Raw genomic sequence first — 72089 nt, 5'->3', positions numbered from 1 at the left:
GAATCCGGGTCACTGGCACCAAGTATTAAATCCTGTTTCTTTGTATTCTCATAACAGCAAAGGAAGACACGGCTCAAAGTAATCTAACTTAAAAAGAGATCTTTAATTTTACATATTCCTGAATATGGATACTGAGCAGAGAGACAACATCAGGTTCAGTCTCAAAAAGGAGCCGCCAGTCTGATTATTTATATACTTCCTCTACACGTCACGCACACTTTAAGTTTTGATCAAACACTCTACTTAGTTTCACTTTCTGCCTGCAGCTCCTGTGCTCCTCAAAAGCATGAAGTTTCCTGTCAGTACTCTTGGCTCAGACTCTACTCAGAGATGGCCCTTTTAGACTATATTAAAAACAAGTAACAATAAGCACTAAATAAAGCACTAACGCCATAATGAGGCAAATCTCCATTAACGAGTTAACGCCGATTGCCCCGTGCGTGGGGCTGCGCGGCATCAACATGTTAACGAGCTAACTGCGGTAACGCACTAGTTCCCACCGATACTGTTTTACTTTTGTCCATGACGCGCTTACCACCAGGGTCATGCTTCACATGAAGACCAAAATAGTTCCAAACGCCAGATCTGAATAAGGGTGGGGGAGGTTCAATTTCAGGTAGCGTTGAGGAGATAGCCATGTTCCAATGAGCATAACTTCTGTCTCGCTAGCTTGCACTGCGCTCATTGGATCTGTGCTCGACAGTGAGGCCTAGGCCGAGTAGTCGAACGCAGATCCACTGAGCTCTCAACACAGACAGTATCGTCAGAAGAGAAGTTGATAAAATAAATTAAAAATTTTGTATTGTTCAATACATATGCGTAACCAACCGAAAGCACTGTATCGAACGGTTCAATACTGATATATTGAACGCATTGTTGCACCCGTGTGTGTGTGTGTGTGTGTGTGTGTGTGTGTGTGTATATATATCTATATATATATATATAAAAAAAACATCCATCTCGCCCCTGCGGGCAGTTTATCCTTCAAGCTCGTGTCCTCTACCAGAGGCCTGGGAGCTTGAGGGTCCTGCGCAGTATCTTAGCTGTTCCCAGGACTGCGCTCTTCTGGACAGAGATCTCCGATGTTGTTCCCGGGATCTGCTGGAGCCACTCGCCTAGCTTGGGAGTCACCGCACCTAGTGCTCCGATTACCACGGGGACCACCATTACCTTCACCCTCCACATCCTCTCGAGCTCTTCTCTGAGCCCTTGGTATTTCTCCAGCTTCTCGTGTTCCTTCTTCCTGATGTTGCTGTCATTCGGAACTGCTACATCGATCACTACAGCCGTCTTCTTCTGTTTGTCTACCACCACTATGTCCGGTTGGTTAGCCACCACCATTTTGTCCGTCTGCATCTGGAAGTCCCACAGGATCTTAGCTCGGTCATTCTCCATCACCCTTGGGGGCATCTCCCATTTTGACCTCGGGACTTGCAGGTTATACTCGGCACAGATGTTCCTGTACACCAGAGGTTCCCAAAGTGTGGGCCCGCCCCCTCGGGGGGGGGCGCAGAGCCATTGCAGGGGGGCGCGGTATGAAAAAAAAAAAAAAAAAAAAAAAAAAAGCGCTTGGACACTGTGGACAGGTTTTTGACGGGGCTCCCACACAAACGCAAAGCAGGAGATGAAGCATCGCCAAATATGTTTCCAAACCAACTTCCTTCCAAGCCAAAGACTAGAAAATATGGTGAAGCATATCTTCCCTTTGGCTTCACCTGCACAAATGCCAAGGTAGGTCTCCCCTGCAGAATTAGTTTCCCTGCGTCGGGAGCAGCGCTGGGCTCTCCAAATCACGGACAAACAGTATCCCACATTCTTGATTTTTAGTTCACAAACACTTCTTGTAATAACTAACTACTCCTGACATTTTGGACATGTTAGCTCTTTATGCAGTAAAGTTACAGTGGGATACAAATAATATCAGGCTGATCCTGCCGTAATTTGTTCCCCCGGTTCAAATCACGGACAAACAGTATCCCACAGCTGTTTATCTGTTTAAACCCATTTTGCACAGAGAGACATTTTTTGAAAAATGTATTGATAGCAATGTTGAATATTATTACACAGAAAAAAAAACAACTACATGTAAAATAATCACACCGTGACGCCTCTGCCTTTCTAAATGGAGAGACAGTAACTGCGTGTGTATATGTAAGCGTGTAAAACCTGAAGATAGTCAGATTAACAGTAACAGTATTTTGTCTCTGCCATTCTGCAATTCATCTCATGTAAACAATAACGTGGCGCACAGCGTGACGTGAATAGAGGCACATACCTTTGACGTTGCGTGACGAACTCTGTAATCCTCGTCCACACGTAAACGCAAAAAAGGAGTTTTAAATAATCTCCGTTTTCGGTGAATCACAATGCCGTTTACGTGTTGACGAAAAGCCCAAATGCATAGAAACAGCTGAGTTTTCAAAAATACCCGTGTAGGTGTGGACGTAGCGTAAAAGAGTTAGTAGTATATTTTATTACTACCTGTAATTTATTGCCGTTTACTTGTATTTGCTTAATTGTTTACTAAATGTTTGAGGTGTGAAATAAACCGCAATGGAGTTTGTAAACAAAATACGGGTGTGTGTATTTGGAGGATGTGTTTGTGGGGGGGGGGTTAGGTTAGGTGGTGGGGGGCGCGAACATTTTTCTTGTAAAAAAGGGGGGCCTGGCAAAAAAGTTTGGGAACCACTGCTGTACACTATGCCGGCCACTTGGTTATGGCGTTCCATGTATGCCTTGCCTGCTAGCATCTTGCACCCTGCTGTTATGTGCTGGATTGTCTCTGGGGCATCTTTACACAGCCTGCACCTGGGGTCTTGCCTGGTGTGATAGACCCCAGCCTCTATGGATCTTGTACTCAGAGCTTGTTCTTGTGCTGCCATGATTAGTGCCTCTGTGCTGTCTTTCAGTCAGCTTTGTCCAGCCACTGGTAGGATTTCTGGATATCAGCCACCTCCTCTATCTGCCGGTGGTACATACCGTGCAGGGGCCTGTCCTTCCATGATGGTTCCTCGCCTTCCTCCTCTTTCTTGGGTTTCTGCTGCCTGAGGTATTCACTCAGCACGCTGTCAGTTGGGGCCATCTTCGTGATGTATTCGTGGATGTTTCTTGTCTCATCCTGGACTGTGGTGCTGACACTCACCAGTCCCCGGCCCCCTTCCTTCCGCTTAGCGTACAGCCTCAGGGTGCTGGACTTGGGGTGAAACCCTCCATGCATGGTCAGGAGCTTTCTTGTCTTTATGTCAGTGGCTTCTATCTCCTCCTTTGGCCAGCCTATTACCCCAGCAGGGTACCTGATCACGGCAGGGCGTAGGTGTTGATGGCCCGGATCTTGTTCTTACCGTTCAGCTAGTCAGCTGAACGGTAAGAACAAGATCCGGGTCAGGCAAGTCCTGAGGAGTCCCTCAGGACTTGCCTGACCCTCTGCAGGTACTTGGTGGTTGCAGCTTTCCTAGCGGCCTCTTCGTGGTTCCCATTCGCCTGCGGGATCCCCAGGTACTTGTAACTGTCCTCTATGTCTGCAATGTTGCCTTCTGGTAGTTCAATCCCCTCAGTTCTGACTACCTTCCCTCTCTTTGTTACCATCCGACTACACTTCTCCAGTCCGAATGACATTCCAATGTCATTGCTGTATATCCTGGTAGTGTGTATCAGTGAATCGATGTCTCGTTCACTCTTGGCATACAGCTTTATGTCATCCATGTACAGGAGGTGGCTGACAACCGCTCCGTTCCGTAGTCGGTATCCGTAGCCAGTCTTGTTAATGATCTCACTGAGGGGGTTCAGGCCTATGCAGAACAGCAGTGGGGACAGAGCATCTCCTTGGTAGATCCCGCACTTGATGGTGACTTGTGCTATGGGCTTGGAGTTGGCCTCTAGTGTTGTACGCCACATCCCCATTGAGTTCCTGATGAAGGCTCTTAGGGTCCTGTTGATCTTGTACAATTCTAGGCATTCCAGTATCCAGCTGTGGGGCATTGAGTCATAGGCCTTCTTGTAATCAATCCAGGCTGTGCACAGTTTGGTCAGTCTGGTCTTGCAGTCTCAGCTGACTGTTCTGTCTACCAGTAGCTGGTGTTTTGCGCCTCTGGTATTCTTGCCAATCCCTTTCTGTGTCCCGCTCATCTATTGACCCATGTGCCTGTTCATCTTAGCCGATATGATGCCTGACAGGAGCTTCCATGTAGTACTGACAGGAGCTTCCATGTAGTACTGAGGCAGGTTATTGGTCGGTAGTTGGATGGGACCAGTCCCTTCTTGGGGTCCTTGGGGATCAGGACCGTCCGACCTTCGGTTAGCCATTCTGGGTGTCTCTCGCTAACTAGCAGCTGGTTCATTTGTGCTGCCAGGCGCTCGTGGAGTGCAGTCAGCTTCTTCAGCCAGTAGGCATGAACCATGTCGGGCCCTGGTGCTGTCCAACTCTTCATACTGGAGACCCTTTCTTGGATGTCTGCCACTGATGGTTACTGGACCCTGTTCAGGGAGGTTGCTATGGTCTGCCCTCAGATCCACTAGCCACTGAGCATTGCCGTTATGGGTTGCGTCTTTCTCCCATATGCTCTTCCAGTATTGCTCCGTCTCCAGCCTTGGTGGTGCTGTTCTCTTATTGTTCCCTTGCCACTGAGAGTATACCTTTGCTGGTTCTGTAGAGAACAGCTGGTTTATTCTCCTGCCTTCTATCTCTCTGGTGTACCTCCTCAAGCGGGTGGCCAAGGCTGTGAGTCTTTGCTTGGCAGTTTCCAAGGCCTCAGGTATGGACAGCTTGCTGTATTTCTTATGCACCTTCTTTGTCGCGCCTTTCTGCAACTCCGTTAGTTGGCTAACCTCCCTCCGTGCTACTTTGATCTTGCCCTCTAGCCTCCTTCTCCATGGAGGGTACTGCCCCTTGTGGCTGTTCAACTTGTAGCCAAGCATCTCACTGATCACTGCTGCCGTGGTGTAGATCAGCTTGTTAGTGTTGATAATCGTGGTTGTAGGTATCATCCGTAGTGCTGCATTAACATCATCTAGCAGACCTTCTGAGGGTACTTCACGTAATCTTGGTAACCGGCTACGGGGGATCCAGGTTTCAAGCTTGGCCATGATCCTATCTTTCAGGTCAGTTCCTCTGGCACTCAACGATCCTTCTCCTATCGCACTTGGGGCTATGTACTAGGGGTGGGTTTTAATAATCGATTCATCGATTAAAATCGATTCTGGCTTGGATAACGTGAAATCGATTCATTAAAATCCTGAATCGATTTTTTAATATAAATTTATTTTGCCCGAAACACCAAAATCTCAGGTGAAACCTCACAAAATTTCAACAACCACCAAACAGCTAAGACAGTAAATGAGAGCAGGTACACGGATTCTGCACAAGGACATAAACACACAGCGCGGACCCGCAGTTCAGAATCAGTGAGATGTCGCCTTTCTCACCCGACGGGCGCTGCCGCTTTAAGCGGCTGCGCGCGCTCCCGCGGACGGCAATCACTTTCTGGCAGACAATCACTTTTTGGCACAACAACTGCACGGACACGGTCGGGGCTGAAAGCCGACAGCTCGCTGATTCTGATGTTTCGGCAGGTCCGCGCTTTGTGTTCACGCCCTTTTTGCGCTGATTCTAAAGCTGTTAGTTTTCTCTCTCTCTCCAAACAATATTGACTGAACCAGCAGCAAAAGAAGATCTAAACTACGCTTCACATAAACATCGTCATGAAATCACTCTGACCATTACTGTGTGCTTCCACCATGATAAAAATCACACTTCATGCACAGCTCTCTCTCTCTCTCTCTCTCTCTCTGTACTTCAAGAACAGTTTCCCGTCTAAAAATCTGTTTTCTGCATTATTCGCTTGCTTGTTACGCACAAGTCTACTGTTGTTTACAGCGCTGTCGGCCGCTGTTTTTTTTTTTTTTCGTTTTACATACTTCCGAAAAGAAAACCTCATTTCTGCCGTTCAATACTGAACAAATTTAAACTTTTTAAAATTATGCAAAATGCAAAACGCTTAGCCGTGTCTCTAATAAAACCTCTGTAACTTCAGAGGTAATGTTCATATGTTGATTAATGGTTTTCTTTCGTTTTTGATGTACTGCAGAATATTTTTATAAAATCCCAGGCCACGAAAACCACCTTCATGTTTTTCTGTGTTTTATCTTCAGCTACTTTGACACAAAGGCATCTGCTGTGACGCTCACACCTTTGATAAAGTCTTGCGTGTGTCAGCTTCCTTTTTATAGATACAAAAATATGTAAATGCACTGATCTGAATTATACTATTTCTGACTGTCAAAATTTCCCAGATTCAAATTGAATTTAATTGAATCGAATCGATTCGGGACCTTGTGAATCGGAAACGAATCGATTCTAGAAATCAGTGACGATACCCAGCCCTACTATGTACCCAATCTCGGGTGGGGGTGATGATATCTCCCCCCTGACCTGGCGTCCTGACTCCTCCAATCACAGCAAAGTACCTGCACATGCCCGTTATCATCCTCTCATTCAGTCACACCTGAGGCACAGCATTCAGAGCTTTTCATGAAGGACAGAAAAACACAGCAGTTACACAAAATGACAAAACTATGATGACAGTCATAACAACGGGTCAAAGTTCAGTCTGTTACTGTATCATAGACACTTATGCTGTGTGTAATATAACAAGTTTCTAATACGTATTAATATATTTAACAATAAAGAGTAAGACGCTTATTTCTGTTCAATGTTTCAATCATCTTAATTTTTAAAATGTTGTATTTCAGTGGCTTTTAACAAGAATAATTACGACATTCTTCAAATCAAACACGATGAACTTCAGACCAAATACAACATTCTGAGTCGCAGTTACAGTCAGCTACAGTTTGAAGTTCAGGGTAAGCGAGCAAATACTGAGTATACAGGTATAAGTTCTTATACCATAGCTGCATCCTTTGAATATTTTAACTTAATTTTAATCTGTTTTTCTCTGAAGACACAAAAACCAGCCTGACTCAGTTACAGAGACGTTATGATGAAGTGAGTAAAAGCCGCAGTCAGCGACAGGAACAATTAGAGAATATGAAACAAGGTAAGAAAGTTTGAATAACTAATATAAAACATCACTATTACACAATGATAACCTGATATTGTCTTTATTTTGAAGTCTTTTGTTTGTTTTACCTGCACACTTGCGTACGTAGAGCGCCCTATGCAGAACGGTGACAAATCGGGAAACTGGCAACCCTTGTAGAAAAGAGTTGAGGAGAGTCCCAGATGCGGGGGTCACCCAGCAGCCACGATGCAGAAGCCACAGGGAGTTGCGGCGAAGTGGCCACAGTCCCTCTGTGCTGTACAGCAATGTTAGAAATCAGGTTGTCTTTACTTTGGTTTATGAGTCCTTTGTTCTTAAAACTACAGTAAATGTCCTGTTTCTAAAAGTTCAGCAAAAATGTGTTTGATTAATAAGAATTTTAAAGATTCTGATCAGATAGAATATCAGAAGAATATTTTTATACCTATGTATATGTGAAATTGACATAAACAAATTAAATGTTAATTAAATTGCTCTTGGCAAATCATATATGTTTATGCACTGAGCTCACATTTGTATAGTTGTTGTACTACAGCATCAGGTCAGACCACAAGTGTGTTGTTCTTATACAATAAACAGCAAAAATCAGAAAGTGTGTTTGGATTGACAACAATTGTGATGACACATTATAACCTGTTATAAAAGTTCTGCCCCTGTTTTGATCAAATGTGGGTTACTGCTGGTTAGTTAGTGTGACTTCATACAAACCTGTGTGTTGCCTCCGGGTCTGAGGCAAACCTGGGTAGCTCAGGGGGCCAGCCCGGCGGTCGACAACACAGAAGTCCAAAAAACGGTTCAGGAGGTCGACCGTGAAGCCAGCAACTGCGACGACTGAGCAGGTCCGGAGGCTGGCCAGGCGGAAGGCGAGGCAGGAATTGGTGGTGGCACTGCAGGCGGCAGTGAGGAAACTGCAGGCAACTGCATGAGAGCCGCAGGTGGTGGAGCAGGTGGTGGCGCTACAGGCGACGAAGGCTGGACAGGTCCCTCTGACACTCCAGCGGAGGCAGTTTGCTGAACGGGCCCCTCGGACCCTCCAGCGGAGACCGAAGACGGCTGGAGCGGTTCTCCAGAACCTCCAGCGGGAACAACAGATGACGGCCGGACGGGCCCCTCGGACCCTCCACCAGGAACAGATGGCTGGACAGGCTCCCTGGGCCCTCCAGTGGAGACAGAAGGCTGGACAGTAGTGATGTGACATTGTGTATCAAGGCTTCAAAGCTTGTGTCGAGTAATGGAGGGGCGTTTCCACGATGCACGTAACGAGGCTTGCTTCATTTATGGGAGGAGCTGAAAATGATGACATCCGAACCCTCGCTGCCCGGCTGTACCACGTGACTGGTTTAGGAAGTGGTTCAAACTTTGTCAAAATGTGGGTGTGTGATGGAGAGCTGCGGTTAGGGAGAGTTTGGAGGTTTAGGAGAGTGAGGAGAGAAAGTCAGGAGAAAATGGAGCCAGCTAAGAAGAGGAGGATGTCCTCCCTGATCTTATTACTCCCAACAAGGTATGTAAATTTCTACAGAAGATGTATTTTCATAATACTGATGGTGCAATACAATTTATGTTAAGCTGTCTTTACCTTTGTACAAGGTGAAGTGTTTGCTATGTGCCAGGGAGCTGACATATAATAACAACACCTCATCCATGCTTAGGCACTACAGAGCTTTGCATGAGAATAAGGCGAACACCAATTGTGGAGCAAGACCAGATGAGCCATCAAATGCCATGATAATATAGCATGCCGTAATGTTACTAAATCATATAACAATATTCTACAACTGTAATAAGTTACGTGTGTGATATTTATATTTGTGCTTTGTTTTTATTGTCTTTCCTCAGGAGAACAATCTCCAATAGATGAAGACCTGGTTAGCATGGTGATTGAGGACTCCCAACCATTTAGCATTGTGGAGGACAAAGGATTTAAAAGATTTGTTAAATCATTAAATCCCAGCTATGTTCTCCCCACTAAAAAGGTCATAAAAGCAGTGGAAATTTAGCTTTTACAGAATAAAATGTGAACAGGCAGGACTGAGGCTCAAAGCCTCAGTGTGCAGCTGTCCATACCCCAACCACACCTCACCTCACAGTAAATGATCATTTCCATTTTAAGCATTTCCAAATAATCATTTTCCATACTGCCAGTATAAATATACACAGTATACTGCCATCACTACAATATAGATGTTTTACACACTCCTTTTGTTGTTGACATTTACAGGCTGTGTGCAAAATGCCACACTCTTCAAATTCATGCCAACTAATATTTTTACGTCCAGTAGATGCCTTACTAGAGCAAATGAAGCTTCAAGATGCTTTGCGCTGGGGTGAACCAATTGGATGAAAAGCTTCAGTGCTTCATGAAGCTTCATCTGCCCATCACTACTGGACAGGTCCCTCGGACCCTCCAGCAGAAACGGGTGGCAGAGTAAATGACTGAGGAGGTAACTGAGCCAATAGGTGAGTTAATGTTTGAGCTATGGAGAGAAGGTTAAGATGTATTCACTGTTGTAACGATGGTAGTAATGGTGAGTGAGGTGGTGGATGAGTAGATGGCTGAGCTAGGTTTTCCAAGCCTATGGAGCCTGAAGAAAACTGCTGGACGGACTCACCTGAGCCTCGAGCGAGGACAGAAACAGGTGTGGGGGCCTGCTGGGCAGTAGCTGCTCCCACCCGAGGAGTAGGTACGGTTGCGGAGGTAGGCTGTGCCCTGGCTAGCCTCGTCCTGGGAACCGGAATGGGCACTGGCGACGGCTGGGCAGCTGCTGTCCCCACTCGAGGAACAGGTACGGGTGCAGGGACTAGCAGAGCCTCAGCTGGCCTGCAAACTGGAGCAGGGATCAACTGGGCCCTAGTCCCCTCACCCGAGGAACTGATACAGGTGCAGGGGATGGCTGGACCGCAGCCGCCCTGGGAGCAGGAGCACCGGGAGACAAAAGAGCAAGCTCAATGAAAACCAGCTCATCTAAAAAAGGTGTCGACCCTTTCCCACAATGTTTAACAGTCTTTACAGTCTTGGTTTTAGCAGTGTTCACAGTCTCAGAAAAAACGACATGGCAAACTTGGGTTTTAAATTGTTTCCACCCCAACCCTGAACTAAAAATCTCAGAAGAATGCTTACTTTGATTAACTAGTGCGGCAGGATTTACCAAACCAAAGCTGGCCTCCCAATCCAAATCATCATCAAGAAAAGAGATCCTGAAAGTGTCTGAGGTGAGATCATAGTCCTTTCTGTTTATCGGCTCAGGACTGTGGCAAATGTAGTCAGTTTGACTCACCTCCACAGGTTGTTTAGAAGTGTCCATATGACGGCGCTGTGGGAGCCGCTTTCCTCAGGAGGAGTACTGCTGTGGCTCCAGCGAGGGATGTCTATCTGAAGTTAAACGAAGACCTCTCACTTGTAGTTTAGGTAGCACAAGAGCAGGTGAAACAGCAGGTGAAGTAGCATAGCATCTCCGGGGACCCCCCCCCCAGAGCTAAACGAGTCCCAAGAAAAATGCGCCTGTATTCGGAGGTGAGCCATGGCCTTCACCGGAGCTCCTCCTCTAGCTTGGAGAAAGCTACCTGCCGACACTCGTACAGTTCAAGGTCTGCTGGGTCCATAGTGTGGTCACGATCTTCAGCATGAATGAGAGTAAATCGTGACATGGACCTAGAGAAACACAGGGCCTAAATACACAGAGGGAGTAATCAGGAAATGGGAAACAGGATGGAAACACAGCTGGGGCAGCTCAGGCCTAACGAGACAAAGGAAGCAAAACCAGACACATTAACATAAGACATGGACCTTCAAAGTAAAACAGGAAACATAACACGGAGACACAGACTTCATACAGGGATACAATGGAACAGAAAAAAAGCCAGAAGGCACAACTCTGACAAAGAAACCAAAAGTACAATAATAATGAAAACTCTAAATTCTGGGTCAACGACCCAGGCACCCTAACAAAAAATATAAACAGAAAATATAAAAGCTGTTAAATAAATTTTCTTTAGGCATAAACACATCAGCTTGTTAACTGACCTTGTATTGGCCACAATATTATGACAGTAGCCAGGCTTGCTTAGCTTCTAGCTTGCTAACAGTCAGCTATCCAGCCTGCTACTAACCTCATTCACAGATTGTACAACATTTTGCTTTCTTCCTTATCAAAATACATCTCAGTAGTTGATTTGACACCTTGCTGCAGCATAATAAGGCCCATTTGCAGAGGGCAGGAGAACAGCATGCTGCTCATTAGAGGAGCTAGACTGGACAGCTGCTATGCTCACAGCACTGTGGTACGTTCAATGACTGCCAAATGATCAGAAATCTCATCCTTTGGAAGATAAACTGGGTTACAATAACAACAGCTAAAGATTTCAAACTTACAAGCTGTTAATGGGGAAGAACCTAAAAATTCCCCAAACCATAATCAGACCCAGGATCCTGACATCTCCAACTCTGGCTGCAGGGGCATCTCCAGCTGAATTACCAGTTAACCTTCCAAGCATGTCTTGGAACTGTGAGAGGAAACCAGAAACGCACAAAGGCAGAGGACATGCAAACTTTGATATACTACTTTGTAAGGCAAGGCACAATAGGAGGTAAAATACAGGGAGACAAAAACTTTAAAGGCAGCTTCAGACAGAGTCCATCAAACAAAAATGTGTAGATCAGATGGCCACTTGTCATGGAGTGGGGGTAGGGACCCAGGCCTCATGTATTTGTTTATTTTCCGTGTGCAGTGTTTTGGTTGTCCCCCCCCCGTCTGACTATGAGTATATATTTTTGTTTACACTCCTGGATGCTTTCGGTCGCAGAGGGAAGGACCCTGTGCATGAGAAAATTCTAACTTCCTGGTTTGAGACCAGATGTAGGGTTGTACATTTCCGGTAGCTTTACTTTGCAGTCAATCGCTACTGCGAAGATATACTTCAAAATCATGTCCAAAACACAAAAATGGAAAGAATGCTTTAAGTTACAAAGAGCAGAAGGTGGGAACACTCACCACTGCTGTGTCATAAAAAAATCTAATGGTCATTTTTTACGTTTAAAGATTTTAGATCGATTGTTTACATCACTGAACACAAGCAGAACTGCATTACAAAACCAAACCAAAAGTTAGTCAAGTACACACCTACACAGAATGTTAACAAACCGTGAAAAAAAGCCACACAAAAAATGAATGATTGCTGGTGAGGGTTTCCATACATTAGTATTTAAGAAGGGTATTTTGCGACTTACCTTTAACATTACAGTGGTCCCTCACTGTAACGCGGTTCACCTTTCACCTCGCTGATTAGCAGATTTTTTAGTGCAAGGTTGCATGCTTATTTTTTTTTTTAAGTCACATTGTGTCCTGCGTCCTGATCGGCTGCAGACAATCTCCTCCATGACGTCTCTCCTGTACAGTACAGAATCGCTGCATGGCTCGCTAGCAGTGTGATTCTGAAGTGCAGTGCTGAACGTTTTTACGTTTTTTCCCTGACAAACACAACAATGTCGACAAAACTTTGTACACATTCAAAAAATAAAATTGGCTACTTGATTTCACCTATCGCTGGTTACTGTTAGAACATAATACCCGCGATAAAGGAGGGACCGTTGTTTACAAATACTGAGAAATATAGAATTTGAATCCTTTCTCTGCTTTGCTCTGAGGTGCAGGGGAAAAATATCGACAGGTCTATGAACAGCATCTACATATATATTCTGTAAATGCCCAAGACATCTTGAGAAATGTAAATCTCTACTTGATTCATCCATTTGGTATACTTGTTTTGGAAAAAGCGGCAGTAAACAAGGAGCAAACATCACACCAGAAACGAAGCGCCCTACAGGAGTTTCCCCACCGGAAGTAGCATATGCTAAGGTGCACAGAGTGTATTGTGAGGGAGGCTGCACGCTTGAAGTACGCACACTACGCGTACTACGTACGGTGCGTACTACAAGTACGGGAAGTGCGGAAGTGAGAGGCTTGTGAAATGGGACGGTCTAGCCTTCGTCGTGCTGTTCAGGTTGCCTAGCAACCATGATACTAACCACGAGAAATGTTTCATCAAATTCAAATTCAAATTCAAATTTTATTTGTCACATACACAGTCATACACAGTACGATATGCAGTGAAATGCTTACACAACTGCTCGTGACCTAAAGAAAAAAAAAGGAAAGGCTATGAATAAGATAGGAAATAAATATGAAAATTAAAAGGGGTAAATTTAACTAGGAAGGAATAAAATAAAATATATATATGAATTTGTTGAAAATAAAATAACTGTACAACACAAATTAGAATGAAGGGTAAATTTAACTGGGAAAGAATAAGATAAAATATATATGAATTAAAGTTTAAAATAAGATAACTGTACAGCAAAATACACAATACACAGTATAGAAATATATAAGAATGTATGAAGAAATATGAATATATATACAATAACAGCAGCATTTTACAAGTATTTAAATGGAAATGAAGAAATATAATGTCCAGTGTTGTGCAAACCACATTGTAGGTGTCTTGTGCAGTGCAAATATGCTTAAAGTGATTAAGTGTAAACAAAGTCCAGACTGTCCAGTGTGTGTGTAAGAACCATATGTGTGGGTCCGTTCTATGTGGTGGTGTGATTGAGAGACCGTATCGCCTGCGGGAAGAAGCTCCTCCTCAGTCTCTCTGTGTTGGTCTTCAGGGAGCGGAATCGCTTTCCTGACCTCAACAGAGAGAACAGTCCGTTGTTGGGATGGCTGAGGTCCTTCACGATCTTCCTGGCCTTGGTCCAGCACCGCCTGCTGTAGATTGAGTGCAGGTCAGGGAGCTCGGAGCGGATGGTGTGCTCAGCTGATCACACAACCCTCTGTAGAGCTCGTCTGTCCTGCATGGTGCTGTTCCCGAACCAGGTTAAGATGTTTCCCGTCAGGATGCTCTCTATGGTGCACGAGTAAAAGTTCCTGAGCACCTTGGAGGGCAGTCGGAAGTCTCTCAAGCGTCTGAGGTGGTAGAGACGCTGTCGGGCCTTTTTCACTACGGTGTTGATGTGACAGGACCATGACAGGTCCTGCGTGATGTGAACTCCGAGGTATTTGAAGCTGTCCACTCTCTCCACTGGGCACTCGTTGATGACGGGGGTCTGGTAGTTCCTCTCCTGCTTAGTACTGAAGTCCACTATCAACTCCTTTGTTTTACTGACGTTTAGAAGGAGGTTGTTCCTCTGGCACCAGGTCTCCAGATTCCTAACCTCCTTCAAGTAGGCCGTCTCGTTGTTGTCAGAGATAAGGCCCACCACGACGGTGTCGTCAGCAAACTTGATGATGGTGGTGGAGCTGGTAGTGGCCACACAGTCATATGTGTACAAAGAGTACAGCAGGGGCTCAGAACACACCCCTGGGGGCTCCAGTGCTGAGAGTGGTGGAGGCTGAGACATGTCCGCCCATCCTTACTGCCTGTGGTCTGCCAGTTAGGAAGTTGGAGATCCACTGACACATAGATGAGCTGAGTCCCAGGTGCTCTAGTTTGGTGGTGAGTGTGGAGGGAATTATGGTGTTAAATGCAGAGCTGTAGTCGATGAAGAGCATTTTAACATAATTCCCCCTTCTGGTGTCCAGGTGAGTGAGTGATGTGTGGAGGAGATGAGAGATGGCATCGTCTGTGGAACGATTTGGACGGTAAGCGAACTGTAGTGGGTCCAGTGTGTCTGGTAGTGAAGAAATGATGAAGTCTCTGACCAGGCGTTCAAAGCACTTCATCACTACTGAGGTGAGGGCTACAGGGCGATAGTCACTGAGAGAAGCAGGGTGTGGTTTCTTCGGGACAGGAACAATGATGGACTCCTTGAAGCATGTGGGGATCACCAACTGAGATAAAGAGATGTTGAATAGCTCAGTGAACACAGGTGCTAGCTGGTATGCGCAGTCTCTGAGGATATGACCTGAGATGCCGTCTGGTCCTGCTGCTTTCCTGGTGTTCACTCTCTTGAAGGCTCTCCTCACGTCATGCTCAGAGATGACGAGCACGTTTCCGGTGTTGGCAGTATCTTCCTGTCTGCAGCCGTTAGCGCCGCTAGCGCTAGCATCGTTGGAGTCCTTAGCTGCAGCCTCGAAGCGAGCATAGAAAGTGTTCAGCTCGTCTGCCAGAGTCACGTCCGCGTTCGTCAAACCGGTTGTTGGTGCTTTATAGTCCGTTATTGTCCTTAATCCCCGCCACAGGCTCCTAGAGTCACTCTGTTGGAGTTGTGACTCTAGTTTCCTCCCGTAGCGCTGCTTCGCCTCTTTCACCGCCTTCCGCACGTCATAAGACGTGGCTTTGTACGGGTCCATGTCCCCCGTCGCGAGTCCCGTGTTGTAGGCAGCGGTGCGGGATCTCAGAGCGTCGCGGATGGTTTTATCCACCCACGGCTTCTGGTTGGGAAACGTTGTGATAGTCTTTGTCTCCACGGTATCATCCGCTAGTTTCCCGATGAATCCCACCACCGCTTCCGTAAACACGTTGACGTCATCGTCGGAGCTGTTTCTGAACATGTCCCAGTCTGTGTCGTCGAGTGCGTCCTGTAACACGGCCACCGATTGGTCCGTCCAGCGCGCGACCTTCCTCTGAACCGGAACTTCCTGTTTCAGCCTTTGTTTGTATTTTGGCATGAGGAAGATGGCGGCATGATCGGATTTGCCAAACGGAGGGCGAGATTGTGCCTTGTAGCCGTCCTTGACCGTAGTGTAGTAGTGGTCCAGTGTCCTTTCACCTCTGGTGGGGCAGGTGATATGTTGATGAAAGTTCGGCGCTGCGCGTCTGAGGTTGGCACTATTGAAGTCCCCCGTCACAATAAGCGCGGCGTCCCGGTGTTGTTTCTGATGCCGGGTGAGAGCCTCATGCAGCTCGCATAAGGCAGTGTCCGTGTCCGCTTGTGGTGGAATATAAACGGCACTTATAATGACCGATGTAAACTCTCGAGGTAGATAAAAGGGACGACACATGATGGACAGTAGTTCCAGATTTGGTGTGCAGGAGCGTGTGAGAGGAACAACGTTCGCACTGTTGCACCAATTGTTGTTCACCATTAAACACACGCCGCCTCCCCTTGACTTCCCCGAGTCCCGTGTCCTGTCCATACGGTGAACCGAGAAGAACTCGGCCGGCTGGATGGCGTGGTCCGGCACCGCTGGCTTCAGCCATGTCTCGGTGAAGCAGAGGAGATTGCAGTCCCGAATGTCTCTCTGGAACCTTATCCTGGCCCTGAGGTCATCAAGCTTGTTCTCCAGTGACTGGACGTTGGCGAGCAGGATGCTAGGCAGAGGTGTGCGGTGTGCACGAGCTCTCAGCCTGTTCCTGACGCCGGCTCGTTTCCCTGAGGCCGCCGCTTCGCGTCGCATCCTTTGTTCTCCCTCAAGATCTCACTCGGCCAGCTCGGATCCGGAGTTAGAAACTTCGAATTGTGAGTACATTGTATACCAATAGAAACAAGAGTGTTCCTGTTATACCTAATGTACCCAATGGTGATGAATCTGACGATTTGAGAACGCTGAAAACTAACTTAAAAAACAAAAACGAAGAAAAGGTGGTCGGAGCAGTCGTGACGGCAGCCGACCTCACCGGCGCCATCTTCTACAAAAAAAAGCTCATACAGCTTTGTTTGACAGAAATGAAGGAGAAAAAATGTTTTGTTGTTCATTCATTTTTGTCATGACATCACTTTGATTAGTTGAGACCACAGGACTGTAAAACATGATAGTTGGGCTTCATTTCTGTACTGAACAGTCATTTCAAGATTAGTTAGTAAATAACAATTAGCTAATGTTATTCATGAGACTAAAGTCATCTCACTGTGGTAATGTTAATATAATATGGACAATATTATATGTATTGTCAGATCATATATATATATATATATATATATATATATATATATATGTGTATATATGTATATATATATATATATATATATATACATATATATATATATATACATATGAGCTTGAACTCTGGGTCAAAGATGCAAGTAGCAGTTATTTATATTTCCTATCACCTTAAATCTTCACTCAAAGACAAGTATCTCTGACAGTGTATATACAGATGTATTATATATAAGAGACAAACATTGTTCTTTCAATAAGTTGGCATTACTAAATTTGGCTCAATGCTTATATATATGTGTAAAAAGAAAATGTACGAGCTGTGATAACTGTTTCTGATAGAATGAAGATCAGACTGATATATTAAATATTCCTTTATTGGGTGAGAAAATCAGACCATGTCATAACTGCTTTAAGTCATACAGAATAGATATCAGAGCCTTAAACAGGCTGACTTCTGCTAAATGGGTCAAACTGGGCAGAAAGTATACAAACACATAACATCCTTATAGAATATGATGTAACACTATAGATCAACTTACCTCAGAATATATAAAGCATATAAACAATTACAGCAATATGATGCAACAAACACAGCAGTGCTACTAATCCAAAATACTCAAAGCTTCATAGAACTGAAACAAACATTTATTTTTAGCTCCATTCTGCTGCTGATACATACTTTAGGTTTCTGAATATTAAACTTGTTGCTGCCTTTCATAGTGTGTAACTTGAAGGCCCTGAGTACTTTCTCCCACACTGAAAACACTGGGATGATCACATTATTTGAACATTACCTAATAAGACTGATTCAGGACAGACAATTAGTTATGTTAAACTTTCCTAGCAGTCCTTCACAAACAGGGAACAGTCTGTCTATTCTCTCCATCTGTCAGCTGCTGCTGGCTCTTCCTCCTCCTCTTCCTCACACACTGCTGAGTTTGTCCTGGTGGATCATCAGGGGTGCAAAGCCTCACAGATGATGTGCAGCAGTGGGTCCCTCAGTCTGTCCTCACTCTGGACACTTGCAGTTGTCACACATGGAAATCAAATGTGTGATAAGCTGCAGGATTCAAACACAAGTGTAACTTATAAATACATGTTCATCCTTTTATTCCACAATCAGAGAGAAAGAAACAGAGAGAGAGTGCAGGACAGACAGACAGGTGACAGTCTCAGGTGTACACACTGCTACAAAACAGCACAAGAGAAGGAGGATTTAGTGTTTGTGTTATTACGAGTGCTAAACAAGAAGAGTTCCAGATGGTCCAGTGGACACATGTGTGACTCCTGTGATTAAAGCATCTTTCTTTCAGCTTAACGGGTGAACCGTCAGCTCGTTCAAACACACGTTAAAGTCCGTTTGGCTCGACACCACCGAACAGAGGCAGCAATATAACATAGCTAACATTAACAGTGCAGTGAATCCTGCTTGTGTCGTGATACTCAGGACTGCAAACCGAGCAGCATCACTGACTTTCAGCTTGTTGTGTTTGTGGATATATGACTGACTTTAATTATCCATAAAATCATCACATTCTCTGTAAGATTAAGGTCGACTATATATATATTTAGAAGTAGAGGCTTTAAAACCAAGTTACCGCTGAAAGTACAAACATCACTGATGTCACATAACTTTGCCGACATGTGGCCAACAGTAATGTTTTAATGTTCTTAAACATTCGCACATAAATAAGTGACATAATATTCAGTACTTACTTTTGACAGTTCACTCTTCGGCCGCTCCCTTCTGCCGTATTTTGCGGCAAAATTATCCACACCCACCGCCGCGCTATGGATTGTGGGATATATGGGACCACGAAGCGTGCAGCGGACCACGCTTGATATTTGGGGAAATCGACGGCGCATTTGGAGTATGCATTTGAAGTGCACTTTGAATTGGGACAGCCGTCGTCGCGTGGCGGTGACGTACTCGCACTTGAAATGCGTACTTCAAGCGTGCATACCCTGAATTGGGACACAGCCGGAGTGTTCCTGCGCTGGAAGCTGCCACACCTGTCGCTCGTCAGCCACCACCACCTGCAGCTGATGGCTTTGTTTAAGTGTGGCTGAGCTCCAGTCTGTGCTGGATCCTAGAGTCAAATTCATCAGTACAACTGTAATAACTACAGGTGGAAAACCTCGCTTTGGAAGCAATTGCCGAGTCACCATTTTGTGTTTTGTGTCTTCACTAGGAATCGGGAGCAGAGTGTGTTTCACTGGAGCAGAGGCATGGTTGGAAATTGAAATTTTGGAGTTGCTGTTTTCACCTTTTTCATGGACACTCACACTGTGTGGGATTGTTGGAGAATTGCCACGGGGACCACTGTGCTGCGATTGTATATAGCTGTTCTTCATCACCTCACTGTCAGTAAATTCACTGTTCATTATCAGAGTCCTGCATTTTGGGTTCTCCGTCTTACTGCGACTCCACGGTCTGCCATCACAGACTGTGACAGAGCAGTTCTATATGGATCTCATCAAGGAACACAAGGAAATGCAAACAATAAATGCAAACAGGAAGAGAACACAACTGAACATAATCTAACTAACCAACCCAGAGAGCAAAAGTTAACAAGATCCACACAGGACAAGACTGTCAGAGTAAAACAGGAAACAGCAGAAACACACACTGAGAAAGACTGAATACAGGGAACAGAGGGAGTGAGAGAAACACAGAGACATGACTGGGAAACAGGCCAATCAACATGGAGACAAGACTGACATCACAGAGATACTAACACAGGAAAACTGGACACAAGAGGACGGGGACACAGAGGGGTAATGAGAACAGAAAACCTAAAACTAGATAACAAACTGAGACACAACAATCACAACCAAAACTAAGATCTTGACCTCAGAACATGAAATAAAGCAGAATCAGAAGTCAAACACCAATGCTGGCTCACATCAACAATACTCTAAATCTGTTACTAAAATGTGTTCATACAAGGTCTCAACCGATTCCCCCGTTTTTACCAAGAGCCTTTCCGATCTCCTAGGCTCTTCCACCACCACATCGTGGTGCCAGGACTTGCTGTTCATTTCAGCTGGACTGGGTGTGAGATCCTCTCCACCTCCTTGAATTCTCTGGTCCAGCTTGGGCTCGACCGCTTCCTCTTGAGCCCTTTCCGACAGACCCAATTCGCCTCTGGCACTGCATGCTCCTGGTGTCTGTACTGCTTACAGAACCATAACCCCATCGCTCCACCTGTAACTGAAAAATGAAAACCCTCTTTTGGCACATGGGCCTTGCCATGCATCATCTCCACACAATCAGAGATGCACAAGAAAGTTGCACACTCTCTCAAAAAATTCCCAGGGCTTCTTCCTTGGAGTAACTCTACTCCAAGCCTGTCACCATTTGATATGAAAACATTAGCCAGTGGTTAAGTGTTAAGATTGTTTAACTCCCAGCTACACCTGGAGCCTGTATCCTGGAAGACAAATCTGTAAGTTAAATCAATATTCACATTTGCAACCAACTGTAGCTCATAAGAGGAATAACGTATTCAGCATAAAAGCAAAAAGTATCATATGCAGGTTTTCTCAAATCATTAAATCACTATTATTGCCATAATTCGCCCCAAATCATGAATCATCCCAATTTATTCCACACTGTAATCAGTGACTTTCCTTAAGCAATGTCACTTCACTCATTTATCACTATGAGCTTTATAGTGGTGAGCCACATATTAAACTATTCCACAAACACTGCATCTCTTATTTGCTTTCTCATGTCACTTGTCCGTCTCTGCTGAATCCTCTGCATGCACTCTTCGAAAAAACAAACATTAGCAACACACATGGACAATCCTGGTGGTCAGGCATAGGTCGACAGATTACCCTGCTGTAAAAAGAGTGACCCTGGTTTCAACACAGGATGTGTCCCACACTAAATTCATATTTTCCCCACAACACAGTGCAATAACACAACCAACACACAGCCTGTAAACACAGTTCTCTTCACTCATAAACCCAGTAATCCTGTAGTAGGATAAAAAAAACATTGACCATTAGTGTGTCCTGCTGTAACACATATCAAATCACAAGATTAACCCTCTGCAGTAGAAAAGAAATGTAAATGTTAGCGTTGCGCAGGTGTATACACACTTTCCCACAGTGAACTCTGTGAGCAACACAAGCCCATGAAAAACACACCGCTGGTGAATTCACAAACACAGAAAGTGGCATTTTAAAGGTTAAATCGGCACGGCCCAAAGCTCATGCAACCTGTTGCTGTCATCTTTCTGCTCCTGTGAAAAGAAACAGACATAGATTCATCCACCCTTTGTCATGTCTCGGTGTATGTTAAACCTAAGTAGTGGTCAAGTCAGTCAGCTTTTACTAGTCCAGTCAGTTCCCCATTTTTAATTTCACTCATTTTTCATTCATTCATTCATTCTTTGCTGATAGTGGAACCTATCATCGCATTTCGTTTGATGTCATTTCAAAAAGAAAAAGAAGAATTTTAGATTGGATTCCCTAGCTGAATCCTTTTGGACAGGGACTCTAACTGTCCCAAATAATTGGCTTTCTCCAGAGCCCATTGTAATTTTCGAGAAACTCACTTGCAGCGGTTTTCCCGACGTATCGTATAGCGCTTTTAATTCCCATTATGCAGATCTGCTCAAAGAAAAGAAATTCCCAAACAAAACTCTCAATGCACAGTTCAAAAATTAAAAAACAAAAACAAAAATAAAATAAAAAAATAACAAATCAAAATATAAAATACAAATGCAGAGGCCCGGTCTTTGGACTTGTCCCAGAATATTCTTCATCTAAAAAGTAAAAACACACCAAATCTAAGACTTGTTGAAAAGTAAAATGCCTCAGACAATTAAATCCCCCAAACTTTCACCAACCAACCACATGCTTCACACAAACGCAATATTCTTTGAAATGATCAGTTTCTTCCTTTGTCCCCAAGTGTGTGGCATGGTAAAACCTTCCCCATACATGAGAAACAAAAAACAAAACTAAAAACTAAAAGTCTGATAGTTTCACTCATTTAAACTTTGGCTGCTGGATTCTGTTCACCCCTGCTATCATTCAATAATTTCCCCGAAAGTAATACTAATTCAGCTGTCTATGTATCACTTATCAACCCACTCAATGAACCAGACAGGATGATGGTAACAGCATTGCCTACTCAAAATTGTGTTTGATCCTAATGAGCTTCCTTGCATGTGTGTGTGTGTGTGTGTTAGTAGGGTTAATACATTTTCTATTTCTGTGTGTCCTTTTATGTACCTTCCCCCTTTTTTCTGAAAAAAAACTCCATTCACTCAAATGTTTCAGAAACATCTAAATGAAAATCTCTGTCATAGTCATGCACAGCTAAACCCCAAATACTTGCAGGCAACCACGCTGTGTATTGTAAACAAACTACAAGTAACCTGTTTTGATTTTTTGATGTTTTGATGCCACTTTATGTATGATTTTGTGCTATCTCTAGTACATATTGACACGGTTTTGTAAACGGACTCAGGCGCAGACCAGGAGACCTTTGCAGAAACTGCTGATAGGTTTGTAGCTTGAACCTATTCACTGGAACATTGAAGACAATTTAATTACACAGCAAGCAAGACACGAGTAGGCAAGTTCTTTATGTTTCACGTGCACGGGAGAGAACCGGACAAACAAATCAAACTTCACACTTATAAACAATTGTATCATAAGAGTAATAAAGCATTCAGCATCAACAGGACAAGTATCATGTGCAGGTTTTCTCAAATCAGAAAAATACAATTATTGCCATAATTTGCCTCAGACATGGATCATCCCATGTACTCAGTTAACATAAATGTAATCGGTGACTTCCCTTAAGCAAAGTCACTCTATGTATTTAACACTAGGAGCTCAGTAGTGGCCAGCTAATGAGCCCCACATTAAACTATTCCACAAACACTGCATCTCTTATTTGCTTTCTCATGTTACTTGTCCGTCTCTGCTGAATCCTCTGCATGTATTCCTAGAAAACCAACATTAGCAACACACATGGACAATCCTGGAGGTCAGGCACAAGTTGACAGGTTCCAGAGTTGCTATAAAAAGACCATAAAGTTAACCATCCATAGCTGTGGAAAGAAGTGACACTAGTTTCGACACAGGGAATGTTTCACATGTTATTCATATCGTCAAAATAACCTTTAACATTTCCCCTACAACACAGTGTAACAGCATCACCAACTCATAACCTGTAAACACAGTTTTCTTCACACATGAACCCAAAAATCCTGTAGTAGAAAAACATCAACCAGCTATCCTGGTATAAATCACATGATCAAATCACATGAAGAACTGTAATGCTGTAGAAAAGAAAATGCAAATGTTAGCGCTGTGCAGGTGTATACACACTTTCTCACAGTTACCTCTATGAGCACCACAAGGTAGTGAATAACACCCCTGATAGATGCACAGACACAGAAAGTGGCATTAAAAAGGTTAAATCATCATGAAACCTCGAATTTTGCTGTCATCTTTCTGCTCCTGTAAAAAGAAACACACATAGATTCATCTGCACCTTTGTCGGGTGGGGGTTAACTTCGCACAGTCGTGTTACATCAGTAAAGTCTTGTCAGCTTTTGTCAGCGTTTACCAGCCAGTCATTTTTTTTTCTTTCACTCATTCATTCATACATTCATTCATTCTTTCTTTGCTGATAGTGGAACCTATCGTCGCATTTAGTTTCCACACTCAGCCAAATGATGTCATTCAAAACGAAAAAGAAGAATTTTAGATCGCATTACCTCGCTGAATTTTGGGCAGGGACTCTCTTTTTAATTGTCACAGATAAGTGACTTTCTCCCGCGCCCATTTTAATGGAGAAGCTCACTTGCAACAATTTTCTCGACGACGTGTTGTATAGCACTTCTGTTCTAATCGTGCAGATCTGCTCAAACAGAGATTATCAAACAAAACTTTCAGTGCACTGTGAAAGTAACAAAATAAAACGGCCTCGTTAAGTCATGACACACGCTCCTCATCTCAGGAGGGTAAATCATACCATTAGCATGATTTATCATACCATCATACTAATTGGCAGGCTCAACTTCACAACAAAAGAAAAATCATCAGCTAGATAAACTCCAAACCAACCATCAGCCGCACAACACACAACATAAGCCTCATGTCTTATTAGCTATGAATTTAATCTGTACTTTTCACTCATTTAGGCCACAGATTTTATTTAGTTTATATAAGAACTTTAAAGGTTCTGATCAGCTGGAATATCAAAAGGACATTTTAAACCTCTGTATATGTGAAAGGGAGAGAAAGACATTAAATGTTAATTGTATTATGTGAGTCATATATTTAGTATTGCATTTTATATGGAAGTTGTATTTGGATTTGAAAAACAAATATCTCATATGAGGCTTTGAGTGTTGATGCTTTAATTACAGATAAAATAACTTATTCAGTAACTTATTGTTTGAATTGTAAAAGAAAAGCTTCAGAGCTCCAAGTGTCGCTATATTAAGTTCAACATTTAACTTGGAAACACTTTGAAATATTTCAAAACTAAAAAAACATCAACACAATATGAAGAAAACAGCTCTGACGTCATGTTCAACACATTTATATATGAACTGAAGTTAGCATCCTTTAACCAGCTAATGCGAGAATGTACCCACATGTAATACCACTTTGTACCACAGGATGGTACAGTGAGTCAGCATCTAGTCTGCACTGAGCTCACATGTGTATAGTTGTTTTTGCACTACAGCATTAGGTCAGACCACAAGTGTGTTGTTCTTTTACAACAAACAGCAAAGATCAGAAAGTGTGTTTGGATTGACAACAACTGTGATGACACATTATAACCTGTTATTAAAGTTCTGCCCCTGCTTTGATCAAATGTGGGTTACTGCTGGTTAGTTAGTGTGACTTCATACAAACCTGTGTTACACCAGTGGAAGAAGCTTTTTCCTTCATCAGTCTTCTTGTTTCTTACTATAGGGGTGAACAGCTACACTAACACTCTCTGGCTCTATGCTGCCCCCCTGTGGTGACAGTTGTAGTCAGTGTTGGTATGAAATGTTTGAAAGCTTTAGCACCACAGACAGCTACAGGCAGCATTGGATGTTTAAACATCTCTAATTAGGAAAACAGCTGAAATTTTCATGAAACTAAAGTGTGTGTTTCCTTAAACAATCTCACTTCCAAACTATTGCAAGTTTGCTCTGCCTGCCCACTAACAGCAGTCGATAAGAAGATATTTACCCAGAACTAAAATAAAAACCAGAAAGCAGAAAAAAACAAAAAAAACAATGGTGAATTGGCCCGGAAGCAGAGAGGAGAAGAGGGTCAGAACGTGTGGACAGTATGAAAATGGAGGAGGTGAAAGAACTTCTCTGGAGGTCGGACGTGTTGCTAGCAGTGGGGGGGGTGGGGGGGGGGGGGTACTTTGAAGATTGGTTGCAAAGGCAGAGTTTCTCTGGACACTTGGGGGCAGACAGGAGCCCTCCTGGTGCTCTACTTGATGACTCAGAGGACTCAGGATACTTGGAAGTCTCAGACAAATAGAAAGGAAAATCTGTAGGCTAGCTGGCTCTGGTTGCACAGGGATACCCTGCTGGAGTCCACTCACTGGGGCAGTGTGTCCACGCTCAAACTCCAACAAGTTACTGGGGATGCCCCTGGTGGAGCAGTCACTGAGCTGAAACTGGTTTCATTATGGGACCTCTCACCTCTGACTGACCTAGCAGCAGCATCAAGGTTTGAAGGCTGCCTGACTCAGACTGGGCTTGGATGCTGGACGGCTCAGGTTACAGGGAGCCACACTTCCGCAGCCACCTCCTCCAGCTTCCTCTGAGGGAACATCAAGGCGTTCCCAGACCAGCCAAGAGATCTAATTTCTCCAGCGTGTTCTGGGTCTGCCCGGTGACTCTACTATAGAAGCATGAACAGGTGGAGACGGAGGCTGCAGCCTGACTGCTCATCAGTTACCTGCTGAAGTTCAGGGTCTGGCTGCTGGGCTAGTTATGGTGCTCTTCATTACAAAAGCACCACAAGTAAACCAGGAAACACTAACTAGAACACACAGCCGGAGGGATGAGGGAATCATGACAAGTGTTGGAGTGACTTTGTTAAAAATTGTCATTGTTGTGCTTCAACTTGTGAACCTTGTTTAAACTGCATGATTGAAGATATTCTTGTTTCTATTCTCCTCCCTGCATGTAGGATGGTGGGGGAGGCTACAGCTATAGTGTTCACTTCCTGCCCTTTATGGGCTTACCTATGCTTGTATATGGTGGACCATTAATGGGGTTAAGCCATATACAGGGTGGGGGGAGATGACCCTTTTATGAATAGGGATGTTGTAAACATATGTTGTGTAGCAGGAAGTCACGTATACAGAGACACACACACACATACAAACACATTCACAGTGTGTGTTCTCTGAATAAAAGGCTGCGAGGCGAGTTTGGAGTTGGCTACAGGCGAGCTTGTGTCAATTCTGCGAGGCAATCTCCCCTTGCAAGTGAACCGTACCAGTGGCTCTTGTGTTCTGTTTGCAGTCTGTCGTGGTCTGATTAGCAGGGTCGTATGTTTAGACCCAACAACAAGCAACACAAGGAAATGCAGACGATGAATACAAACAATAAGGGAACCGACCACAGGTGGGAACAAAGAGCAGAGTCTAATCGTCAATTTTACTCACAGAGGGACGATAGTAGGAGCGTCGTCTCCTCCGGCCTGAGGAAATAGGAGAGTTTGGAGCTGCTGATGCACCATCATTCCAGCTGAAGGTTGGAATGATGGCCGGCACGTAAAATCTCCAGCGAGCAAAGCTGCATCATCCAGGTGGAGTCGGTGGGCGCTGAAGAGACTGGAGGATTGGCAGCTGGTGATAGGTTGTTGCTCTGAACAGATGAACACACAGCTGGAGGGAAAGAAGGAGGCTGTGAGAAGAAACAGAAGGAAATGCAAACAACGGTCGTGTCCAAATTCATGGGCTGCATCCTCCTGAGGATGCATTTGTGGACCGATAACGTCACAGAGGTGACGAAGGCTGTCCAAATTTGTAGACTCCTCCAAATGCAGCCGATGAATGCGTCGTCCTTTTCCCAGAATTTGAAGGATGGATCGGTTGTGTCCTTCATGGCCCACCATATCCCAGAATTCATAGCGCGGCTCAGCCAAACTCCAGTTTCCAGCAATGGCGGCCGCTACTAAGTTTTAAAATTACTGTTATTGATCTTTCTGGGTCACAAAATAAACTTTTAACATATTTTCAGGCGAGAATGTAGCTGTGTAAACTTCAAATATCTGCTCGGTTTATCAAGATATCGCATATTTGCAAAAGTGCTTTGACGTTTTCGGAGACGTCTGTTACCCACCAGCTCGATAGCTCGCCGAGAGCTCGAGGGTCACTGAAGGCGCCGAGAATGGCACAACTCCCGCCACTTCGTTTTCAGATCACCGCAGACTTTTGTTACTCAGGTTAAACGTAATATATAAGTCACTAAGACAACCTAACAATGATATTGTTTGGCTTTTTTCAGTGTTTTATTTGCTCGTGAGTAAATCGGTTTGGCTGAGATTAAAATTATTAGATTAGATTAGATAAAATAAAACTTTAATAATCCCCCGGGTTTTTCACACAGCTGAATAAACGTCAAACAGAAAACTGATTAAACAGAAGGCGAGACAATTCCACAGCCGTTTACTTCCAGCCTACCTGACCTTCTGAGGACAAACACCGAGGGAACAGATCACAGGTGGGAAACAAAACTGAACAAGATGCACACAGAACAAGAGACTGTACGAATAAAACAGGAAACAGCAGAAACACACACTGAGACACAGACTGACTGAACACAGAGAACAGAGAGAGTGAGAAAAACATGGAGACACGACTGACTTCACAGAGAGATACTAACACAGGAAGAGGACGGGGACACAGAGGGGGATGATAACAGAAAACCTGAGGCTAGATAACAAACTAAGACCTGGGACACAAACAGAGACACAACAATCAGAACCAAAACTTCACCTCAGAACATGAAATAAACCAGAATCAGAAGTCAAACACAAACGCTGGCTCACAGACCAGGACCATGAGCCTCTACACAGAAAGACTCCACCCAAAACAGGAACTCTCTGTCTGAGAAGTGATGGTGCTCACCACTGCAGCACCACGCTGCCCTGTTAGTTTCTGTGCTGGTAAAAATAAAGATGAATAAATAGTTCACTCTGACATATTTCCTGTGTCACAAACACTTCTTCTCTCTGCTGCTTCTCTGTACTTACAGTTTGTAGAAGGCAGCGTCTAACAAAGCTGTGTTATTATATACATACTGCAGCTGCTGAGTTAAAGCTCATTATCTCTGTGATAGAAAATATTAAAAATAGAAACTTCTTTCAGTGTTTTACATTCATGTAACTGAACTTCAGATCTTGTTGAATGTTGTTTTCATTTGTACATAACTGACAGTTTGACACCTCCTGACGTGTTTGAACTGTGACTCATCCTGTTTTACTTCCTCTTTGTTTTCTCTTCAAAGCTGTCGGACTTAAAGACACAGACAGACGGTGAAGCTGCTCAAATATCTTTCAGCTCAAAATGTCTACAGAAATTCAAAGTGTTGAAGATTTCAGGGTGAAATACAGCAGAGGGTCCCAAGAGGATGGAAGAGTGAGAGAGCAAAGTGAGGTGGAGGTGTTAGATGATGGAGAGCAGCACCCTGATGTTGGCCTACAAGAAGCTGGTAAGTAGGAAATCATCAAAGTGACAAAACCAAAGAAAATGTTGATGATGAAAGTGTTGCTCAGTGTCTTTAAAGCTCTGATATCGACCACTTTAAGACATATTAGTGTCACATGTCCCCAGAATATGTTTCCAGTTTCAGTCCAAACTGGCACACAGATCATTTGTTGCACTGGGCCTGTTTACTCCCAGTTAGGAGCTCCGTTTCTAAGCGTCTGACTGTTTCAGTGTCTGTGGCTTCAAGTCAAACTGGTTCAGCTGCTGCTCTGCTTTCAGGAAGAGGTCTGTGAGTGACAGAGAGAAGCAGCCAATAGGAGCAGCACAGCTCTTTCTGCTTCCTCTCCAAGTGATAACATGACTGTTAAATACAGCCAGATTGTCCACACAGTCGTTGTTTTTAACATATGTGAATGTCGAGTTTGTCCGACAATGTCGTGCTTACAAAAATGCGTCTTTCAGAGGTGCAGAGCAGCAGCTTGGTATGCAGCTCCAGTGTGTTAGCAGCTTCCCCCTGCAGTTAATGCAGCACGTTTAAATCAGTAGTTCATAGTTGTTCTGTGGTCTGACAGCAGGAACAGAAAGATGTAGATGAGAACAGATTCATTGTGAATTCAGCTGCATCAACATGCAGTATGAGTGAGTGTAGAGAGGAGAGAAGCAAACTGATGGGAACAGCTAGCAGAAAGCTAACTGAGTGTAACTGAAGCACAAACACAGAGTAACACACACCCAGTACCACTCTGTTTGTTATACATCAGCTTTAAAGTTTCCACAGTTCATTGTTGTTCCTCAGCATTACATTTTCCTCACAGCTCTGACCTGTGTGCAGATGATCATCATAGAAACTAATATTCTGGGACTCTCCTCCATATTTGTCCCTCAGGTTTTTACTCTTCTTTCTACGTTTCCTCACATCCATCAGGATAGTTTTGGTCATTTAGTCCTTATATTGAGGTGATGATTAATTTTCTCTCACTGATCTATTGACAAGTTTTGACCAAAAAAGTAGCCAGACATGCATCGACCAATCCACAGAGGAGCATCAACGGCTCCTCTGTGGAGATCATCGACAGCACCAAATTCCTGGGCGTCCACCTGGAGAAAGACCTCGGATGGTCCCTCAACACCAGCTTCCTGCACAAGAAAGCCCAACAGCGTCTCTTCTTTCTGAGAAGACTGAGAAAGGCCCAGCTTCCACCACCGATCCTGACCACCTTCTATAGAGGAACTATCGAGAACATCCTGAGCAGCTGTATCACTGCCTGGTTTGGGAACTGTGCCATATCGGACCGCAAGACCCTACAGCGGATAGTGGGAACAGCAGAGAAGATCATCGGAGTCTCTCTCCCCTCTATTAAGGACATCTACACCACACGCTGCATCCGCAAAGCCACCAGCATTGTGGCTGATTGGACACACCCCTCTCACACCCTCTTCACACTCCTCCCATCTGGAAAAAGGTACCGAAGCATTCGGGCACACACATCCAGACTGTGCAACAGCTTCTTTCCACAAGCCATCCGTCTCCTCAACAAAAAGGGACTGGACTGATAAACACGCACGCACGCACACACACACACACACACACAGTAACAGTAACAGTAACACACCTGTTACTTCCGGCGCCCCCCGTGTGCGGCAGCCTGTTACAGCAGCTCTGCTCATTCTGAGTTTCTTTCTTTCTTATCTTTTTCTTCTCGTAATTTTTTATAACTAACGTATGAGTAATTAGACTCTGCAACCATGTTCTACCGTTTTGTGCTAGTTCTGGTCATTTTTCTTAGTTTTTTTCTACTTTTTTCACCTGTGTCTGGGGACCCAGAGCAGGGATCCTTTGTTTACAGTAAGGATCAGCTGTTAGCGCTGCGTCCCGCAGCTGTACTGCCGGCGGACAGACCCGACATTCCCAGCGAGCTGAGGAGGAAAAGACGGGGGTGTCGTGCTGGGAAGGAGCGCCGTCGCCCGAGAAGGAGACGTTATCGACCATCTCTTCCTTCTGTAATTATTGGAAATGTAAGATCTTTGCCCAATAAGATGGATGAGCTCACGTCGCTAACCTGGTCACAGAGGGAGTACCGGCAATGTAGCATCATGATGCTAACGGAGTCGTGGCTAACACCGCTAACTCCGGACACGAGCGTGACACTACCGGGATTCCAGCTGCTGCGAGCGGACAGGACGAGAGACAGCGGTAAGAGGAAAGGAGGGGACTGGCAGTGTTTGTGAATGACAGATGGTGTAACCCCGGGCACATCACTGTAAAAGAACAACTCTGCAGCAGAGACATTGAGCTGTTAGCCGTTAGCATGCGTCCGTACTACCTGCCCCGGGAATTCTCGCATGTTATCGCGATAACAGCGTATGTCCCCCCCTCGGCCAACGCGGATGCAGCCTGTGACTCTCTCCACTCTGTGGTCAGCAGACTGCAAACACAATCTCCGAGAGCCCTTCTCATAATATCAGGGGACTTCAATCATGCCTCACTGGACTCCACACTGCCCACCTTCACCCAGTATGTGACCTGCCCAACCAGAGACAATAAAACACTGGACTTACTGTATGCCAATGCAGAAGAGGCATACAGTTCATCACCTCTCCCTCCCCTGGGCAGATCTGATCATAACCTGGTGCACCTTGTCCCTGTGTATGAGCCCTTAGTGCGCAGGGAGCCACCAGCCACCCGCACAGTGCAGAGATGGTCGGAGGAGAGCGAGGAGGCTCTTAAGGATTGTTTTGAGTCGACTGTGTGGGAGGTGATCTGTGACGACCACGGAGATGACATCGACAGCCTTACTACATGCATTACTGACTATATTAATTTCTGTGTGGATAACACCGTACCTACCAGGACTGTACGGTGTTTCTCCAACAACAAACTTTGGATTACCCCAGAAATTAAAGCTGTCCTCAACCAGAAGAGGAGGGCCTTCAAATCCAAAGACAAAGAGGAGTTGAAAAGGGTGCAGACAGAGCTGAGGGGACTGATAAGGAATGGGAAGGACAGCCACAGGCAAAAGATGGAGAACCAGCTTCAGCAAAATAACGTTGGTGAAGTCTGGAGAGGCCTCAGAACCATCTCAGGCCACAAACATCAGAACTCTCTGCCTGGGAGGGATGTGAGGTGGGCAAATGAACTGAATCATTTCTTCAACAGATTTGATTCAGCCATGTGGCAGTCTCCAACATCGGCTGCAGACTCACCCACCCCCACTGCTGCTGTTCCACCTCTGACACCTCAGACACTTCACACCTCCTCTATTCACCCTGCTCACCCCTCCCCACCCCCAACAACAGCATCCAATACACACTCAACACAAGGCTCCAGCCTGTCTCTCTCAACCACCCAGGTTAGGAGGGAACTGAGGAGGATTAAAGCCAAGAAGGCAGCGGGTCCAGATGGCATCAGCTCGAGGGTCGTCAGGTCCTGCGCGGACCAACTGTGTGGTGTGATGGAGCACCTCTTCAACCTGAGCCTGAGGCTGGGAAGAGTCCCACAGCTCTGGAAAACATCCTGTGTTGTTCCAGTGCCAAAGACTTCACGCCCCAAGGACCTCAACAGCTACAGGCCGGTGGCTCTGACATCCCACCTGATGAAGACCCTGGAGCGGTTGGTCCTGGCTCAGCTTCGGCACCTGGTGAGCTCATCACTGGACCCACTTCAGTTTGCCTACCAACCTGGCATTGGAGCGGATGATGCCGTAATTCACCCCTACATCGTTCCCTCGCTCACCTGGAGACCGCTGGGAGCACTGTGAGAATCATGTTCTTTGATTTCTCCAGTGCCTTCAACACCATTCTTCCCTCGGTTCTGAAGGACAAGCTGGAGAACTCTGGAGTGGACCATCACCTCACTACCTGGATTTTGGACTACCTCACCGACCGACCACAGTATGTGAGGACTCAGGGCTGTGTGTCGGACAGGGTCGTCTGCAGTATGGGGGCCCCACAGGGAACGGTTCTGGCTCCGTTCCTCGTCACCATCTACACTGCAGACTTCTCCCACAACTCCACCCAGTGCTTCCTGCAGAAGTTCTCTGATGACTCTGCAATAGTCGGCCTCATCACTGATGGGGACGACAAGGAGTACAGAGGACTGACTCAAGACTTTGGTCAGAGGGCCCGGTGGCGCCAGTGTCCGGCAGCCTCGCCTCTGTCAGTGCGCCCCAGGGCAGCTGTGGCTACAACGTAGCTTGCCATCGCCAGTGTGTGAATGTGTGTGTGAATGGGTGGATGACTGGATATGTAAAGCGCTTTGGGGTCCTTAGGGACTAGAAAGCGCTATATAAATACAGGCCATTTACCAGGCCATTACTTTGTGGACTGGTGCCAGCTGAACTACCTCCAGATCAATGCCAGTAAAACCAAGGAGCTGGTGGTAGACTTCCGCAGGCACAAACATCCTCCACTGCAACCACTGAACATCCAAGGTATGGACATTGAGGCTGTGGACAGCTACAGGTACCTTGGTGTTCATCTGAACAACAAACTGGACTGGACTCATAATTCAGACGCCCTCTACAGGAAAGGGCAGAGCAGACTGTACCTGCTGCGGAGACTCAGGTCGTTTGGAGTGGAGGGCCCACTCCTGAAGACCTTCTATGACTCTGTGGTGGCCTCAGCCATCTTTTATGGTGTGGTCTGCTGGGGCGGCAACATCTCCGCCGGGGACAGGAAGAGACTGAACAGGCTGATCCGCAGGGCCAGCTCTGTTCTAGGATGCCCTCTGGACCCAGTGGAGGTGGTGAGTGACAGGAGAATGGTGGCTAAGCTGTCATCCCTGTTGGACAACATCTCCCACCCCATGCATGAGACTGTGACAGCACTGTGCAGCTCCTTCAGTGGGAGACTTCGGCACCCACGGTGTGGGACGGAGAGATTTCGCAGGTCTTTCCTCCCCACTGCTGTCAGACTCCACAATAAAGACTTTAACTGATCAAACACACATATCCACAAATGTGCAATAACACTAATGTGCAATAATCTTTTCTGGCATCGTTGTACTTTTACTCAATTGTATATAGCATTTGTACTCTATTTTTATCTCATTGTATATTTTATTCTATTTTATTATACTGTATATAGTATTTTATTTTATTCTATTCTGTACAGTTGTGTACTGTATTTATTCTTATTTTATTTTATTCTAATTTTTGCTTCATAACTTTTGCACTGTCCACTTCCTGCTGTGACAAAACAAATTTCCCACGTGTGGGACTAATAAAGGTTATCTTATCTTATCTTACACACACACACACACACACACACACACACACTCTATCACTCAGCTCAACTCAACTACCTCAAAGCATTGAGACTGGACTTACACATCAACCTGTAAATGCTCTTTTTGCACAATATTTTTATGTTTACTGTTCCTGCACTACCTACATACCAAGTATGTTTGCGGTTTCCTTTGCACTACCTACCTAGTTAGATAGTTAGTTTTAGTTAGATAGTTAGTTTTTGTTAATTTATGTTGTAATTTATGTTAGGTCAGTCTGTCCTGTCTCTAGTTAGCTAGTTTAGTGATTTTCTGTTAATTTATGTTGTAAATTTATGTTGCATGTAGCACCTTGGCCCTGGAGGAACGCTGTTTCGCCTCACTGTGTACAAACTGTATATGGCTGAAGTGACAATAAAGCTTGACTTGACTTGACTTGACTTGACTTGATCACAACAGCTGGAATGGACTAATATTACTTTGTCCTTGTTTGAGTTTCTGTAACTTTTTAACAAACTCGACTAATTTGTTTGGTGAATCTGATTTACTTCATTTCTACTGGGATCATTCTTACAGTGAGTATTAATAAAAAGCTCCAAAGTTCCTCATTAGTGCTTCATAAATGGACTTTTTGTGTTTAATCTTTGTAGATGAACACACCGAGAAGAAGCTTCCAGCTGTGAGAAGAAGCTGGTTCAGAGTGTTAAGGTTCAAAATATTGAGGGGGAATCCAAAAATAACAACAGATCCAGCCTGGGTGCAAATTAGACGGCATTTTAATGAATACACATATGCGGAGCCAATACTGTTCAGATTCAGTATTGAACTAACTACAATCGTCAGAACAAAGACTTTTTATAGGGTTGGCAGTCTTCCTGTTACCAGGCAGACTTAAACAAAGCATACGTCACCCCAAAACCACAATGACTTTTAACATAGTTTAAAACAGAACATCATCTTCGCCTCGAAGGCAGATGCTTCCTGTCTCCATCCTCGCTGTCGCTCATCTCTGGGACATCTGGTGTACTTCCTGGAACAGACTACCACGTACACCTCGACTTTGCAGTTATAAACTCTTACCTAAATGAGTCGATCTAATATGTGTGTGCGTGCACGTGCGGGGGCGCGTGCGTGCTGTGTACTACGTACGTGTCATGACCTCTCTCACTATATGTGTCTGTATGTGTGTATGTCTCGTCTGTCTGTGCGCAGATGCTCTCTGCACCTTAGTTGACCTCAACTCAAGCAACCAGGCTAAGGCCATCCTGTGTGTAATGATCTTGACTTATGTAAAATATATAAAACAACTGTTTCAATCTAACACAACTACTTAAGGCTTAATCCGCAATAAATGCATAATAAACACCCTACTCTTTGGCTTGCACTCACTCTGCTTTCGGTTTCACTTCTGCAAAAGCATGTAACTTCAAAAACATGTACTTCCTGTCGCTGCAGCTCAGTTTTCTCACTCACTGAAGACTTCAGTGTAAGCATATAAAAACATTCAAAAGCCTTTAAAATTATAAATTCAACTCAACAGTTTAAAGTGGTTCTTCTTGGACCTGTAATAAAGACTAATATGATACCAATATATTTGAACATCTGAATGCCTCTAAATGCAACATCACTATTAATAATGAAATGGTAATGATGATTATACTAATAGCCACAAAAATATCTTCCTCTTGACAAGAGCTTTTGAAGTGAACCTGGGAGTGCTGTATCTGCTGATTGTGGCGGGAATCATGACACGCTGTGAGGAATTTGATTCCAATATGTTAGATGTTTGATTTTGAACATTTGAAGTGAAATGACTTGATGCTGCAGACCTGATTGTGTTTAGTTCCTGTTCCCACACTGCAGTGTTTCTCCTACTTCACTGAAAAACACACAAACAGCAAACTTGTTACTATAATGTTATTGTAGGGTCTACCTCACAGCATAAAGCACCTTGAGGCTGTTGCTGTGATTTGGAGCTGTAGAAATCAAATTGAATTGGATGATTCAGACAACGTGTGTCCTCCCAGTTGGACAAACCTCAAACACCTCACCTAAGTAGCACACAGGTGTAATCCTAGTCAGGTGCTTTCAGAGTGGAGGAGCTCCAGCTCTGAGCCCACAGACACCTTTTGGTAGAAGCTTGTTTCCACCGCTTGTATCTCACTCTTTCAGTCAGTACTCACAGCTTGTGGTCATTACTGAGGTGAAGGTAAGAATGTAGCTCATCTGATAAATCAGCAGCACTTTCACTTTCATGCTCAGCTCTCTCTTCACCCCAACAGACAGGATCACTGCACCAATCTGGCTTTTAACATCCTTTCTTTTCTCACTCGTGAACAAAATTCAAGGATTCATTAACTTCTTGACTTGAGGAAGAAACTCATTTTCAACCTTAAGCAGGTAGCTAACAAGTTAATGTTAGTTCCCTTCATCTGCTGGGATAAGTTGATTAATCTTTTTTTTATTACATCAAATCACAACAACAGCTGCCTCGAGGTTCTTTATATTATCATATAAAAAACTCCACAATAATAAAAACAAAAATAAAGAGAAAACTTCCAGCAGCTGCCAATGGTTGGATTTAAAATATACTTATTTTGTGTTTTAAATCAGTTGATGACCTTCAGCTGACCTTTAGGCCCTGATGGAGCTGTGACAGACTTAATGCTGGATCAGCAGTAACATCACGCATCTATGATGTGAGAATAGAGACTCCTGCAAAAGGATGGCTGAAAGCAGGAAACACTGTAACAGCAGTGGGCAGGTAGTCACCTTAACCAACAGCTACCTGGAAGATGCAGGAAGAACCAATTATTAATTATAAATAAGCAGAAAGAGGAAGTGTTGAAGCCTCAGAGCAGCTTTGACTGAATGTAAAAAGACATATTTTCAGTGAGAACAGGCACATGTCACATGAGTCAGAATCTATTCTTTCACAGCATATAGAGAACATCTCTGACTACAGGTGTAAAAATGCTGTTTGATTCTTCACCTTCTTCCTCCACACTGAAGCACAATTATTTTGAATCTTGTCAGTGGTTTTTGTTCACAGTTGATACATATTTAGCTCATCAGATTTCCTGTAGTTCTAACAGCTCCACCCACAGGACATGTTAAAGAACAATGGCTGCACAAGTTGTTAGATTTGTATTGTTTATTGCCATTTATGCTTAGAAATATTTACTCATATATGCTTAGAAGTATATAATTGATGTGTAGTGATAGGAGGTTTGATCCTTAATAGTCTGCAAGCTTTGTGTGCATTCCAGAGCTCTCTGACTTTCACACCTACATTTTAGGAGCATGGGAGAGGTCGTACCTTGTCTTATTGTTTTATGGTAGGATAAACGTATCTATATCTGTTTTAGGCTAAGTGCCTTTTGTTTAGATGGACGGCTCTGGGGAGTCTTCCTGGGGTCACAGTTTGACCCCCCCCCCCCACACACACACGGTATTCTTTGTTCACATGTATACCTATATAAGAGGTCATATGTTAATGAACCTATGCATATTCATGTAACCACAATAAAAGAGCAGTGTTACGGGGGAGCGGACGAGAGCAACTGGGGTCAAGCGAAAGAACGGCGCCTGTCCAGTTCTCTCCCGTGCACGTGAAACATAAAGAATGTTGCCTACTCGTGTCTTGCTTGCTGTGTAATCACATTGCCTTCAACGTTCCAGCGAATAGGTTCAAGCTACAAACCTATCACAAGTTTCTGACTCTTATTGATATATTTGACAAAGCAGATGAAGAAGATTATTTCTGTTCAATGTTTCACTCATTTTATTTTATTTTATTTTGGTTTCACTAAAATATTTCAGATGCTTTGAACAAGAGTGAATTCAACAAACTTCAAATCAAACATGAAGAAGTTCAGACCAAACACAATAAACTGAACCAAAGTTACAACGAGCTACAGAATGAACATCAAAGTAAGAAAGTTTTTAAAATTAACAAGAAAATACTAAAGTCAGATAACATTTATATTTACATTTTTTAACATGTTTTTTCTATAGAGACAAAACGACTCAACAGTCAGTTACAGGAAGAAGTGAAGAAGCTGAAGGAGACGATAGAAGGTAATAAAGTTTGAATAACTAATAGAAAACATCAGTATTACACAGTAATAACCTGATTGTGTCTTTATTTTGAATCCTAAATGTTTGATGCTGTGTAACAGTTTTTTCAGTTCTGTTTTTTAGGGTACGGTTGGCAACTCTACTAACTAACCTTATGAATTAAATAAAGTTCACTATCAGTAACATCAAAGCACCCACTCAGTTGTATAGAAACTCCGTCATGCTAGCTAGTACGCAGTGCGAGTTATTGTAACTGACTGTAAAAAGTCAGCACAGCGAAAATAAACTCCACCTAAACTTGGTTTATATCTGACCCAGATAGACCGCAGGTCATAACTTCTTAGCTGAAGTTCAGTTCACCTGACACTCGGACGGGCAGCGGCCTCGGGTCTCTGCTCCTGCCTCCCCTTTCGTGTAGTTAGTGTGTAGTGTTGTGGATAGTTTTGTGTTGTGTGTCAGAACAATGAGGCGACTGCTGTCTTCAGGTAGAAACAGGAGTGATACACCTGCTGCTGTCAGACCTGCAGGTATCAGGCTGTGATGTTCTTCTTTATAGTGGACAGAAATATTTGGAGTGGCAGAAATAATTTGTGGCATCTTATTGAAGAACAGCTGATTGTTCTGTAAATAGTTTGAAATGGTTATTAATAAAAATCAGGTAAAATAACTTTGTTGTTTGCAAAACTTGTGCATATCATTTTAAAATTGACAATTTATATTTGCATTTAAAGTTATGAAATATGATTCATTAAGCATGTTTGTGGTTGTTACAGTAAAAAATGTAACTTTTTCTACTCTGATATTATGGTTTTTGTCTGTTTTTGGATCAATTGTGTTAATACAGTATGTTGTTAGGAACAAAAGAAATATTTTTTAATGTGTTTCTGCTCATTATATTGTTTTATGTACTTTAATAATGAAGGCTTGTAGAGCAAGGCCACTTTTAACTCACAAACTAAGTGCTCAGCCAGACCGAAAAACAGGTTTTAGTGCACAGGCATATTAATAGATAAGACCCAGAAAAGAGGAACTTTACATATAAGCAATGTTTGAGTCTGTGTGACGTGTAAAGTACCAAAATAAAACCTATATGAGGCACAGCTTATGATTCTAATGTTAGAGCTCTTGCAACTAGCGTTTGAGCTGTGCAGGAGTCTCTTTCTTCCGGAAGATGATTGAATAAAAAGAAATATCAATATTTTAACACACTATGAGTCGATTTTCTCTGTTCTATCATGGGGACAAAAGAATCGGGGTTTAATATTTGGTGTTTCCGCCCGGTTCTTCGTGTATAACAGTGTAACAGAGAGAACAAATGTGGCTGAAGGATGGATCTGATATGAGGCGAATAGAAGACCGGTCTAAAAAGATTTAAAGGTAGGCACAAACCTGTTCAATAAGCAAATTTGTGTAAATTGGCTGAATTCTAAATTATCTGTTCGCTGAGTAGATGATCTTAACTATTAAATTGGCTCAGTAGTGGTAAAACTAAATTCTTGAGAATAAAGTAAAGTTTTGAAGTAATGAAAGTGAAACTTTGAAGTAGGGTTGTGTTCAAGGTCGACTGGTAGAAAACAGTACCTAGATAAAAGTAACATGAGATGTCATTTTAAGGAAATAAGACCAATGTAGTTGAAGAATAAAGAAGAATATAAGAGTTTGTTGGTCAGTTTATGGTTTAATAAGTGTTTAGTCACGAGTGTGAGAACTCTTCAGCAGGAGTTTTGGCGTGGGCAATCCAGGTGGCGCTGCTGAGAGTTGTGGCCTCAGTTAATAGCTAATGATCAGAGGATCTGTTACGGCCCTAGCTGGGCCTCCTGAAACTGCCCTTGTGTGGGTGTGGTTTTTCTCTCTGCCTGTTCCTCTCTTGCTCCACCCCTCTGTCTCTCTCTCACTGGCTGTTTCCGAATTCAGGGGAAGGATGCTCATAAGGACACTACCTACCCACGTCACAAGGTAGTGTCCTTAGACGGACGGGTAGTCAGGAAGTGAGCGGCTGTGGACAGCCCCCTTTTTTTCTCCATAGAAACTTCATTGAACAAACAATGAGTCACAACATCTAAACGGCTGCGGACAACCTGCCGTCGTTCGAGTCCGCCCACAACTCAACGTTTATGCCAAATGCAAACGGCACGTGCGAAAACGGGAAAAATGGATCGGATAATGTTGCTCCGTGCCATGTGCACTGTTCTAATCCAAGAGGAGCTACAAAACCAGCACCAACGTCGCCGGCATGTGTGGTACCTCAGGCTCATCAGAGCCAGTCACATCCAGGTAAAATAAGCTACTCTAAACTACACACATTTAGGACGCGCTCAGCCATCCCAGCCAGGGAAACCAGCAGTCAGCTGAGACTTTAGAAGTCATTTGGATGAGTGACCAAAACGTGTCCCCCACTGAAAACGCGACATCCAAATGAACAGAATCAACTGTTAAGTCCATTTGCTAATGTCAATAATTGAATACTAGCCAGTCATGCGTACACAGTCACCATGAAGAAATAGATAAAATAAATGTCCCTGAAGCTGATATGACAACATGCAGTATGCATTCACAATCATGAATTGGATCCCGTAACTCATGTGTGTACCTGGAATGGCAGTAAAAATGCCACAAAGCTGAAAACAGGGTACCCTAGAATACAGAAACATGCTGAGTTACACAGATGAACTGTATATGCATGAAAGCATAAGTATTGTCACAGTGCAGTAGTATATGTCACATAACCATAATAATCAGAATAATGCTTGGATCCCTCAAAATAAATGAAACCATACCCTGCCACCATAACTGTTCATGTCGTTCTCCACCTTTCATCCAAGCAGAGTAGAACCATATACTGCAGGATCAACCTGAGTGTTCCCGTCCTGGACTGTTTCTACAACCAGGAGGACACGAGGCCCGATTTTCGGCTAAGCAGGGAGTCCTTGGCAGTGTTGCTAAATCTCCTGGACCAGGATCGGCGCCATGGTTGGGGTGCCACAATTGAGATCCTGGTATTCACATTCTGGTTGGCAAGTGGAGCATCCTACAGGCTGGTGTCAAGAGTGTTTGGGATGCCTCGTTCCACTGTCCACACCATTGTCCACCGTGTCACTGAAGAAGTGGTGGCCATTCGCCACCAGGTCATCCACCTTCCAAAGACACCAGAGGACCTGGAGGCAGTGTCCCGTGGGTTTGCAGGGCTGGCACGTCACAGAGCCTTCCTGAAAGCGGTGGGTGCAATCGACGGCTGCCACATCCGCATCAAGTGTCCAAGCGGCCTTGATGGTCAGTGCTACAGAAACAGGAAACTGTTTCCTTCTATCATCCTGCAGGCAGTCTGTGACCATCAGGGCTGCTTCATCGACACCTACGTGGGCTGGCCTGGTTCGGTGCACGATGCCAGGGTGCTCCGCCACAGCCCACTGTACAGACAGTCGGTCTACCCTCCTCCAGGACATTTCATCCTCGCAGATGGGGGGTACCCATGCCTCCAACGTCCACTCCCCCTCATCACACCCTACAAGAGGCCAGTCCGAGGTGTAGGAGCCCAGCGCTTCAACAGCCACCATTCCAGGGCACACTCCATCATAGAGCGTGCGTTAGGAATGACATCCTAACCTACATCCACAATGACGGCGAAACAACTAGTAGCTCAGTGTTCCAACATTCGAAAGAAGGGACTGCTGTCACAGCTAGAGATTGACGAGGTACAACATAAATGCTACGGCAAGGAGGAGTCAGGACGCCAGGTCAGGGGGGAGATATCATCACCCCCACCCGAGATTGGGTACACAGCCCCAAGTGCGATAGGAGAAGGATCGTTGAGTACGAGAGGAACTGAACTGAAAAATAGGATCATGGCCAAGCTTGAAACCTGGATCCCCCGTAGCCGGTTACCAAGATTACGTGAAGTACCCTCAGAAGGTCTGCTAGATGATGTTAATGCAGCACTACGGACGATACCTACAACCACGATTACCGACACTAACAAGCTGATCTACAATACGGCAGCAGTGATCAGTGAGATGCTTGGCTACAAGTTGAACAGCCACAAGGGGCAGTACCCTCCATGGAGAAGGAGGCTAGAGGGCAAGATCAAAGTAGCACGGAGGGAGGTTAGCCAACTAACGGAGTTGCAGAAAGGTGCGACAAAGAAGGTGCATAAGAAATACAGCAAGCTGTCCATACCTGAGGCCCTGGAAACTGCCAAGCAAAGACTCACAGCCTTGGCCACCCGCTTGAGGAGGTACACCAGAGAGATAGAAGGCAGGAGAATAAACCAGCTGTTCTCCACAGAACCAGCAAAGGTGTACTCTCAGTGGCAAGGGAACAATAAGAGAACAGCACCACCAAGGCTGGAGACGGAGCAATACTGGAAGAGCATATGGGAGAAAGACGCAACCCATAACGGCAATGCTCAGTGGCTAGTGGATCTGAGGGCAGACCATAGCGACCTCCCTGAACAGGGTCCAGTGACCATCACAGTGGCAGATATCCAAGAAAGGGTCTCCAGTATGAAGAGTTGGACAGCACCAGGGCCCGACATGGTTCACGCCTACTGGCTGAAGAAGCTGACTGCACTCCATGAGCGTCTGGCAGCACAAATGAACCAGCTGCTAGTTAGCGAGAGACACCCGGAATGGCTAACCGAAGGTCGGACGGTCCTGATCCCCAAGGACCCCAAGAAGGGACCGGTCCCATCCAACTACCGACCAATTACCTGCCTCAGTACTACATGGAAGCTCCTGTCAGGCATCATATCGGCTAAGATGAATGGGCACATGGGTCAATACATGTGCGGGGCACAGAAAGGGATTGGCAAGAATACCAGAGGCGCAAAACACCAGCTACTGGTAGACAGAACAGTCAGCCGAGACTGCAAGACCAGACTGACCAACCTGTGCACAGCCTGGATTGATTACAAGAAGGCCTATGACTCAATGCCCCACAGCTGGATACTGGAATGCCTAGAATTGTACAAGATCAACAGGACCCTAAGAGCCTTCATCAGGAACTCAATGGGGATGTGGTGTACAACACTAGAGGCCAACTCCAAGCCCATAGCACAAGTCACCATCAAGTGCGGGATCTACCAAGGAGATGCTCTGTCCCCACTGCTGTTCTGCATAGGCCTGAACCCCCTCAGTGAGATCATTGACAAGACTGGCTACGGATACCGACTACGGAACGGAGCAGTTGTCAGCCACCTCCTGTACATGGATGACATCAAGCTGTATGCCAAGAGTGAACGAGACATCGATTCACTGATACACACTACCAGGCTATACAGCAATGACATTGGAATGTCGTTCGGACTGGAGAAGTGTAGTCGGATGGTAACAAAGAGAGGGAAGGTAGTCAGAACTGAGGGAATTGAACTACCAGAAGGCAACATTGCAGACATAGAGGACAGTTACAAGTACCTGGGGATCCCGCAAGCGAATGGGAACCATGAAGAGGCCGCTAGGAAAGCTGCAACCACCAAGTACCTGCAGAGGGTCAGGCAAGTCCTGAGGAGTCAGCTGAACGGTAAGAACAAGATCCGGGCCATCAACACCTACGCCCTGCCCGTGATCAGGTACCCTGCTGGGGTAATAGGCTGGCCAAAGGAGGAGATAGAAGCCACTGACATAAAGACAAGAAAGCTCCTTACCATGCATGGAGGGTTTCACCCCAAGTCCAGCACCCTGAGGCTGTACGCTAAGCGGAAGGAAGGGGGCCGAGGACTGGTGAGTGTCAGCACCACAGTCCAGGATGAGACAACGAACATCCAAGAATACATTGGGAAGATGGCCCCAACTGACCGAGTGCTCAGTGAATACCTCAGGCAGCAGAAACCCAAGAAAGAGGTGGGAGACGAGGAACCATCATGGAAGGACAGGCCCCTGCACGGTATGTACCACCGGCAGATAGAGGAGGTGGCTGATATCCAGAAATCCTACCAGTGGCTGGACAAAGCTGGACTGAAAGACAGCACAGAGGCACTAATCATGGCAGCACAAGAACAAGCTCTGAGTACAAGATCCATAGAGGCTGGGGTCTATCACACCAGGCAAGACCCCAGGTGCAGGCTGTGTAAAGATGCCCCTGAGACAATCCAGCACATAACAGCAGGGTGCAAGATGCTAGCAGGCAAGGCATACATGGAACGCCATAACCAAGTGGCCGGCATAGTGTACAGGAACATCTGTGCCGAGTATAACCTGGAAGTCCCGAGGTCAAAATGGGAGATGCCCCCAAGGGTGATGGAGAATGACCGAGCTAAGATCCTGTGGGACTTCCAGATACAGACGGACAAAATGGTGGTGGCTAACCAACCGGACATAGTGGTGGTAGACAAACAGGAGAAGATGGCCGTAGCCATTTAAATTGGTCCTTCGAGCCTAGAGATGGAACATCAGACACGTTTCTGTGACTCCAATAAGGTCTGACTTCTGCATCCTGACGCCGTGGGTAAACCAGCACCGAAGTCTGTCGACAGCCCTCTCCAGGTAGAGGTGAGAGTCCTGGAACGTTGAATTCGGGTCCAGGCCGGTGGTTTAGTACTGGTCCACGACGTTGGGATCCAGATGACCTGAACAACCAGCAAAAGACGACTGAGGGTGAGAAAACACTTTTTTGGTTTTAAACCGCCGGAAGGGTTCAGAAGAATGCGCAAAATAGGTTTGCTGTAGCCGGAATTACTTCGTGAAATGCGCAAAATAGGTTTGCTGTAGCCGGAATTACTTCGTGAAATGCGCAAAATAGGTTGGAAGTAGCCGGAATTACTTCGGCATACGCGTAAAATAGGTTAGAAGTAGCCGGAATTACTTCGAAAAAACACGTGAAATAGGTTGAGTTCGCCGGAAGGGACTAAGTTTAGATTGGTTCTAGAGGTAGCCGTCAAATACCTCGTGACAAATAAGGTTTAAGTTCGCGACAAGGAACTGTGTTTAGAGTGGTTTTAGAAGTGGCCGTGAAATACTTCGTGACAAATTAGCGCGCAAATGTCTATCTGTGTGTATGTATATGTGTTTTGTGTATGTGTTTTAGAAGTAAGTTGATTTTGCAGCACAATAAGTTGCTGAACTACTTTCATTATTTTCTGTTTTTTATTGTTTTCTTTGCTGATGCTCACGTACTGGCCAGTGATGGCCCAGCAAAATCTTTGACAATGGAGAATAAACAAGCAAAATTAACACCTGATGAGAAATGTTTAGAAAAACAACAAACCAGAGTAGGACTAATCCAAAAGAAAGACAGGAATGCTTAGTGGAACAGCAAGAGGTAGAGGTAGACCTATACACACACCAAAAAGTGGCTTTAGCACTGCATGCTGGAGGTGTGGAAAAGAGGGACATTTTGTACGTGACTGTAAGAAACAAAAAAGCAGTTCAGACTAGGAAGAACATAATAATCCCTTATCAAGTGAAAAATTAGAGATCAAAGTAGAAGTTTAAAAAGGGATGGATACAGACCCAACTGAATATATATATAAATACTCTTAGGAATAAAGTGGAATAAAGAAAAGGTTAAATCAAATTAGAGCTTATCTCTACTATATTCAAACTAATAATAGGAAGCATAGCAACCTGTAAATTGGTATTAACAATGAAACAAAATTGGGAAGACAACCAAGCTGAATGAATAGAATGCGTGAAACCAGATAATTCACACGAAAATATATCAAATAAAAAAGAGAGATGCATAAGGTATATTAAGGCTGTGTCATTGGTCAGCCAAGGAAAAGCAAATGTCTCCAGCTTGGGAAGGTGTGAAGCTGCAGATTCACACAGACCCGTGATGGATACATAATAAGATATAAACTAATATACTATTGTATATTAGTAGTAAAGTAGTAAAGTAGTGTATTGTAATATACTATTGCTGTTATAATAAAGGAAAAACAATACAATGATAACATTAATAATGACATAATATTAAATAATAAGAGGCACCTCAGTCAGTTATGATGTGAGGTGGATGATTGTTAAAAGTAGTCTGATTCAAGCTTAAGGTTTGCTCAAACTCAGTACAATGATATAAGAGATGAAGAAAATAAGGAAAATACCTAATCTAATCAAGTGCATAGAGACACTTGACCTGTTTGTAAACCTGTTATCCTAGATGAGACTCTCTTGAGATGAAGAGCAAACCTATACTAACAAATAATAAGTCAAGCCCTGAATACAACAGCTAAAGCTACAGGTTTGAGACAACACAACAGTGCACTGGCTGCTGATTCTATTTTTAGACGGTGTGTGTGTGAGAATGCAAATGAGGAGCGGTGACGCGCATGCAGAGTGTTGCTTTTGGCGTAGAGTCTTATTGAGCTTTATAACTATTGTTTGCAAATATTGCTAAATGCCTGTGACTGAGATGCTGGTTTTGCTCACTACAATAGTATAAATAGAGTGTGAATTCATTACTGTGGATGTATAGGAGTTGACTGACTTTTGATAGATATATATATATAGATTGAGTGAATTGTACAGTACCTAAGACCTATATGTTATTTTAAAGCAGTGACCTATCTTGAGCCACAAATGGTGGTGTGTTTATTATTTTATTTTTTATTTTTTTAGTTATGTGTGTGCTGTGAGAATGATTAGAGGTTTAAATTGTTTTTCTGATTATGAAAAGGATGTCTAAAATACTCCTAGGAGAGCGTATTGTGAGTGATTTTAACTGTGTGAATGCTGTCAGTGACTCCGCGTGATTTGTACCAAATAAGTAAATAGGTAATAATAACACTAAGGAGGTTTTTTAGTAGAGTGAGCGAAAAAGATGAGGTTTGGAAGAAAAGGCAGTGTGTGAGACGATTACTGAATGACAAAAGAGGTTAGAATATTTAAAGGTGTGAATGAAATAAAGGTGTATTGTTTTTAGATTAAGATTTAGTAGAATTAAAGAGAGTCTGTAGATTATAAATACAAAGAAAAAACAAAAGAGTTAGATTAGTTTGAAGAAACAGGAAATATGGCTCTGTGTGCCTGCTGTGTGAGAGGAAGTGGTGGTTGTGAGAGGCCCATAAAAGGGAAACTCACTGTGACAAGTGTGCACCCAGAGAAGAGAGACAGACGAGTTAAACTCTTGGTAGATGAAGCAAATGGAGGTTTTAAGAAAAAGTGATAAAAGGATATTAATTAAATGTTTTAGTGTGTCAATACAGGTGGATTTCTCTCAACCTGAAAACTTGAGTACAGCGGCAAAATGATAGATTAACAGAATCGGGAGGAAAACAGGCCAGCCTTTGGCTTAAAAGTTGACAGCTTCACCTCTCATTGTCTCCTTATCCTGAGAAGGAGCTTAAAGGACAGTTGATCTCCTGATGAAGACAGAAGACAGGCAGAACACCGTGTGCTTGAAGAATTAACAGCAGGCAAAAAGACAGTGCAAGTGAAAGCATTAACACTGACTACGACTGATGAGTCCAGCAGTATGAAAGAAAGCACATGATGCAACATGCAGAGTTGCTGGTGAAGAACAGTGTGACATGACTGTTTGAAGGCACTGTATGTGATATTTGCCATGCTTGGAGTAATCCTGAAAGAAAAGACTGAAAGATCAACAGAGAAGAAACAGAGAGAAGAAACCGCTGATTTGGGCCTGTGTTGATCTGCGAGGTCCCAAAGGAAACTGTGAGAACAGTGAGAGGTGAACCTGGATGTCATATAGTGAATGGATATGGGAAAATTGGATTGAAGGCGGAACTCATGATCGTTTAGAGATGTCCACTAAGTCACGAACAAAGAGATAAACAAAAAGAAGGTAAAAATAATGACAGAAATAATTGACAACTATATTAATGAATAGACAACACATACACAAATTGTTACATGTGAAAGTATTTTTGGAAAGAGTCAGAAGTGAGATAGTTTGAATTAAACCTTATTGTAAGAAGTACTTGCAATGAAGAAAGCAGCTTACACTCAATTAATATGAACGCAAAGCCTTGGTGCCAAAGGCAATTTGTCTTTGTTTTTGTTTGTTTGTTTTGTTGGTTTGGAAAACAAACTTGCGTTCATACTTGTGGATCACAGTGACACATAATGATTAGGCATATGATTTATTAATGCCTAGTTTTAGGGCTGTGGGCTATGAGCTGTAAGCAATGCAAAGTTTTTTCCTAACTTAAAAGTTTGAAATATGTAAGATGTATGAATTCTTTGGGAAAAAAAGGGAATAGCCTAAAATGCCCTAAGTCAAAATGTAGTGTTACATCTACAAAGAAGAAAGCAGAAGAAGCATTCAGTAACTTGAAACTGGCATTACAGACAAATACAGTTTTGGCTTTGCCTGATTATGATAAGCCTTTCTACTTACACGTAGATGGACGTGCAGGCCTGTGCAGCCGCAGCAGAAGCAGTAAGATAGTAAGTCAGCTGACATTGTTTTAGGGCACAATTTAATCATCAGAATACCCCAAGCAGTGAAAGTTCGACAAAGAGTTCGATTAGTCTGCAGAAGCAGGAAATGTGTGTGCCTGTGGTATGTCTGGGACAGGAAATTGTGAGTGTAACAGGAACTACATGCCCATAAAAGGAAGCAGACAGAGTTGTAAAAGCGAAACCGTTGACATCCGGCCCTCACACACGCAGGCCAAGATATAAATATATACACTGACAGACAGTATGTATTTTCAGCTGTGCAACACTTTGAGATCTTCTAAAGACACTATTAGAAGTAATTATATTGCCAAAACAGCTAGCATTGTGTAAATGTGCTGCACATCAGAAAGACAAATCAGAAATAACTAAAGGCAATAACTTTGCAGATCAAGCAGCTAAGTTAGCCGCACAACAAACTGTAGACACATTAATGTCTGCATCCTCTATGCAAATACCACTTGATGTACTTAAAGATGAACAAAAAGCCGCATCAACTGCAGAACAAAAGAAATGGTTAAAGTGTGGAGCACAAAATAATATGATTTGATGACTTGTGAAGGTAAACCGATACTCCCCAAGTCCCTGTGCAGAGCAGCAGCATTAGTGACACATGGGGTGACCCATGTGTCCTCGGGGGGGGGGGATAGTCCAGGTCCTTAATACACACTTTTATACTCTAGTGATTATAGACGTATTCTCAAAATGGCCAGAGATTTATCCAGTGGAAAAAGCAGATGCAATCTCAGTTGCAAAATGTTTATGCAATCATTCTGGCCTGAATGGCCTGAGTGCATAGGCCTAGTAAAAATGTGGGTGAAATTAATACAAGGCTCTCAAAAACTGACATTTATTTGAGGTTGTTCATGGGAGACCTTTTCCACTGCCAGTGACAAGTGAACCTTTAGAAAAATCCATCAGAGAAACAACTCTGGCAGAATGGATGGCAAAACTACTAGAAAATAAGGATATTGTTTTGAACAATAAACTGCCGTAAGACTCTCCAGTCTCTTGCAGGTTGAAACCAAGTGTTATTGACAACACCCACAGCCTGTAAAATTGCAGAGAGACCATCTTGGATACATCAGAGCCACTGCAAAAGGTTGAGGTCCCGGGAAGCCCCGACACCGGAAGCGCCTACGCTTGGTTGTTTCGGGGGTGAGGGTGGTAAGTGCGCTCTTGGGGGCCCCCGTAGGGTAAGCCCGCACTCCAATCTCTATCCGATCAACTGTAGGCAGCCAGGTGTAGGTGTGAAGGGGAACCCTGATGGCTACCTTGACTACAAAGCTCACCCTTACAGGACCCCAGCCGATGCCAACAGCAGCTGAGCCACGAGGCAGACAGAGAAGATGGATGTACGACAACTTACACCTAATGGACATGACACAAGATCACATCCATCCTCGGATGAAAAATGCCTGATACAGAGATGTGTTTAAGACCACAGAGAAAGACTGTTACATCTACTCACACATGTCGAGCATTAATGATTGGTTTTATTTTTATTTTGTTTTCTTTATTTGAGTTGTTCCTTATTTAAAGGCTGTAATTTCACAGATGATAAGTTTATCATTCACAGCATACGCAGATGTACTGAAATCTATGAAGATCATGAAGACTTCTTTTCCTGTTTGTTTCATGAAGATGAAGTGTAACTTATGATGTAGTAACTAAGAATGTGGAAGACAAGTAGTTACCTATTATACATTTCATTTCTCTGATAAACAGGGCGGAATGTTAAAAGATTATTGAACATATATGTGATCAGCTCCATGAAATGTATTCCTTAATTCATTATTAAGTACATGTCTAAGTGACTTTTCACCTAGTAACTTGTGTGCAGCTACTAACCGCTTCCTGTCTTCAGAGAACAGAGAAGTGAAACCTCAGCTCTTTTACAAGAACATGCAAAATGTAGAGAAGGGGAAAAACCTGCTGCTCTAAATGACGTTGTTACCTTTGTACACACATACACACACACACACACACACACTGAAACATCTTGTATAAATAAAGAACGCAGACGGTGACAAAGCGCGAGTCCGTGGGTGTCTCCTATGCAGGCGCTCTGTGACCGTCCTCGCGAGTAAAAGAAGAACTGCAGTTGTTTGTGTTTTCTAACTCAGGTGTCTCAGCTGAACAAAGAACGGCAGGGTGATTTAAAGAAATCCCCTGTCATGATTGATGTAGCGGTTCCGAATGACAGCAATATCAGGAAGAAGGAACACGAGAAGCTGGAGAAATACCAAGGGCTCAGAGAAGAGCTCGAGAGGATGTGGAGGGTGAAGGTAACGGTGGTCCCCGTGGTAATCGGAGCACTAGGTGCAGTGACTCCCAAGCTAGGCGAGTGGCTCCAGCAGATCCCGGGAAGAACATCGGAGATCTCTGTCCAGAAGAGCGCAGTCCTGGGAACAGCTAAGATACTGCGCAGGACCCTCAAGCTCCCAGGCCTCTGGTAGAGGACCCGAGCTTGAAGGATAAACCGCCCGTAGGGGCGTGCTGGGTGTTTTTTTTTTTTTATACATATACATACATATTTACACACACACACGTGTGTGTACATATATATACATGTGTATATGTGTATATATATATATATGTATACATATGTGTATATATACATATACACACTTATATATATATATGTGTGTGTGTGTGTGTGTGTGTGTGTGTATACAGGGAGTGCAGAATTATTAGGCAAATGAGTATTTTGTCCACATCATCCTCTTCATGCATGTTGTCTTACTCCAAGCTGTATAGGCTCGAAAGCCTACTACCAATTAAGCATATTAGGTGATGTGCATCTCTGTAATGAGAAGGGGTGTGGTCTAATGACATCAACACCCTATATCAGGTGTGCATAATTATTAGGCAACTTCCTTTCCTTTGGCAAAATGGGTCAAAAGAAGGACTTGACAGGCTCAGAAAAGTCAAAAATAGTGAGATATCTTGCAGAGGGATGCAGCAGTCTTAAAATTGCAAAGCTTCTGAAGCGTGATCATCGAACAATCAAGCGTTTCATTCAAAATAGTCAACAGGGTCGCAAGAAGCGTGTGGAAAAACCAAGGCGCAAAATAACTGCCCATGAACTGAGAAAAGTCAAGCATGCAGCTGCCAAGATGCCACTTGCCACCAGTTTGGCCATATTTCAGAGCTGCAACATCACTGGAGTGCCCAAAAGCACAAGGTGTGCAATACTCAGAGACATGGCCAAGGTAAGAAAGGCTGAAAGACGACCACCACTGAACAAGACACACAAGCTGAAACGTCAAGACTGGGCCAAGAAATATCTCAAGACTGATTTTTCTAAGGTTTTATGGACTGATGAAATGAGAGTGAGTCTTGATGGGCCAGATGGATGGGCCCGTGGCTGGATTGGTAAAGGGCAGAGAGCTCCAGTCCGACTCAGACGCCAGCAAGGTGGAGGTGGAGTACTGGTTTGGGCTGGTATCATCAAAGATGAGCTTGTGGGGCCTTTTTGGGTTGAGGATGGAGTCAAGCTCAACTCCCAGTCCTACTGCCAGTTTCTGGAAGACACCTTCAAGCAGTGGTACAGGAAGAAGTCTGCATCCTTCAAGAAAAACATGATTTTCATGCAGGACAATGCTCCATCACACGCGTCCAAGTACTCCACAGCGTGGCTGGCAAGAAAGGGTATAAAAGAAGAAAAACTAATGACATGGCCTCCTTGTTCACCTGATCTGAACCCCATTGAGAACCTGTGGTCCATCATCAAATGTGAGATTTACAAGGAGGGAAAACAGTACACCTCTCTGAACAGTGTCTGGGAGGCTGTGGTTGCTGCTGCACGCAATGTTGATGGTGAACAGATCAAAACACTGACAGAATCCATGGATGGCAGGCTTTTGAGTGTCCTTGCAAAGAAAGGTGGCTATATTGGTCGCTGATTTGTTTTTGTTTTGTTTTTGAATGTCAGAAATGTATATTTGTGAATGTGGAGATGTTATATTGGTTTCACTGGTAAAAATAAATAATTGAAATGGGTATATATTTGTTTTTTGTTAAGTTGCCTAATAATTATGCACAGTAATAGTCACCTGCACACACAGATATCCCCCTAAAATAGCTAAAACTGAAAACAAACTAAAAACTACTTCCAAAAACATTCAGCTTTGATATTAATGAGTTTTTTGGGTTCACTGAGAACATGGTTGTTGTTCAATAATAAAATTGTTCCTCAAAAATACAATTTGCCTAATAATTCTGCACTCCCTGTATGTATTTACACACACACACGTGTGTGTTGTAACCAATACAGGTTGTGACAGCCTGTGCCGTCCTCCACAACATCTGCCTCAGTGCCGGTGACATCGTGGCCCCAGTGGATGAGCCTGAGGACGATGGTGCAGAGGATGGGGAGGGGGAGGCTGGGTTGGAGGCAGTCAGTGGTGCTCTTTGGTGGGACCAACTGTCATCTGAGGTGTCAGCCCTGGAGGAGGTACCACCAGACCACGACTACTGTTAACAGGCAAGTGAAAATTTGTCTAGGAACCTTTGTGCCATATGCCACCAGAGAGGTGGCATATGGCACTTCATGGCACTCCTGTCTGCATATCTCTGACATCTTAGTGATGCTGCAGCCGTCGATAGAGCCAGCACAAGTGCAAATTTGGCAAGTGCAAATTTGTCTAGGAACCTATGTGCCATATGCCACCAGAGAGGTGGCATATGGCACTTCATGGCACTCCTGTCTGCATATCTCTGACATCTTAGTGATGCTGCAGCCGTCGATAGAGCCAGCACTGCAAACCTGTGCATGGACGTTGCAGTGGACACTGGGAGGACGCATCCCTAAGCCCCCTTTGCAGACCACCCTGTGTGATCCTCCACTCGCTGACTAGACGAGACAGACCGCAGGTCACAGTTGCAGCACCCCCTTCCATGTCAGTTCTGTCTTCAGCAGATCCAGCAACACTGCCAGGGACTTCCTGGCATGTATTGGGGTTGTGAATGTAATGGTCCGGGAACAGGTCACTCAGTTTAATCTTGTGTGAACACATGTACATAGCTGCAAAGTTTGTAGTCTTCAAATGCTGCTTATGCATTGCACATTTGTTTGTTTTTTTTGTTGTTGTTCCTGATTTGTACTCTGTGAATGTCCATTACTTATTATGACTTGGCATCATGTACCTGTTGCACAATAACTGTTGATAAAATGGATTCAGTTACCATTACTGTTTGATTCCATTTATTGCAAAAATAAGACTCGTAACTTCTAACACAAAGGGCACAAAGTAAAAAAATGATTTAAAGGAAAGTGTCTGCAATGCAGGAAATAGAAGGTGTCTGGTGCCTGGGGAATCATCTCAACACAAATGTCACAAAACTGTCAAAGGAAATTAGAGGGGCACAGCACTCATTTTGGGATCAGACGTTCCAGGATTGAAAAGAGTCTATCCATTCGCTCCCTGCTCTCCTGCGCCCTTCTCTCCTCCGCCTCCCTTTGTTGCTGCATGTCCTCCCTGATGAGGTTGAGCAGCTTGTCATCCCGATCCCGTTTCCTCTTCCTTGCTGATGTGGTCAGCTGACTTTCCCCCTCATCAGTGTCAGACTCTGCTCCGTTTCGGTCACCCACTGCTGAACTTGGCCCTGGAGTGTCCTCACGGAGCGTGGACAGTAGGACAGGGGGCCTGATGGACGGCCTCTGTCCTATTACCTCGTCCATGAGGGCAAACCAGGGCCAGGTGGCAGCAGTGGGCTTACCACTTACACCCTCTCCTGACCCTGGATACTTGCACTCCTAAAGGCAGGGGGAATAAAAACACGACAGTTAACACATGATAACACCACAACAATTCTTAGTAGGTGTTGTTACGGGTCCGAAATTGAGGATGAGAGTAAAACAATGATGGTCCAGAAGAGGTCAATCAAACAATTGATTTTAATGAATGCACGCAGCGTGGAGAGGTGTAAACTGCAAAACAGTTGTACATCTCTACCCAAAATACACTCTAGATTGCTTTTATAACATCAGGGTATTGTAACGCCCCTTCTTGCGTTTACAAGCACCTAATTTGCATGTACAGAACATTCATGTATTTTAAGAATTAAATGCAACATAGAGGTTCCTCCTTGTGGCATACTCTTCCGAATATGGTGATGACCTAAGGCTTTTGAGGCCACCATGGACTGGACATCCTTCCGTCACCTGTAACTAAGCAAACTCAAATACCACAAGAAGCTGAATACATTCAGGCCTTTGCTCAGCTACTATTTTACTGTAACAATATACTCAGCATATGAGTTATGATACATATATTTAACTCAATCATTTTAAAGTAGTTATAACTGCACCTGTAATAAACATGTTAATATTTGATTATGATAACCCCTATGATATCAATTATAACATAATGCCAGCAACTTCAATAAATGCTTGGATGAAATGATAATTAATGCAATGACAAAGATGATGGTTATATAAAATAATCCCTGTAATTCCACAATTCCCCCTTTTGACGTCTCTTCCAGAGACGTCACTACACTATTCCCAGGTCCACTACCTTCGCTCTGACCCTCTCTAGCCGCCCCCTGACTCAGCAAATCCGACAACAACCTCATGTCCTCTAGGTGGTCCAGCAATAAAACACCAGCTCCCACTTGAAAACACTTCATGCTTAGGTAATCTCCGCTCCTTTTCTGGGTCCTTCTCTAGTGGAAATCTTCTCCTGTAAGGGATAGAAAACAAACAACCTTTCTCTGCTACACCTTACTAACCTACTGTGTTCATCTCAGGTTCCTGTCATTATTCAAAGTTGGTTCACAATATCATATCAGGCAAAATCACAAACCCTACTGCCACGTCTACTTTGTTAAGCTCTTCAGCTAAACTCTGTACCGGTTTGCCAATCTGTGTGTACATGTCTCTACACTTTTAATGTCTAAATGCACATCTGGATGTATGTGCACTTGTATGTCTATCTGCATCTATGAGTCAGTGGTTTTTCAGATATAAGGCGTTAGTGTGAGAAATGTTTCCTGACTATTAACTCCTGATACTCAAGGAACTTTCCTGTTTGCCGAACTTCCTAGGTTTGGCCTTTTACACTTTTACTAAAGAAATTTTAACAAAGCCCAAAAAGATTTTTATTTTGCTCCTGTGCTTGACAGGTTAAGCGAAGTTGTTTTTTGTTTTGTTTTGAAATTTTTCCCTTCTGTGTGTGTGTGTGTACATAAGTAAGAATATGATAATCAACATAAGATCCCTGGTTTGCAAATGATTTTCTGCCCCCGCTGCAGGGCAACATCCTACATCATTTTGTGGTGAGTCTATGTTGGCTAGTTTAATGCAAATATGTAACAGTTGCTTCATTACATTGCCCACTCAGAGTTGCGCAGTTTCAAAGTATGTGGAGAGTTCAATACACATTTCTTGGCTAATTATTTTCCCAATAAAAGTGAAATCAAACATTACATTTGATTTCACTTATGTATTATCCTGTTCTGGGCTCTATCCATTATATTAACTTTATTCAATCTCAATACTCTTCATGTGTGTGAGCAACGCTTTTAGTCTTATTAAACACAACCCCAGTAAAATACACACCATCCCCATGTCAGCGTGACTCTCCGCTAAAAAGCACACTTCAAAGTTTTCTATCTGGTTTTACGCCTCTTTTGGCCTCAAGCATATACATAACATGCCAAGGTTACTGTTAATGCCCGTTAGACAAGTTTCCATTATCTACAACATTTTGTTTCACCCGGCTCACCCTCACACATTTCCTGTTCACTTATTGCATATTTATCTTTAACACCATTTACCTCAGTAGTTGCTAAGCAGAAACAAAGCAACCTGTGGTCCACTTTTACCCTGTAAAATAAACCCCTGTCATGTTTGTGTCTGTAAGCATGTTCTGCATTCATTGATTACAGTCCCCGCCATTCCTGCAAGTTAGGAGCTGTAAAGTTAAAAGCTGCATCAAGTCCAGGCCTTTGGCCTGGCCTATATTTAAATCATGTGTGTTTGTAAGCGTGCATGCAATTCACCTGCTATGTTCTCATCATCCCTCAACATGTATCACCTGGACACTCTCACCAGTGAAGCTTAAAACCCTCTTGGATAGAACATCAACTCTAAACAAGCACAGTTATGCATTGCGTATAAAATTAACTCAACCTCATGCTAACCTACATAAGTACCTGTCTTAAGAGAGACCTCTGCACAGCTCAGACGCCAGTTGCAAGAGCTCTCTAACATTAGAATCATCAGCTGTGACTTATATAGTGTTATTTCGGTACTTTATACTTCACACATTTTTAAACGTTGTTTATATGGGGAGTTCCTCTTTTGTGTCTATATCTATTAATATGCCTTGTGCACTAAAGCTTCCTGTTTTTCAGTCTGGCTGAGCACTCGTTTGTGAGTATAAACTGGCCTCTACAAGCCTTCATTAGCAGATACACATTACAAATACTTCATATATACAGAGAAAAACCCAATAATCCACATTTCACTATTTTGTTCTTTGGTTCAGATTTGGATTCTGTATTGTTCTTCATTTGTTATTATTTTGTTTAGATTGTTTATTGCTAATCTTGGTTTGTTGTTGTCTGTTTGGGAGCTGACATAGTCTCTATAAATGAACTTCTTTTGGTGGAGTAGCATCAGGAGAGAAGCTCCGGAGAGGCATCTTCCATGTTAAACACTAAAATATAACAAAAGAGATCTTCTCAACGTGTTGTATATTTTTAATATTTCCTTATTATTTTGTCATAAAATAAATCAACCAAATAACTTAAGCTGTGTGACAGCACCTTGCGTTTACGCCAGGCTGTGAACTGCCCTGAAGCTACACCCCCTTTCACCCCATTTACTTTCTCAATCTTAGTTTAAACTATTCCTGACCTTCTCCTTCTCTCGTCTGATCATCTCAAGCACGTCCTGTACCAAATTTACTTCCTCTTTTCAAGTCCCACATTTAATTACAAGCTCAAACAGATTTGCCCTATATTGCTGTCTCGACGTATTTCCTGTCAACTTAACAGAGTTATTCTCAGAACTCAGAGCTGAGGTTCCCCTTTTCTAAGTCTGTCTGTTCTACAAGAGAGCAAGTCGGTAAACAAGTTTATCATCACAAAGGTTATTAGGCAAAGGTCACGTAGACATTTGCCTAGTAACCCTAAAAGAACACATTTCATGTAGCTAATCGCATATATTAACACCCCCCTTTTTGTGACACATCTCATGTGTTACAAACTCAAAATCCTTCACTCAGGTTAGGGAATTAAAGAAAAGTTTAGTCCTATCATATTATGTATAAATGCTCCGGCCCTTCAAACCTGTATTTAAGGAATGAAATCAAATTAATCATCATGTCAAATCCTTTCTTGGCTCCATCCACAGCCTGCATCCTTGAAACGTCCTAGAAACAAAAACCTGTGTGTTAACCAGAACTTCACATTTCATACTCAGTTTTTCCTCACTTATGATCCAACCTGTATTATAAAAAAGAAAACTTAAAACAGAAAAGTTATCAGTCATGTGTCTAACCTTAGTCCAGTCTTTTGTCAGTGTCCAGTCGGTCCAACCTATGGTCTGCCTCGTCCGTCCAGTCACCATCCATTTACACACATTCACTCACACGCATTAACATCAGGTATTGCTGACAGTGGAGACTATCTCGCAAATATTCAGTCTTCACTCTCAGCAACATCAACTCATTTATTTGTTTTACTTTGTTTTTAAGAAAATAGTTCTTTCTGCTTTTAGACTGGATTGGCTCGCGGCAATCCTTTTACTTTGTCAGCGCTGTTATCCACTCTTTTGCAGGCCTGCTTACAACAAAAATGAGAAAAAAGAGAGCTGAGTATTAGCTCATCAAAGTACAAAACAAAATCACCTGACAGGTTTTCTTTATAAGTGCACTGTTACAAAACCCCTTAAACATGTCCATGTTTATTAACACTCCCTCTTTAAAACTAAAACAACAACCTCAAAAATCTTCAACAATCTTAAATTTCACCCATAGAACACACCCAAAACGTAAAAAAGCTACACCGTTTTGTACACGAGATCCCCCTTTAAGCACTTTACCAAACTCACATTCAACCTTAACATATAAGCACGTTCTCACAATATGTCAACACTAATTTATAAACCTCTTAATCAAATTTGCACCTCTGAACAATCTACCCCTCCTTTAAGGCCTCAATCACACACACACAGCAACCTCCTCTGTCCACATTCACACGAGCTCTCAAACTTTTCCATACTCAGCCATATCTCAACAATTTAACTTGGCAAAATAAATACATGTTTAAACTTTATCACATTATTCGATTATTTTCATTTTCTTTCTATACTAATCACTTACTTTGATCAATCAGTGCAAGAGCACTCCTGAGTCACTCTTATAGACACTTTTCTTTTGTTTTTCCATCTATTTTATGAACCATTCACACCATTCTCTCACTCATACAAGCAGCAAGCAGATCTTCATTGCATATGCTTATGTTCTTAGCCAGGTTTTTAATCAATATCTGTTCATTAAGCTTCAGGAGCTTGTCTTTATAAGGTTAATGCATTTTCTGTTTGTGTGTGTATGGGTATATGTTATTTTGCATCTATGACTTCACAGTCTCCCAGACTTCTTCCCAACTCTCCAGTTAAGCAGTCAGTTTTCTTTTTCCCCGAGTTACTAACCCACATTTTGATTTCCCACCTTAAATTACCGCCCTCCTGGTCTTCAGCCAGGAGCTGGGGCTTGCTTTTCAGGTTCCTGGACACATCATGCTGTGAACAATTCAACCAGAAACTTGCCTTAACTTATCCATAGATGTTAACCTCTAACTTTCTTCCGACTGCTGGATGTGGAGAGCCGGTCCAAGTCTGCTTTACTCCTGAAAATAACAAAACTAAGACATTTTCATTATTATCACCAGTGGTTAAATAACCCATTTCTCTGTCTCTGGTCAGAAACACCAATTATGCCAGGCATGTAAGCGTGTTCTTCCCTGCATTTTATGTCAATTGGGTGTAAACTGCTTCTTCATTAAATTAATTCATTGAGTTTCTCATTGCATTTCTATGTATTCATGTTAATGTACACTACGTGTAAGCTGTTTCTTCATTGCATCCTATATATTCATATTTAATTTATGCATTTCACCACTGAGCTTTAGATTCAAACTATCTCACTTCTGATTCATTTCAAAAATAATCTCACGTGTAACAATTTGTATGTGTGTTTTCTATTCATTAAGGTAATGACAATTATTTCTTTCATTATTCTTACCTTTTCTAATGTTTACCTCTTTGTTATGCTATGGTGGACATCCCTAAACAATTCATGAGTTCAGGTTTCAATTTTCAATCCAATCATCTCCTATCTTCTCGCAGTCAAACTCGTCCAGCTTCATCTCTCACTGGTCCTCTCTGCACAATGTCCTGTTCGGGCTTCAAAGCTCCAGCAAACACAGTCTCAACTCAGCTGCTGTCTTCTTCTCTGTTTCTTTACAGTCTTTCTTTCAGATTAAGTCCCAGCATGGCAAAATATCACTCAATGTCCAGTGCTCTTCCACAATTCTTTATCCCACTGTTCAACTGCCCAGCCTGTATTTTCACAGTACATGTTACATTACTCTTACATGCTGCTGCTGGTCGTCAGTCGTCATCAGTGTTACTGGATCAGTGGCACTGCCGTTTGCCTGCTGTATTCAAGTCCACGATGTTCTGTCGGTCTTCATCAGGCGATTGACTGTCCTTTGAACCTCTTCTCCGCTTCAGGGACAAAGTGAGAGATCCAGCCGCACAATTTCGAGCCAAAAACTGGCTTATTCTCCCAATTCTTTTAATCTACTTTTCTGCTGCTGAACTCAAGGTTGCAAAGTTGAAAGACGCCCACCTGTATTGACACACTAAACCATATAATTAGTATTATATTCATTTTTTCTTAAAGGCTTCATTTGCTTCATGTGCCTAGAGTTAAATCTCTCTCTCTGTGTTCTTTCTGTACACACTCAGTTCCCATATATGGGCATGCACAGTTCCTGTTCACTATTTCCTGTCGCTGCAGCCCCGGTACACAGAGCAATATTTCCTGTTCCTCAAACTAATCTAACTCCTTTGTTTTTTTGTTTTCTTGAATTAAAAACACTTTCAAACTTTAGCACATCCTACTTTTCATCACACAAGAAATATATTTCACACTCCTTTATTCCATACACACCTTTTAAATGCTCTAACCTCTTTCAGACGCCATAAATCGTCTCACACGCACTGCCTTTCTCTCTCTCAGACTTCCCCTTTTCACTTACTCAGACAAATCACCCAGTCACTCAAATCAAATACTGACAGCATTCACACAGTTAAAATCACACAAAATACGCTTTCATACGAGTATTTTGGACATGCCTTCCATGATCAGAAAGAGCAAGTCAAAAGAAAAAAGAAAAAGAAAACTGAAACCTCTCATAACATCACTGAAGGTCAAATATCTTCATAGACCCAAAAGTAAGCATATTATTTCCCTAGTCAAAAGTCAAACCGTTACTCACAGTAATTTTTAATCTCACAGCCTTTGTGTTTTGAAACTAAAAAGAGGAAGGAACAGCGCCCAATTTAAACTGCGCATGTTGTCACTCAACAACACACACACAGAAAATGTAACTGTATATATTATCTCAAACTGAAACAAAACCCATCTAAAAATCCTAAAACATCTTACTTCGACACCCCAAAACACACATCGCTTACAGACATCTTTATTAATTAAATTATCTCAAATTCAATTTCACTTGTCAGAACCCAGGTAACGGTCTTAAGTATCAACAGTTTATGTATCCTATCTCAAAACCCCGCAAAAGTCATACAGTCATGGCAAGAAATAAAACTTTACTTACAATATTGTAATAAACAACTCCAGCGTCTTAAATACAGGCATCAGCCATGTGTAGCAGTCCCTATAAACTTCCTATCAGTCTTACACAGTTTTACCTAGTACAGACACGTGTCAAGCAAACCCCATACTCATATTCTACAGTTATCATGAAATACTTATCATAATCAACAACAGTCACACAAATATAATAAACATAAACTGCATTTCTTCCCTTAAAACACAGATTGAAGTCGTCCTTAACCCTGGCTCTGCAGTCAGTCATTAGCCACTCATTAGTAAACAGGAAATGTCACTCTAAATAAGTCGCAGGCATCTAATTTACATAAACACAGACACACTCTCAAAATAACCAGCCGGCTGCAGTGCCTGTGACAGGCAAAGCCTATACACAAACAAAGAAATTATAACATAGAGACGTCTGATAAATTAAATAGTATTTACAAGGCCTTAAATTGCACAACCTACATAATTTAGACAAAATTTGAATTAACCCTCCAAGGGACAAACTCCAAGTTTTTGATAATCAATGACCCAGTATCAGGTCCAACCTGTGTCTGGTCTAATTGCTAAAGTTCCTAAGTCAATTTAAAAGCGTCCAACGCCCAAGGTCCAACCTTTATTACCCAAACAAAGTGCAAACACCGTTCCAAACGGTCAACTGATCCAATCAGTAGCTATTTTGGACCGTCCCCAGTTGTCCACGATTGCCAATCGGACTATCCCGTCCAACGGAAAATCCTGAGCGTCCTCAGGAAATTTGGAGCGTCACCTCCGAACACTGCACTTTCTTAGAACTTCCCACAGTTCCGTTCTAGAATAATTTATATGTATTTTAAAGACATCCTACGAGACCACAAAACCGACTGTATCGATGTCCAAGCCCAGCTTTATATTCAATTATAACTGTATAACCATATACAGATATCAAATGACCTATTCTCTAAATTCAGTAGTCCAACTACTTTAACTTCTCTTTCCTTAGCAGTCCAACTGCATTTCCTTTAATCAGTACTGTCACTTAACCTTATATTATCATTACTTCAACTTCAATTCTCATGAGATTTTCACCAAAATCAAAACAGACTTTTACCAGTAATTTTCAGTGAGTAGACTTTCAATTTTGTCAGACCCAATTCAGCACTGTTTGGAAATAATTCAACAGGTAGTGCCTTACCTTTGAATAAGCCGGCTTATGTCCACTCACTTCGACCACTGACTCGTGTCTGCCTGTTTGAGCACCTTGGACCCTCTCAGTCTCAACCTCCACCTTTTCTCCCTCAACCCTCGGCCAATGCACCAAATGTTACGGGTCCGAAATTGAGGATGAGAGTAAAACAATGATGGTCCAGAAGAGGTCAATCAAACAATTGATTTTAATGAATGCACGCAGCGTGGAGAGGTGTAAACTGCAAAACAGTTGTACATCTCTACCCAAAATACACTCTAGATTGCTTTTATAACATCAGGGTATTGTAACGCCCCTTCTTGCGTTTACAAGCACCTAATTTGCATGTACAGAACATTCATGTATTTTAAGAATTAAATGCAACATAGAGGTTCCTCCTTGTGGCATACTCTTCCGAATATGGTGATGACCTAAGGCTTTTGAGGCCACCATGGACTGGACATCCTTCCGTCACCTGTAACTAAGCAAACTCAAATACCACAAGAAGCTGAATACATTCAGGCCTTTGCTCAGCTACTATTTTACTGTAACAATATACTCAGCATATGAGTTATGATACATATATTTAACTCAATCATTTTAAAGTAGTTATAACTGCACCTGTAATAAACATGTTAATATTTGATTATGATAACCCCTATGATATCAATTATAACATAATGCCAGCAACTTCAATAAATGCTTGGATGAAATGATAATTAATGCAATGACAAAGATGATGGTTATATAAAATAATCCCTGTAATTCCACAGTGTCCATTTACTGACTTGTGTCCTCATGACTTATCTGCTTGAGGACAACATACTTTGTATTTTGTCTTGAGGTTATCCCACTTTTTCCTTGCCTGCGAGGGGGTGACTGTCCACTGCAAGCCCATCTTCTCCAGTATAGTCCTGATCACACCCGAAAAATAAGAGCAGACAGAAACTTTGGCAACTATGTTGATCCCCACATCTGAACGTTTGCACAGCAGAACGCCAGAGTAATACCGTCTGGACATCACAGGTCCTGTGCAGCATGAGGGTTAATGAAACTAAACTCATATATGGGTGTGAATTGATTTGTTCCTGTACCTCCATGCCACAGTGGCAGAATTCTTCACCCCAGTGAAGAGGTGGCCGTTTTCCCCTCGTAATCGGATGAGGAGTGTTGTTTGCTCTTTGTTCCCTGCAACGTATCACAAAACGATTAATTAGCAAGATATAACGTAGCTGTATGTGAGTGGCAATGCATGACAGACTGCTGGGGCCACCATAGTTCACGTGCAATCTATCACGGGGATTCTATGGATTATAAGCTAAAAACAGGCATATGCCCAGGGACTACCAACAGAACCGCGATGGGGGTTTAAATTTTGTAACACCAGATTTTCAAGTACTTACATTTGAATGTGGATTCCTCTCCCACTGTCACGCCTGGTTCGCCCGCCATTGTTCCGCTCAAAAATCATTCTACTGGTTCGGAATTTATGCGGCAGGTGGCCCGCAATGAATCCTGGGATATAGTAGGACACGGAGGATACATCGGACCATCCTTAGAATTCAGGGCAAAGTAGGACACATTTGTTGCCACATTTTGAGTGCTCTTTGAATTCGGACAGCCTTCGTTGCGTCGCCGTGACGTCATTGCCTCCAGATGTGGCATTGGCGCATCCTTCCCCTGAATTCGGACACGGCTAACCCGCAAATTTGCGGAGGAGTAGGACACGTTTGTGGCCACATTTTGAGTGCTCTTTGAATTCGGACAGTCCTCGTCGTGTCGCTGTGACGTCATTGCATCCAAATATGGCATTTTAAGCATCCTTCCCCTGAATTCAGACACAGCCACTCTCCTCTCTCCCCAGGACACAGCTGCTCTTGATTAGCCTCGTTGGCCACCTGAATCCAGTCAGCAATCACCTCTGAGGCTATTTAAGCTGGGGATGAGCTGTGAGCAGGGGTGGCTTTCTCTGGTGTCTCCGCTTTGAGTGCTAGTTGTGTGATTGCCCTGCCTATGGTGTGGAGTTGTAGGTGCAGTGGGGAGAGTAGCTGCTTCACTTGAGTAGTGTGGGCTTCTGTGGCAGCTGCTACTAGTGACAGGGTGAGCATGTGGGCCCCTGGAAGTGCCTCCTCGTGGTGTGGAGTTTTTGTTTGGTTGTCGTGCTCTTTGTTGTTGCAACCTTTTTTTCCTTTTTCCAAGTGGTATTGGTAAAGGTCATTCATTGTGTTTAAAGAAGAACAGGAATTAGAAAAGGATATTTAATGTCATATTTTGTGTAAATTGAGGAAAACTCACCACATATGTTCACCTTTTCTTCGTTTGAAGGGACACAGACATTAACACACACACACACACACACACACACACACACACACACACACACACACACAGTTCTTGGGTGTGAGTTACTTCCTCTTTTTAATTTTAAACTGCGACACGTGTTCATTTAGCAAGCAAGACATGAATAGCCAACGTTCTTTATGTTTTACGTGCACGGGAGAGAACTGAACAAGCTCCGTTCCTTCGCTTGACCCCAGTTGCTCTTGTCTGCTCTCCCGTAAAATTGCTCTTTTATTGAGGTTACATGAATATGCATAGGTCCATTAACATATGACGTATACATGTGAACAAAGAATACCGTGTGTGTGTGTGTGTTTGTGTGAGAGAATGTGTTTGTGGGGTCAAGATGTGACCCCATGAAGACTCCACAAAGCTGCTGGCCTGGAAGTCCAGCAGTTCATCTAAACAAAAGGCACTTAGCCTAAAACAGATATAGATACATTTATCCTACCAAAAACAATAAGAGAAGGTACGACCTCTCACCTGCTCCCAAGATGTGGGTGTGAATGCACACGAAGTTTGCAGACTATTAAGGATCAAGCCTCTACCAATCTACAACTAATTATAAAACTAAGCATATATGAGCAGTGTTGGGAAGGTTACTTTTAAAATGTATTCCATTACAGAATACTGAATACATGCCCCAAAATGTATTCTGTAACGTATTCCGTTACGTTACTCAATGAGAGTAACGTATTCTGAATACTTTGGATTACTTAATATATTATCATGCTGTTTACAACTATGTGAAAGTACTATTGCTGTGATTTATTACTGATACTGAAGGTCCGCGGCTCCGAACCGTAGTAAAGGGACCTCTGGCTAATACGGTGGGTTCCATGTTGGGCTGGTAGCCGAAAACTAGCTTTACTTTGTTGTCTGGGTCAACTTTGCTTGCCAGAGACAGAGAGAGGCGTTGAAAGGCTTCTCCAACGGAACTTAGTTTTTCCGGAGGAAAACACGAACACAGCGTACAGTTGAGTCTTAATAGCTTACTTACAGCTGGGCTCGTCAGGCACTCTTCTTGGCTGCAGTGGTTATTATTATATTTACATGCTTCCAGCTCCCGTTTTTACTCCGTGACAGCTCGGACTTTTCCTTTCTCTCCCTCCCTCGCTCACAGACACATAACGTGTATGGTAGTCCATTCTCGCTACAGCACGGACTACACTGCCCATGAGGCTACATTCTTTAGGGCCATGCCTGTAGCATTCTGCCTTTTAGCTTAGCACAACAACAACAACAAAAAAGCGCTCTCTCACCCAGGAAACACGCAGAGAGAGCGCGCGTCACCCTGTAACCATGGCAACCGTAATGCTGCCGCCTGGAACAACATTACGTAGCTGTTGTTAAGGTTCAAATATTGAGGCGGAATCCAAAAATAATAACCACTGATCCGGGCTGGTGCAATTAGACGACATTTTAATGTACACACGTGCGGAGTCCAAAACACTGCGCAGATTCAGCGTTGAACTATCTTACAATAGTCAGAACAAAGACTTTATAGGGTTGGCAGTCTGCCTGTTGCCAGGCCGACTCAAACAAAGCATACGTCACTCCAAAACCACAAACGTTCAGTTAACTTTGAACACAGTTTTAAAAAAGAACATTGTCTTCGGCTCGACCCCAGGTGCTTCCTGTCACCATCCTGCCCAGGCTTATCTTCTGGAACATCAGGTCCACGTTCTGCACAAACTGTCACTCATGCACAACTTTGCAGTTGCAAGCAAAACATAATTAAACTCTTACCTATATAAATGAGTCTATCTAATATGTGTGTGTGTATGTGTGTCTCGTCCTTAAATGCTCTCTCATCTCACCCGTTGCACCTCTGACCTTTCACCAGAACAGAGGCTCATCCTTACATGGAATAACCTAACTGGAACTATACATGTAATCTACTGAATAAATGTTTTAATCAAAAGCCTCTACTAAAAGCTTAACCCAAAGATATAAATGCATAATAAAATACTACAGTTTCATAACCTACTCACAGTACTTGCACTCAGACTCTGCTTTCGGTTTCACTTTTGCAAAGCATGCAACTTCAAAAACATGTAACTTCCTGTCTTATTTTGGCACAGAGTGTATTTCCTGTCCCTGCAGTCTACACAGAAACATTTAAGATTATCGGAGCATTGAAAAACATTTAAAATTATAGATTCAACTCAACAGTTTAAAGTGGTTCTTCTTGGACCTGTAATAAAACTTAATTGGGTGCCAATATGTTTAAACATCTAAATGCACTATCAATATTCATAATCAATGGAATAGTAATAATGATCATAAAAAATAGCAGCAAATAACAGCAGCAAAACATTCCTACTCTTTACACTGTCAAACAAACCCAAACAGTCCTGATCCGCGACAATATGAAACAAGGAAGTACCGCCGTGTAATCCATTTATTTCAACAAAGTAACTGTATTCTGAATACCACCTTTTTAAATGGTAACTGTAACGGAATACAGTTACTCATATTTTGTATTCTAAATATGTAACGGCGGTACATGTATTCCGTTACTCCCCAACACTGTATATGAGTAGATATTTCTAAGCATAAATGATAATCATCAATACAAATCTAACAATTATGTTCAATGTTTTATGCCCTGGAGGCCAGGAGTTGTGTGTAGAGAAGAACATGACTTAGAAAAGGGCATTTATGGTCACTTTTGACAATTATGCTAGAAAGGTCCCCAGTTATGAATACCTCATGTCTGACAGTGTCAATGCAAACATTTTTATACTCAGCATATGTCAATGTACACAGTTTGACAAACATCATAGGAGTTATCCAAGTTCTCATTAATCTCATCCAATGGTAAACTGCATCCTACAAGCAAACAAATGAATTGTTAACGGTCAAAAGAGAAATTAACATTTTCAAAAACACTCCAGCTTGGTTGTGCTCCTCCGCAAGACATGTAAATCACACGTCTCTCTGCAGAGTGGTTTAAGTTCTGCAGGGCGTCATAAATGTCTCTTCCAGTTGTTTCCATTACTGTCCATAGGACCAGAGTCCAAATGTATGTAGAATAGACATTCAAACATACCAGTTGAGTTTGCCGTTTGTCAATATGGGTCTCAGCTATCGTGAAAGCTGCAGACCTCTTCAGCACTCCTGTTTTATGGCCTCTACCAACCCCCATCACCTCACTTCAGGCCTCCTTGTCCTGGGGACATTCATCTCTGCAGGAAAAATCCTCTGTGGAAAGGATGCTGGATCCAGTTATCTTACTGCTGTTATGATCCCAGCAGTCTTCAAAATGTCATTGTATACACAGTACAGTGACACAGCATTAGGTGATGTTCATAGGAAACTGCTGTCATCACCACCATAGCTTCTGGTTCCTGTGCTTTTCACAGAATCATGATGTCATTCTTGGACTCCGCCTGTGCCGTCTATTGAGCTTGGCACGCTCCCCTCATCCTTCAGGTGCCCATCTGTCATCCACAATCTCCTCAGTTGGCCTCTGGAAAAACCCCTTGGCACAGCTCTCATTCCGACAAAGCTTCATGGTCCTTGCTGTGGCTGTGGAATCTGATCTCATGATGGGCCCCAAACAGCTCGACCTTTGACCTCAACCACTGCCTGGGCTGTCAGCCAGTCCTGGGATGGTTCTTGCTTCTCACTGGGACTCTGAAGATTTCTCAGGAGATTCCTTTCAGCAATACTCTGACTGCTGCACCTGTATTTCCTTGCTAGGAGGAAAAACTTCTATTTGGAAAGCATGTAAACCATCATCACACCACATTCTTTAGTTCAGTGAGCTTCACTTATGGACCATCAAAGCCTCATCTGAACATGGATGCACCACTTTACATAGGTTTAATACCCATAAATGAACTGTTAATCACACAAATCACACAAAAATCATAAAAAAAAACATAGTTTAGAAAACATAGAAAACATAGTTTCATGTAATTCTGGACCCCTCCTCTTGACGCATGGACACTCCCATGAGTCAACTCATCAAAACCAGATTTCTGTCTAAAAGAAAAAGGTTAGCTAGGTCACGTCCCAGGCAACATCAGGGCGTCTCCTCCTCTGGAGCAGCACCACCGGACCTATAACCCTGTAATAAAAGATGTTAGTGTGTTTTGCATATTAAGTTCGCTTAAAAACTGGCTCCGCCTTTAGCCTGCATACACACCATCATGGCCTGGAAAACTGGAAGATCTGGAAGTAATATCAAACTTCACACTTATAAACAATTGTATCATAAGAGTAATAAAGCACTCAGCATCAACAGGACAAGTATCATGTCCAGGTTTTCTCAAATCAGTAAACTACAATTATTGCCATAATTTGCCCCAAACATGGATCATCCCATGTACTCAGTTAACATTAACGTAATCGGTGACTTCCCTTAAGCAAAGTCACTCTATGTATTTAACACTTGGAGCTCAGTAGTGGCCAGCTAATGAGCCCCATATTAAACTATTCCACAAACACTGCATCTCTTATTTGCTTTCTCATGTTACTTGTCCGTCTCTGCTGAATCCTCTGCATGTATTCCTAGAAAACCAACATTAGCAACACACATGGACAATCCTGGTGGTCAGGCACAAGTTGACAGGTTCCAGAGGTGCTATAAAAAGACCATAAAGTTAGCCATCCATAGCTGTGGAAAGAAGTGACACTAGTTTCAACACAGGGAATGCTTCACGTTATTCATATCGTCAAAATAACCTTTAACAGTTTCCCAACAACACAGTGTAACAGCATCACCAACTCATAACCTGTAAACACAGTTTTCTTCACACATAAACCCAGAAATCCTGTAGTAGAAAAACATCAACCAGCTGTCCTGATATAAATCACATGATCAAATCAAGTGAAGAACTGTAATGCTGTAGAAAAGAAAATGCAAATGTTAGCGCTGCGCAGGTGTATACACACTTTCTCACAGTGATCTCTGTAAGCAGCACAAGGTAGTGAACAACACCCCTGATAGATGCACAGACACAGAAAGTGGCATTTAAAAGGTTAAATCGTCACGCAACCTCTAATGTTGCTGTCATCTTCCTGCTCCTGTAAAAAGAAACACACATAAATTCATCCACCCTTTTGTCCTGTCTAGGTGGAGGTTAACCTTGAGTCGTGGTCAAGTCTTGTCAGCTTTTGTCAGTCAGATTTTTTTTCTTTCACTCATTCATTCATGCATTCATTCTTTCTTTGCTGATAGTGGAACCTATCGTCGCATTTAGTTTCCACTCTCAGCAAAATGATGTCATTTCAAAAAGAAAAAGAAGAACTTTAGCTCGGATTACCTCGCTGAATCCTTTTTTGGGCAGGGACCTATTTTCTAATTGTCCCAAAGAGTGACTTCCTCCAGAGCCCATTGTAATTGTGGAGAAACTCACTTGCAATGGTTTAGAGTTGTGTATCTGGGTGCAGGATTCAGTCACACATCAAAACAGGAAACTCAGTGTTTTAGAGTCTCCACTCTAACAAACTCCAACACATCCCATTCACTCGTGCTAGAATTCAATCACCTTCCATTAATCTAAGAACGACCAACTAATTTGCATACCAGCTATTAACCCACTAAGTTGACAGGACAACAGAAATGCATGTTCAAAATATTATCACAAAAATAGAATTTCCCTCATACAGTAAATTACTTGTGCTGCATCATTCAAGCAGAAAGCATCTCCCAATTTACTATATTAACAACTAAATTTATTGTCTGATCACTGGTTGGTCAAACCAGAATCTTTTTTTTTCACAAAAATTAAACTGTTGTCCTGTAACCTAGAGAGTTAACTGTCAGCATTGGATAAATTCAGCATTTGATAACAAGCGTCTGTTAAATTGACACTATTTGAACACTGATGAGAGATAACAAGCTGATCTTCATTGCATGTGTGTTTGTGTTATTAGGCAGGTTTAATCAATGTCTGTGGAGCTGCATCTCCAGCAGGGCATGTTCTTAAAGCTGCCTTTGCTGCACACTTCTCTGCTATTAATTGATCCTTTCTTAACCAATGTGCTATGAGTCCACTGCTCTTTGCATCACACGAGGTGACTTGGACAAGATGATAAACAGACTCACATACTCAAGATGCTGCCTAATCTTCAAGGTCTCTCTTGTGTTTGTGTTAGTAGGGTTAATGCATGTTCTGCTTGTGTGTGTGATTTTGTATATGTTTCTTTTTTTCAGTGTTTCAGACTCTTTCACAATTTCCCACTTAAGCAGTCAGCTTTCTTTTCCCCAGGTTTGCTAACCCAAATTTTGATTTCCCACATTAAACAACAGCATTCTCACTTACTCTCACTCTGTTGTCCTCTCCCACTTCAACAGTCCAACAGCCGGCAGTTCTTCTTCAGCTTTGTCCTCTGTTCCACTGTCTCTTCTTGCCATTTTCTCCAAAGGTGGCAAATGTCAACCTCCAACAGTCTCCTCAGTTCTCCTCAAACATTCTTTTCACAAGCACAGTGACTTTGCAGCTTGTTGGAAACACAGTGCCATTCATCCAATCAGTCAGGATGATGGGTTTGTTTTTCTTCTCCGATGCTGTTTGTCCACACTGCTGCTGCTTGCTGGGTCTCTTTGCTCAGGACTTTGCTGCTGTCTCTTTATCTGCCATGTTATTGCTCTTGGGGCTGCATTCCTTGTCTTCAGGGAGGAGTGAGAGCTCGCTTGTGAGGATGAGGCACACGGTGCTGTAAATAAGTCAGCCAGAAACTTGGCCTGAATGTTTCTAATGATGTTAAACTATAACTTTCTTCCGACTGCTTCATGTGGAAAATTGATCCAGGTCTGCTTTTCATCTGAAAGTGACAAAACTAAGACATTTTCATTATTATCATCACTGCTTAACCGACACACATCTCTCTCTGTTGTTTGTGAACGCTCCTTTCTTAAAAGCAGAAAATGAGATTGTAGTTGTTCTTGGCTGATAAACACAAAACCTTTTTCCTATAATTATTTTTCATCTACAATGTAGATTTTGTCTCTTTTTTACTCTTTTTTTCTTATAACTGGTGGCCTGCAGAATCACCGCTCTCACAATTATAGGCAATTACTTTTACACAACGCACACACACACTGTGACGTCAGGCACATTCACATTCACTTTTTTCATCTGCGTAAATAATCATATGGCTGATGATATGTGCCATGGTGATCCATAAATTTGATTACAAGTTTATTTAATTATTTTTCAACCCAACAAAACAAATAAACAAGAACATGATGCTGATGCTATGAACACTCTACACACATGAGTCAAGATACAGGAAAACTGCTGCGCATCTGAAAGAAGGAGCTGAACTCATGGATAGGCTACATACTCGAGTTATCATAGTTCTGTTTCCCTCTCTTTGATGAGTTCTCAGCCAGCTCCCAATCTGATAATGTGTAGCTTGCTCATCAGCTCAGAAGAGACCGCAACGCAACCTCACACAGTGGTTGCGTGCTTTGCCCACAGTGGCAAAGACTTACACTTTCATATTCAATTCAGCTTCTCC

The 72089-nt window shown here is 43.1% G+C and overlaps 2 protein-coding genes across 2 annotated transcripts; one reads left to right on the top strand and one right to left on the bottom strand.

Annotated features, from left to right (window-relative positions):
• The first annotated feature begins 40041 nt into the window (after window positions 1-40041).
• Window positions 40042-52728, top strand: LOC112843583 (putative nuclease HARBI1). Its single transcript, XM_025902517.1, has 4 exons — window positions 40042-40164; window positions 40716-41105; window positions 41208-41473; window positions 52563-52728. Exons 1-4 carry the CDS (start codon window positions 40042-40044, stop codon window positions 52726-52728), a joined length of 945 nt encoding a protein of 314 aa, XP_025758302.1.
• Window positions 52729-53534: 806 nt separating this feature from the next.
• Window positions 53535-63722, bottom strand: LOC112843582 (uncharacterized). The gene is made up of 4 exons (XM_025902516.1): window positions 63674-63722; window positions 63365-63458; window positions 63097-63283; window positions 53535-54003 (listed from the first exon to the last, which is right to left on the bottom strand). Exons 1-4 carry the CDS (start codon window positions 63720-63722, stop codon window positions 53620-53622), a joined length of 714 nt encoding a protein of 237 aa, XP_025758301.1. The 3' UTR covers window positions 53535-53619.
• Between the last annotated feature and the right edge of the window lie 8367 nt (window positions 63723-72089).

Source organism: Oreochromis niloticus, linkage group LG22 (genome assembly GCF_001858045.2).
Source record: "Oreochromis niloticus isolate F11D_XX linkage group LG22, O_niloticus_UMD_NMBU, whole genome shotgun sequence".
Classification (NCBI taxonomy): Eukaryota; Metazoa; Chordata; class Actinopteri; order Cichliformes; family Cichlidae; genus Oreochromis; species Oreochromis niloticus.
This window is presented reverse-complemented; position numbering and strand designations above follow the sequence as displayed.

Coding starts and splice junctions, on each gene's coding strand:
- LOC112843583 (XM_025902517.1), top strand. CDS start 40,042: ATGGATCGGATAATGTTGCTCCGTGCCATGTGCACTGTTCTAATCCAA. Junction 41,106..41,207: donor ACAGAGCCTTCCTGAAAGCG/GTGGGTGCAATC, acceptor ATCATCCTGCAG/GCAGTCTGTGACCATCAGGG. Junction 41,474..52,562: donor CACTCCATCATAGAGCGTGC/GTTAGGAATGAC, acceptor CATCTGCCTCAG/TGCCGGTGACATCGTGGCCC.
- LOC112843582 (XM_025902516.1), bottom strand. CDS start 63,722: ATGGCGGGCGAACCAGGCGTGACAGTGGGAGAGGAATCCACATTCAAA. Junction 63,459..63,673: donor AGAGGAATCCACATTCAAAT/GTAAGTACTTGA, acceptor GATACGTTGCAG/GGAACAAAGAGCAAACAACA. Junction 63,284..63,364: donor TCTGCCACTGTGGCATGGAG/GTACAGGAACAA, acceptor TGTGATGTCCAG/ACGGTATTACTCTGGCGTTC.